The sequence below is a fragment of the Chelonia mydas genome, chromosome 23, assembly GCF_015237465.2.
Source record: "Chelonia mydas isolate rCheMyd1 chromosome 23, rCheMyd1.pri.v2, whole genome shotgun sequence".
In the NCBI taxonomy this organism is placed as follows: domain Eukaryota; kingdom Metazoa; phylum Chordata; order Testudines; family Cheloniidae; genus Chelonia; species Chelonia mydas.
Window position 1 is genome coordinate 14,826,148 of NC_051263.2, and position 60,948 is coordinate 14,887,095.

The 60,948-nt window shown below is 48.5% G+C and overlaps 1 protein-coding gene and 1 long non-coding RNA gene across 2 annotated transcripts; both read left to right on the forward strand.

Moving 5' to 3' along the window:
- The first annotated feature begins 17,292 nt into the window (after window positions 1–17,292).
- Window positions 17,293–39,279, forward strand: LOC122463656. Its single transcript, XR_006287230.1, has 3 exons — window positions 17,293–17,367; window positions 17,948–17,949; window positions 39,160–39,279. It is a non-coding gene; the product is annotated as an uncharacterized LOC122463656 (long non-coding RNA).
- Window positions 39,280–50,800: 11,521 nt separating this feature from the next.
- LOC102931711 (leukocyte immunoglobulin-like receptor subfamily A member 6) lies at window positions 50,801–60,118 on the forward strand. Its single transcript, XM_027829447.3, has 7 exons — window positions 50,801–51,330; window positions 51,473–51,508; window positions 52,771–53,073; window positions 53,622–53,912; window positions 56,834–56,947; window positions 58,330–58,439; window positions 59,376–60,118. Exons 1-6 carry the CDS (start codon window positions 51,300–51,302, stop codon window positions 58,437–58,439), a joined length of 885 nt encoding a protein of 294 aa, XP_027685248.2. The 5' UTR covers window positions 50,801–51,299; the 3' UTR covers window positions 59,376–60,118.
- The last annotated feature ends 830 nt before the right edge of the window (window positions 60,119–60,948 follow it).

The following is a 60,948-nucleotide window of genomic DNA, read 5'->3' on the forward strand; positions in this document are numbered from 1 at the left end:
CAGGTAGTTGAAAGCAGCTATCAAATCCCCCCTCATTCTTCTCTTCCACAGACTAAACAATCCCAGTTCCCTCAGCCTCTCCTCATAAATTAAGTGCTCCAGCCCCCTAATCATTTTTGACAGGTTTCAGAGTAGCAGCCGTGTTAGTCTGTATTCACAAAAAGAAAAGGAGTACTTGTGGCACCTTAGACACTAACAAATTTGTTTGAGCATAAGCTTTCGTGAGCTACAGCTACCAATGAAGTGAGCTGTAGCTCACAAAAGCTTATGCTCAAATAAATTTGATAGTCTCTAAGGTGCCACAAGTACTCCTTTTCTTTTTGCTAATCATTTTTGTTGCCCTGTGATGGACTCTTTCCAATTTTTCCACATCCTTCTTGTAGTGTGGGGCCCAAAACTGGACACAGTACTCCAGATGAGGCCTCACCAATGTCGAATAGAGGGGAACGATCACGTCCCTCAATCTGCTGGCAATGCCCCTACTTATACATCCCAAAATGCCATTGGCCTTCTTGGCAACAAGGGCACACTGTTGACTCATATCCAGCTTCTCGTCCACTGTAACCCCTAGGTCCTTTTCTGCAGAACTGCTGCCTCGCCATTCGGTCCCTAGTCTGTAGTGGTGCATGGGATTCTTCCATCCTAAGTGCAGGACTCTGCACTTGTCCTTGTTGAACCTCATCAGATTTCTTTTGGCCCAATCCTCTAATTTGTCTAGGGCCCTCTGTATCCTATCCCTACCCTCCAGCGTATCTACCTCTCCTCCCAGTTTAGTGTCATCTGCAAACTTGCTAAGGGTGCAATCCACACCATCCTCCAGATCATTAATGAAGATATTGAACAAAACCGGCCCCAGGGCCAACCCTTGGGGCACTCCACTTGATACCGGCTGCCAACTCAGCATGGAGCCATTGATCACTACCCGTTGAGCCTGACGATCTAGCCAGCTTTCTATCCACCTTATAGTCCATTCATCCAGCCCATACTTCTTTAACTTGCTGGCAAGAATACTGTGGGAGACCGTGTCAAAAGCTTTGCTAAAGTCAAGGAACAACAAGTCCACTGCTTTCCCCTGATCCACAGAGCCAGTTATCTCATCATAGAAGGCAATTAGATTAGTCAGGCATGACTTGCCCTTGGTGAATCCATGCTGACTGTTCCTGATCACTTTCCTCTCCTCTAAGTGCTTCAGAATTGATTCCTTGAGGACCTGCTCCATGTTTTTTCCAGGGACTGAGATGAGGCTGACTGGCCTGTAGTTCCCCGGATCCTCCTTCTTCCCTTTTTTAAAGATGGGCACAACATTAGCCTTTTTCCAGTCATCTTGGACCTCCCCCAATTGCCACGAGTTTTCAAAGATAATGGCCAATGGCTCTGCAATCACAACTTGAAAATCAATGACATGGCTTCAGTTATAATCTTGGAGTCATGATCCCAAGTCCTATCTTCTCCAACCCACACTTCCCCCAGAATCAGGAATAAAACCCAGGATTTCTAACTCCCAGCCCTTCCACTCCAACTCATGAAACACCAGTCCCCACCCAGATCCAGGGATAGATCTCAAAAGTCCTGCCTCCCAGCACCCCTCCATCTAACCAGTAGAGTCTATTCCCCTCCCAGAACCAGTGAAAGAACCCATTAAGTACTAGCTCCCAGACCCCTCTTCTCTAACCCACAAGACCACCTAGAGATAAGCAGAGAACCCAGGAGTCCTGGTTCTCAGACACCTCAATATAAGCACTGGATCCCACTTCCCTCATAGAGCTGGGGTAGAACCCAGGAGTCATAAAGCCTGCTCCTATTTTCAGTCTCCTGGTAGCACCCCAATTGAGCAGCTCTAGGAACAGAATCCAAACCAAGCTGTGTTTTCTTGTTTAGCCACTCAGCGAGTGCCTGTTTCTGAGTCAGTGTGTGCTTCATGGTGTTTAGCGTGTGAGCATGTTTATTTTCCTTTCTGTTTTTATGCATGATTGTGTGTCTGTGTGTCTTTTAGACCTGGCCCATGTAGGCCTCACTTGGTCTGAGTGGGGCCAGGAGTCAAGGGACAAAGCAAGAGATAAGCTGTGTAAAAACAAGTTCAAGCAATAATTGGGTGGGCAGCTATGGCAAAGTTCCTGTGGAAGGAGACTTAGCAGACAGGGAAGAAACTAACAAAACACAAGGAGGGAACCTACCAAATATGCTCTGTACATGTGACATATCACCAGAGCATGATACAAACAGGAACTAGTTCTAAAATAACCTGACCACTCGTAAAGTGCATGAAGTGATGTAGATTGGTAGACTCATGCACAGAGTTCATTTGTATATAAAATAACCAATATTCTTTGAATTTGTGCTATACCCCTCAACCATCCCCATACACGAGTCCAATCAAATCTATATATGTGTTAGTGTATGCCAATAAGAAACCTGAGTGATGAGTCTGAATTAGAGCTGAGTTCTTGGGATCCACGAGGCTAAGGGCTGGAGAGAAATTCCAGCAATATACACAAAGATCCACCTATTTAATTAAAGGTGATATTTTAAACTACTTTAAATCCCACAGGAAGCAGCTCGGGGTCCGGTTCTGTTCAATATCTTCATCAATGATTTAGATAATGGCCTAGAGAGCACATTTATAAAGTTTGTGGACGATACCAAGCTGGGAGGGGTTGCAAGTGATTTGAAGGATAGGATTAAAATTCAAAATGATCTGGACTTGGTGGGATAACAGAGACTTGGTGGGATAACTCACATGACTGGAGTACAGTCATGGATGGTTATAAACTGTTCAGGAAGGACAGGCAGGGCAGAAAAGGTGGGGGAGTAGCACTGTATGTAAGGGAGCAGTATGACTGCTCAGAGCTCCGGTACGAAACTGTGGAAAAACCTGAGTGTCTCTGGATTAAGTTTAGAAGTGTGTGCAACAAGAGTGATGTAGTGGTGGGAGTCTGCTATAGACCACCGGACCAGGGGGATGAGGTGGATGAGGCTTTCTTCAGGCAACTCACGGAAGCTACTAGATCGCATGCCCTGATTCTCATGGGTGACTTTAATTTTCCTGATATCTGCTGGGAGAGCAATACAGCGGTGCATAGACAATCCAGGAAGTTTTTGGAAAGCGTAGGGGACAATTTCCTGGTGCAAGTGCTAGGGGAGCCAACTAGGGGGGGCGCTTTTCTTGACCTGCTGCTCACAAACCAGGTAGAATTAGTGGGGGAAGCAAAAGTGGATGGGAATCTGGGAGGCAGTGACCATGAGTTGGTTGAGTTCAGGATCCTGACGCAGGGAAGAAAGGTAAGCAGCAGGATACGGACCCTGGACTTCAGGAAAGCAGACTTTGACTCCCTCAGGGAACAGATGGCCAGGATCCCCTGGGGGACTAACATGAAGGGGAAGGGAGTCCAGGAGAGCTGGCTGTATTTCAAGGAATCCCTGTTGAGGTTACAGGGACAAACCATCCCGATGAGTCGAAAGAATAGTAAATATGGCAGGCGACCAGCTTGGCTTAATGGTGAAATCCTAGCGGATCTTAAACATAAAAAAGAAGCTTACAAGGAGTGGAAGGTTGGACATATGACCAGGGAAGAGTATAAAAATATTGCTCGGGCATGTAGGAAAGATATCAGGAGGGCCAAATCGCACCTGGAGCTGCAGCTAGCAAGAGATGTCAAGAGTAACAAGAAGGGTTTCTTCAGGTATGTTGGCAACAAGAAGAAAGCCAAGGAAAGTGTGGGCCCCTTACTGAATGAGGGAGGCAACCTAGTGACAGAGGATGTGGAAAAAGCTAATGTACTCAATGCTTTTTTTGCCTCTGTTTTCACTAACAAGGTCAGCTCCCAGACTGCTGTGCTGGGCATCACAAAATGGGGAAGAGATGGCCAGCCCTCTGTAGAGATAGAGGTGGTTAGGGACTATTTAGAAAAGCTGGACGTGCACAAGTCCATGGGGCCGGACGAATTGCATCCGAGAGTGCTGAAGGAATTGGCGGCTGTGATTGCAGAGCCCTTGGCCATTATCTTTGAAAACTCGTGGCGAACGGGGGAAGTCCCGGATGACTGGAAAAAGGCTAATGTAGTGCCCATCTTTAAAAAAGGGAAGAAGGAGGATCCTGGGAACTACAGGCCAGTCAGCCTCACCTCAGTCCCTGGAAAAATCATGGAGCAGGTCCTCAAAGAATCAATCCTGAAGCACTTAGAGGAGAGGAAAGTGATCAGGAACAGTCAGCATGGATTCACCAAGGGAAGGTCATGCCTGACTAATCTAATCGCCTTTTATGATGAGATTACTGGTTCTGTGGATGAAGGGAAAGCAGTGGATGTATTGTTTCTTCACTTTAGCAAAGCTTTTGACACGGTCTCCCACAGCATTCTTGTCAGCAAGTTAAGGACGTATGGGCTGGATGAATGCACTATAAGGTGGGTAGAAAGCTGGCTAGATTGTCGGGCACAACGGGTAGTGATCAATGGCTCCATGTCTAGTTGGCAGCCGGTGTCAAGTGGAGTGCCCCAGGGGTCGGTCCTGGGGCCCGTTTTGTTCAATATCTTCATAAATGATCTGGAGGATGGTGTGGATTGCACTCTCAGCAAATTTGCAGATGATACTAAACTGGGAGGAGTGGTAGATACGCTGGAGGGGAGGGATAGGATACAGAAGGACCTAGACAAATTGGAGGATTGGGCCAAAAGAAATCTGATGAGGTTCAATAAGGATAAGTGCAGGGTCCTGCACTTAGGATGGAAGAATCCAATGCACCGCTACAGACTAGGGACCGAATGGCTAGGCAGCAGTTCTGCGGAAAAGGACCTAGGGGTGACAGTGGACGAGAAGCTGGATATGAGTCAGCAGTGTGCCCTTGTTGCCAAGAAGGCCAATGGCATTTTGGGATGTATAAGTAGGGGCATAGCGAGCAGATCGAGGGACGTGATCGTTCCCCTCTATTCGACACTGGTGAGGCCTCATCTGGAGTACTGTGTCCAGTTTTGGGCCCCACACTACAAGAAGGATGTGGATAAATTGGAAAGAGTCCAGCGAAGGGCAACAAAAATGATTAGGGGTCTAGAGCACATGACTTATGAGGTGAGGCTGAGGGAGCTGGGATTGTTTAGTCTGCAGAAGAGAAGAATGAGGGGGGATTTGATAGCTGCTTTCAACTACCTGAAAGGGGGTTCCAAAGAGGATGGATCTAGACTGTTCTCTGTGGTAGCAGATGACAGAACGAGGAGTAATGGTCTCAAGTTGCAATGGGGGAGGTTTAGATTGGATATTAGGAAAAACTTTTTCACTAAGAGGGTGGTGAAACACTGGAATGCGTTACCTAGGGAGGTGGTAGAATCTCCTTCCTTAGAGGTTTTTAAGGTCAGGCTTGACAAAGCCCTGGCTGGGATGATTTAACTGGGACTTGGTCCTGCTTTGAGCAGGGGGTTGGACTAGATGACCTTCTGGGGTCCCTTCCAACCCTGATATTCTATGATTCTATGATTCTATGGACAAACTGGAGAAATCATCTGAAGCAAATAGGAAGAAATTCAATAAGGACAAATGCAAAGTACTCCACTTTGGAAGGAACAATCTGTTGCACACATACAAAATGGAATATGACTGCCTAGAAAAAGAGTACTACGGAAAAGGATCTGGGGGTCCTAGTGGGTCACAAACTAAATATGAGCAAATAGTGCAGCACTGTTGCAAAAAAAGCCATCATCATTCTGGGATGTATCAGCAGCACTGTTTTAAGCAAGACACAAGAAGTAATTCTTCTGCTCTACTCCTCGCTGATTAGGCCTCAGTTGAAGTATTGTGTCCAATTCTGGGCACTACATTTCAGGAAAGATGTGGAGAAATTGGAGAAACTCCAGAGAAGAGCAACAAAAATGATTAAAGGTCCAGAAAACATGACCTGTGAGGGAAATTGAAAGAACTGGGTTTGTTTAGTCTAGAGAAGAGAAGACTGAGAGGGGACATGATAACAGTTTTCAAGTACCTAAAAGGTTGTTACAAGGAGGAAGGAAAAAATTATTCTCCTTAACCTCTGATGATAGGACAAGAAGCAATGGACTTAAATTGCAGCAAGGGAGGTTTAAGTTGGACATTTGGAAAAGCTTCCAGTCAGCGTGGTTAAGCACTGGAATAACTTGCCTAAGGAGGTTGTGGAATCTCCATCACTGGAGATTTTTAAGAGCATGTCAGACAGACACTTCTCAGGGATGATCTAGAGAAGGGGTTCTCAAAGTGTTGATTTTGACCCCTCAGGGGGTCATGAGGTTATTACATGAGTGGTTTTGAGCTGTCAGCCTCCACCCCAAAGCCTGCTTCACCTCCAGCATTGAATAGTGTTAAATATAAAAAAAGGTGTTTTTAATTTATAAGGGGGAGTTGCATGCATATGCTTGTTGTGTGAAAGGGGTCACCAGTACAACTAGAGGTCTAACTTGTCTAAACAATTTTTAACTTGTTCTTTCCTTATTTTAGCTTCTGAACCTACCCCATTTTCACTGGCTTTCACTATGTTAGGTGTACAATCACCACCAAACTTCTTCATGAAAACTGAAACAAAGAAGTCATTAAAAACCTCTGCCATTTCCACATTTTCTGTGATTGTTTTTCCCTCCTCATTTTGTTCTGTGTAACTGTTAGTGTACGCCAATAAGAAACCTGAGTGATGAGTCCGAATTAGAGCTGAGTTCTTGGGATTCATGAGGCTAAGAGAAATTCCAACAGCCTATACACAAAGATCCACCTATTTAATTAAAGGTGTGATTTTAAACTAGTTTAGATCCCACAGGAAGCAACTCTGGGTCTGGTTCTGTTCAATGTCTTCATCAACAATTTAGATAATGGCCTAGAGAGTACACTTATAAAGTTTGCGGACAATTCCAAGTTGGGAGGGGTCATAAGAGCTTTGGAGGATAGGATAGTAATTCAAAATGATCTGGACAAATTTGAGAAATTATCTGAAGCAAATAGGATGAAATTCTATAAGAACACATGCAAAGTACTCCACTTTGGAAGGAACAATCAGTTGCACGTGTACAAAATGGAAAATGACCATCTAGGAAGGAATACTGCGAAGAGGATCTGCTGGTCATAGTGGACCACAAACTAAATATGAGTCAACAGTGTAACTCTGTAGCAAAATAAACAAAAATGGGATGTATCATCAGGAGTGTTGTAAGCAAGACACAAGAAGTAATTCTTCTGCTCTACTCCTCGCTGATTAGACCTCAATTGGAGTGTTGTTCTCCAGTTCTGGGTGCCACATCTCATGGAAGATGTGGACAAATTGGAGAAAGTCTACAGAAGAGCAACAAAAAATAATTAAAGTTGTATAAAACATGGACTGTGAGGGAAGATTGAAAAAAATGGGTTTGTTTAGTCTGGAGAAGAGGAGACTGAGAGGGGATATGTTAAATGTTTTTAAGTACATAAAAGATTATTATGAGGAGGAGGCAGGTGAATTGTTTTTATGAACCTCTGAGGAGAGGACAAGAAGCAATGGGCTTAAATTGCAGAAAGGGTAATTTAGGTTGGACATTAGGAAAAACTTCCTAACTGTCAGGGTTGTTAAGCACTGGAATAAATTGCCTAGGGAGATTGTGGAATCTCCATCATTTAAGATTTTTAAGAGCAGGTTAGACAAACGCCTGTCAGGGATGGTCTAGATAATACTTAGTCCTGCCTTCACTGTGGAGGATTTGACTAGGTGACTTCCTGAGATCCCTTCCAGTCCTACAATTCTGTGATTCTACTTTCATGGGTTGAATTTTGCTCCAGGAACAGTATCCAAACAGGGAAGCCCTCCCTTAGACACTCGAGAGTACATGTTTGTGTGTTTGTATCTGAGTGTTTGGATGCTATTGGTTGGATAATGAGTCTGTAAGTGCCTCTCTGTGTATTGTGTGTTTGGATATGAGAGCCTGTTTTCTCTTTGGACATAGATTATGTGAGCCTGTATTGTGGGCAGTGTGTTTCTCTGATTGTGTATATAAATGAGAGTTGTGTTACTCTGTGTTTCCACATGTGGGAGTGCATGATTCTGTGTGTGTCTGACTATACGTTTGCGTATGAGCACAGGGTTGTGTGTGGTTGTTTGGACTTAGTTCCTGGGGATCTCTGGCAGCCTAACATTAGCTTCCTACCTGTAGTGGCACAAATCTGTGAGCAAACCAGGCCTAATGAGTGTCTCTTTTCTAACTCCCCCTGGTTCTTTAATCACCAGAGGCAGTTGCCAAATGCTCTTCTTTGCCTGTAGGGGAACAATAGTTCTGACACTATCCAGCCTCATCAAAGGAGTGTGAAACTGAATAGCTGATTAATCCACCTCAATGGGGTGTTAACTCCCACTCAGTCAGCTCCTTCAATCACTGAAGAATGGAATCAAATCCATGTTTGAATGTGAAGCAATTTAGAGTCTGGTATGGGGATGAAGGGTTAAGACTTCAGAATGTGATTCCACAAATACAAACACATCTTAAGACAATTTTGAAGCCAAGGACTTTCCTGTCTAGGGAAGGTTTCAAGTAGAAACCCTCCTTTATATTTGTTTCTCAAGATGAATGTCAAATACCATGTAAACTAGCTGTATTACTTTACTAAAAATGATAAATGAAACTACTTTTACTTAGAAATAAGACAACATCCTACATGAGAGATTCTGTCTTTGTAGACAGATTGCTTATTTAGGACATAAATATAACTTGGAAATCATTGTGATTTTATATACAAGATCAGCAGTGAAACAGTCCAAATATAGGTGTGTGTGTTTAAAAAGTAATAACAATCTCACCTTTATCCTTATAGAAGTATTAACTGATTAATAAACCTTGCAGAAATATGGCCTATTATTTCTCAGATGAGGTTGCGCTGTACATATTATTATTCCTCATTTTCTAGATGAAAATCTGTGGTGCAGAGAGAGACAATAACTTGCTCAAGGTCACACAAAGAACCAGTGGCATAGCTTGAATTATAACCTTGGAGTAGTGATCCAAAGTCCTATCCATTGATGTGACAATGTGACGCAGCAGGGAGGGGGGAGTGTTGACCTGGGAATGTGCCCTGGGGATGGGAGACCTGAGACCCTGTAACCTGAGCCAGGAGGGGGAGGGGGAGGTAACACCTCTGCCCGGGAATGTGGACGGAGGCTGCAGCAGGGAACCTGCTGGGTGGGTTTAGTTCCAGTTTGGGCTGGGTGGAGGAACACAGGGAACCCCAGGGCTGGGGTCTAAACTCCCTGCTCCCCCAGAAGGACTTGACTGAGGGGTCCTGGGTGCACCCACAAGCTCTGTTTTGGACTGTGTTCCTGTTGTCCAATAAACCTTCTGTTTTACTGGCTGGCTGAGAGTCTCAGTGAATCCCAGGAAGAGGGGTGCATGGCCTGGACTCCCCCACACTCCGTGACAATTACACCCCACACTCCTTCCAGAACTAGGAATAGAACCTGGGATTCCTCACTGCCAGCCCTTTCATTCTAACCCATTAAACACCACTCCTCACCCAGAGCCAGGGCTAGAACTCACAAGTCCTGGCTCCCAGCCCCTCTCCATCTAACCAGTGAAGCCTATTCCCCTCCCCAAACCAGTGACAGAACCCAGGCCCTAGCTCCCAGACCCCTCTGCTCTAACCCCACCCTCCACACAAAGATAGGCTAGAACCCAGAAGTCCTGGTTCCCAGATGCCTTAGGCTAATCATTAGATGCCACTTCTCTCCCAGAGCTGGGATAGAACCCAGGAGTCATAATGCCTGCTTCTATTTTTAGTCTCCTGGTACCACCCCAATTACAAAGTTCCAGGAACAGAATCCAAACTAAGCTGTGTTTTCTTGTTTAGCCACTCAGCGAGTGCCTGTTTCTGAGTCAGTGTGTGGTTCATGGTGTTTAGTGTCTGAGCATGTTTATGTGATTGTCTGCATAGTTATGAGTTAGTGTATCTGTGTGCTGTATGTGTGTCTATTAGATCTGGCCCTTGTAGGCCTCACTTGGTCTGAGTGGGGCCAGGAGTCAAGGGACAAAGCAAGAGATAAGCTGTGTAAAAACAAGTTCAAGCAATAATTGGGTGGGCAGCTATGGCAAAGTTCCTGTGGAAGGAGACTTAGCAGACAGGGAAGAAACTAACAAAATACAAGGAGGGAACCTACCAAATATGCTCTGTACATGTGACATATCACCAGAGCATGATACATACAGGTTCTAAAGTAACCTGACCACTCAAAGTGTATATAAAGTAACCAATAATCTTTGAATTTGGGCTATATCCCTCAACCATCTCCTACACATAAGTCCAATCAGATCTGTGTAAGTGTTAGTACACACCAGTAAAAAAACCTGAGTGATGAGTCCTAATTAGAGCTGAGTTCTTGGAATCCATGAGGCTAAGGACTGGAGAGAAATTCCAGCAGCCTATACACAAAGATTCACCTATTTAATTAAAGGTGTGATTTTAAACTAGTTTAGATCTCACAGGAAGCAACTCTGGGTTCGGTTCTGTTCAATATCTTCATCAATGATTTTGATCATGGCATAAAGAGTACACTTATAGATTTTGTAGACAATACCAACCTGGGAGGGGTCATAAGAACTTTGGAGGGTAGGATAATAATTCAAAATGATCTGGACAAATTTGAGAAATAGTCTGAAGTAAATAGGATGAAATTCTATAAGGACAAATGCAAAGTGCTCCACTTAGGGAATAACAATCAGGTCCACATGTACAAAATGGGAAATGTCTGCCTAGGAAGGAGTACTGTGGAACAGGATCTGGCGGTTGTAATAGATCACATGCTAAATATGAGTCAACAGTCTAAAATAAGCAAACATTTTTCTGGGATGTATCAGCAGGAGTGTTATAAGCAAGACAGGAGAAGTAATTCTTCCATTCTACTCCATGCTAATTAGGCCTCCACTGGAATATTGTGTCCAGTTCTGGGTGCCACATCTCAGGAAAGTGTGGACAAATTGGAGAAAGTCCAGAAAAGAGTAACAAAAATGATTAAAGGTGTAGAAAACATGAACTGTGAGGGAAGATTGAAAGAAATGGGATAGTTTAGTCTGGACAAGAGGAGACTGAGAGGGGACATAGTAACACTTTTTAAGTACATAAAAAGTTACTACAAGGAGGAGGCAGGTAAATTGTTTTTGTTAACCTCTGAGGACAGGACAAGAAGCAATGGGCTTAAATAACAGCAAAGCCAGGTTAGACTGGACATTGGGGAAAATGTCAGGGTGGTTAAGCACTGGAATAAATTGCCTATGAAGGTTATGGAATCTCCATCATTGAAGGTTTTTAAGAGCAGATTAGACAAACACCTGTCAGGGATGGTCTAGATAATACTTAGTCCTGCCTTGAGTACAGGAGACTGAAATTGATGAGCGCTGGAGGTCCCTTGCAGTCCTACAATACTATGATTCTATTTTCACAGGCTGAATTTTACTCCATGGACAGTATCTAAACAGGGTGGCCCTCTCCTATTTAGACACTCGAGAGTACCTGTTTGTGTCTTTGTATCTGAGTGTTTGGATGCTGTTGGTTGGACATTGAGTGTGTGAGTGCCTACCTATTAGTTTTCAGAGTAGCAGCCGTGTTAGTCTGTATCCACCAAAAGAAAAGGAGTACTTGTGGCACCTTAGAGACTAACAAATTTATTTGAGCATAAGCATTCGTGAGCTACAGCTCACTTCATCGGATGCATGTGACTGCATAGGAGAGCTTGTTTACTCTTTGGACATTGATTGTGTGAGACTGTTTTTGTGGGCTGTGGTTTTTTTCTGATTACATAAGAACATAAGAATGGACATACTGGGTCAGACCAAAGGTCCATCTAGCCCAGAATCATGACTCCTGACAGTGTCCAATGCCAGGTGCCCCAGAGGGAATGAATAGAACTGGGAATCAAAGTGATCCATCCCTGCCCTGTTGCCCATTCCCAGCTTCTGGCAAACAGAGGCTAGGGACACCATCCCTGCCCAACCTGGCTAATAGCCATTGATGGACCTATCCTCCATGAATTTATCTAGTTCTTTTTTGAACCCTGTTATGGTCTTGGCCTTCATAACATCCTCTGGCAAGGAGTTCCACAGGTTGACTGTGCATTGTGTGAAGAAATGCTTCCTTTTGTTTGTTTTAAACCTGCTGCCTATTAATTTCATTTGGTGACCCCTGATTGTGTTTCTACATGTAGTAGTACATCTTTCTGTGTGTGTTTGACTGTGCATTTGTGTATAAGCATAGGGTTGTGTGTGGTTGTTTGGACTTAGTTCCTGCGGATCTCTGGAGTGAGGATGCAACCTGACATCAGTTTCCTGCCTGTACTGTACAAAATCTGTGAGTAAACCAGGCCTAATGACTGAGTGTCTGTTTTCCTACTCCCCGCGGCTCTTTAATCACTAGAGGCAGTTGTCAAATGCTCTTCTTTGCCTGTAGGGGAACAATAGCTCTGTCTCTATCCAGCCTTATCAAAGGAGTGTGAAACTGAAGTGATGATTAATCCACCTCAATGAGGTGTTAACTCCCATTCAGTCAGCTCCTTCAATCACTGAAGGATGAAATCAAATCCATGTTAGAATTGGATGCAATTTAGAGTCTGGTATGGGGATGAAGGGTTAAGACTTCAGAATGTGATTCCACAAATACAAACACATCTCAAGACAATTTTGAAGCCAAGGACTTTCCTTTCTAGGGAAGGTTTCAGGTAGAAAGGTTCTTGTATATTTGTTTCTCAGACTGAAACCATATATCATATAAATTCTCAGATGCAGTTTCTGTGCTTGCCATACCTGGTATTTCTGGCTTCAATAGAGGCACCATCCCTGCCCATCCTGGCTAATAGCCATTGATGGATTTATTCTCCATGAATTTATCTAGGGTTTTTTGAACGCTGTTAGAGTCTTGGCCTTCACAACATCCTCTGGCAAGGAGTTCCACAGGTTGCCTGTGCGTTATGTGAAAAAATACTTTCTGTTGTTTTAAACCTGCTGCCTATTAATTTCATTTGGTGGCCCCTAGTTCTTGTGTTATGAGAATGAGTAAATAACATTTCCTTATTTACTTTCCCCACACCAGTCATGATTTTATAGACCTCTATCATATCTCCCCTTAATTGCCTCTTTTCCAAGTTGAAAAGTCCCAGTCTGTGAATACCAGTAAAGTGTTTTCAACATGCAGGTGTCACCGAGTCGCCAGTCCATTGCAACGCACTAAGAGTTATGGGAAAGACTGCTCCGGCAAGTGGGGGTCTCGCATCCCAGGTCCCCCAGCTGAATACCTCAGGGAAGGGACACGGCAGGGATGATTGGCCTGCCCGCCTCTTTTGGCCACGTGCCAAGTGGCCCGCTGGGCTGCTCAGATGACATGTGACCGATCAATGATGGGAGGCAGGTGAGAGGGCAGGAGGCAGAGATCTCCAGGCAAGGAAAGCAAGTGCAGCTTGGCAGGAGGCCGATGTCTGGTCTCTGACCGAGCCCCAGCAACATCCCCGGGTGCCTCTGGGGAACTTTCAGTGCTCCAGGTTCATCACCTGGCCCTGGGCTGCAGCAGCCCGGAGAGGGAGGGTGCCCTGGAGCAGCTCCTTCCCAACTCGAGGCAGCTGGTAAGCACTGGAGGGGTAGGAAGGAGACTATGCCTGCCTTGTAAAACAGTGGTGGATACCGAAGTGCCAGAGGAGCTGTGGGAAGGGGGCAGTCCCAAGGCGCCTTTGAAGCCATCGCTGTGCCATGCATGTGTCTGTGAAAACTTTGCCCACAGCTGTGCTCCTGGGGAGCAGCAAAGAAAGCCAAGCAATGGGTAAGGAAGGGAGGCTACAGAAATTGCAGGATCCATGACAGGGCTAAGGCTGCAAGTGCGAGGCAGTGGGCGGGAGCAGATGATGGTTCTGCATAGTAGGTAATAAGCATTGTATGTTTTCTACTTAATCTATTTACTGGGTTGGAACTGGCCAGACCCAAATGAGGCAACACTGTCCTGGAGACCGAATGGAGACTGCAGTGGTTTAAGATAAGGTTGTTTGGAATTTTCCCATGGAGGTTGCTAGACATTCAGTGCTGGTTACAGGTGCAGTGCTTTACCCTGCCTTCGGCTAAAACTACCGCAGTTCACAATGATCAGTGAATTTAAACATATAGTCGATGGAAAAGGGAAAAAAAGAGAGAGAAAACACTAGAGAAACAAAAACACATGAGAGTCCTTGTTTTGTGGTGTGCAGAGAAAAAGCTGTATTTTTTCACTTAACCTAGGCCTCAACAGGGGAGCACTTACTCTTGTAAATATTCCAGCCAGTGCTCCTGTTGGGGTGCAAAGTCAGTGAATCACCATTGTGATTCTGTGGGTTCTTCTTCTGACCATTGGGAAATGTTCTCAGACATCAGGGACTCTCTTGGAGGTTTGAAGCATCCGATGGACAGGACCCTGTAGGGACGCCACTGCAGAAACAATGCCCAGACAGAGCAGCACTTTCTTATGTAGCTCAAACAGAGAGTGCCAGCTGTGTTTGGATAGTGTTCCTGGGAATTTAGTGGGGAAATTCTGGCTGTCAGCCAGGCACTTCTAGGTCAATGTTCTTCTAGAAAAAGAAAGCAATGCAAATCAAATGCAAATCAAAGGAGGGGTTCACCATGGACACCCAGCAATGTGCTTCTTCTCTCAAGAAACCAAATCCAAAACAGGCAGCACCCTCGTACAGAAAGACTGGAGCATGCAGTGGTTTAGATATGATTGGTGGGAATTTCCCCAGCGGAGAATGCTGATCATTCAACACTGGGGTACAGGTGCAGGTCTTTATTCTGTCTTAGAGTATGACTACATGCAGTTTACAATGATCATTCAATTTAAACATAAGAGTCAATGAAAAAGGGAAAACAGAAAGAGAAAAACACTTGAGAGAGATAGGAAATGAGAGTCCTTGTTTTGTGCTATGTGAAGACAGTGCTGTATTTATTCACTTAACATATGCCACAACAGGGGAGAACTTTCCTTTCTCAATATTCCAGCAAGTGCTCCCCTTGGGGTGGATGGTTTGGATCTGACTACTCACCAGTAGGAAATATTTCTCAGAAACCAGAGATTCTCGTGTAGGTTGGAGCAAGGCGAGGAGTGGAATCCCAGAAGGAGTCAACACCAGAAAGAACGTCCAAACACACTGGCACTTTCTTACAGAGTTACTCAGAAAGCACCATCTGTGCTTGGCTATTCTTCCTGGGAATGTCTGGGGGAAATGGTGGGAGCTGGAGAGCCCCTGCCTGGGAAATCAACAAACAAAAAATCCCACCGGACCCCCACAAATCGGAGTTCTGCATTGAAACCCAGCAATGTGCTTGTTCTCTCAAGAAATCAGACCCAAACCAGGCTGCACTATCCTTTAGGAATGACTGGAGAGTGCAGTGGTTTAGATACGATTAGTGGGAATTTCTCTAATGGAAGTTGGTAATCATTCAAAGCTGGAGTAGAGACACAGTTCTTTATCCTGTTTTTGGGTAAGACTACCTGCCATTAACAATGATCACTGAATTTAAACAGTGGATGGAAAAGGGAAAACAGAGGGAAAACACTAGAGAGAGAGGAAACATGTGAATGAGTGTCATCATTTTGTGCTACGCGGAGAAAACACTGTATTTTTTTCACTTAACCTTGACCTCAGCAGGAGAGCACTTACCCTTGTCAATATTCCAGCCAGTGCTCCTGTAGGGTGCAAAGTCAGCAAAGCTCCACTGTGATTCTGTGTGTTCCTCTTCTGACCATAGGGAAATGTTCTCTCCTGGAGGTTGGACGCATCCGACAGAGAGGATCCCGTATGGACTCCACTGGAGAAACAATGCCCAGACAGAGCAGCACTTTCTTCTTTAGCTCCTCAGAGAGTGCCAGCTGTGTTTGGATATTGTTTCTGGAATTTTGGGGTAAACTGTGTTTTCCAGCCAGCCATGACCAGGTGAATTTTCCTCTAGGAAAAGAAAGTATTAGCCTCTGCAAAACAAAAGGAGGAGTTGCCCATGGAGACCCAGCAATGTGCTTGTGTTTCACAAAAACAAGATCCAGACCAGGCAGCACTGTCCTACAGAGCGAGCAGAAAGTGCTGTGATTATGACATGATTTGCTAGGATTTCCTATTTTGTGGTTGCTCCGAATTCAGCACTGAAGGCCAGGTGCAGTTCTTTGTCATATCTTTGAGTGAGACAGCCTGCAGTTCACAAGGATCATTGCATTTAAATGGTCAGTGATTGGAGAAGAGGAAACCAAGAGTCAGACAGAACCTGAAAACATACAATTAAGTCTTGTGGATTGGTGCTGTGTAGAGACAATGCTGCAGTTTTTCACATGGCCAATGCCTCAAAAGGGGAGCACTTACCTTTCTCAATGTTCCAGCACGTGCTCCCATTTGGGTAGTAGATCAGTGATGGTCCATTTGGATGGTTTGGATTTTTAACTTCTTACCAAAAGGAAAAGTTCTCAGAGACCAGAGATTCTCATGGAGGTTGGAGGAAGGTGAGGGCTGGAATCCCTGAAGGAGTCACCTCCAGAAACAACATCCAAACACACTGGCACTTTCTAATTGAGTTATTCAGAAAACTCCAGCTGTGTTTGGCTGTTGTTCCAGGGAATGTCTGGGGTAAATGGTGGCAGCCAGCCAGCCTCTGCTTGGGAAATCTTCCTCTAGAGAAAAAGAGCATTAGTCTGTGCAAAAAAACAAAAAATCAACACATTGGAGTTCTGTCTTGAAACCCAGCAATGTGCTTGTTCTCCCAAGAAACCAGATCAAAACCAGGCAGCACTATCCTACAGAAAGACTGGAGTGCAGTGGTTTAGATGTGATTGGTGGGAATTTCCCCAGTGGAGGTTGCTGATCATTCTACGCTGGAGTTCAGGTGCAGTTCTTCAACTTGTCTTTGGATAAGACTCCCTGCAATTCACAATGGTCACTGAATTTAAACATAGTCGATGGCAAAGGGAAAAGTGAGAGAAAAAATGAGTCACTGTTTTGTACTGTGCAGAGAAAACACTGTATTTTTTTCCTTAACCCAGGCCTCAACAGGGGAACACTTACCCTTGCCAATATTCCAGCCAGTGCTCCCGTTGGGGTGCAAAGTCAGCCAATCTCCATTGCAATTCTGTGGATTCCTCTTCTGACGATTGGGAAATGTTCATAGAAATAAGGGGCTCTCCCAGAGGTTTGAAGAATCCATTTCATAAGATTCCATAAGGGGGGAGGGATAGCTCAGTGGTGGGGGCAGGGATAGCTCAGTGGTTTGAGCATTGGCCTGCTAAACCCAAGGTTGAGAGTTCAATCCTTGAGGGGGCCATTTAGGGATCTGGGGCAAAAATTGGGGATTGGTCCTGCTTTGAGCAGGGGGTTGGACTAGATACCTCCTGAGGTCCCTTACAACTCTGATATTCCGTGATTCTGTGATTGATTCTGTGACTCCACAGCCCAAACAATGCCCAAACAGAGCAGCACTTGCTTGTTTAGCTCTCCAGAGAGTGCCAGCTGTGTTTGGAGACTGTTCCTGGGAATCTGGGGGGGAAACTGGCTGACAGCCAGCCATGTCCAGTGGAACACTCCACTAGGAAAAGAAAGCATTAGTCTGTTCAAAACAAAAGGTGCAGTTCTCCATGGACACGCAGCAATGTGCTTTGAGTTTCACAAAAGCCAGATTCAAATCAGGAAGCACTATCCTACAGAGCGACCTGAGACTGCTGTGGTGATGACATGATTAGTTAGGATTTCCTATTTTGAGGTTCACAGAAATAAGGGACTCTCCCACAGGTGTGAGGAATCCATTTGATAAGATGCTGCATGGACTCCACTGCAGAAGCAATGCCCAGACAGAGCAGCACTTTCTTCTTTAGCTCCTCAGAGAGTGCCAGCTGTGTTTGGCTATTGCTCCTGGGAAATTTAGGGGGAAACTGTGTCTTCCAGCCAGCCATGACCAGGTGAACATTCCTCTAGGACAAGAGAATGTCAGCCTGTGCAAAACAAAAGGAGGAGTTCTCCATGGAGACCCAGCGATGCACTTGTGTTTCACAAAAACCACATCCAAACCAGGCAGCACTGTCCTACAGAGCGAGCAGAGAGTGAGTGGTGATGACATGATTTGTTAGGATTTCCTATTTTCAGGTTGTTCCACATGCAGCACTGGAGGCCAGGAGCAGTTCTTTGTCATATCTTAGAGTGAGACAGCCTGCAGTTCACAATGATAATTGCATTTAAACTAATTGTTATTGGAGAAGAGGATACTGAGAGCAAGACAGAGCCTGAAAGTTAGTTGAGGATTTGTGCTGGGCAGCGGGTACACACTGTTACTTTTTCACTTGACCTATGCCTCAACAGGGGAGCACTTACCTTTCCCAATATTCCAGCAAGTGCTCCCGTTGGGGCGGTAGGGCAGTGATGATCCATTTGGGTGGTTTGGGTTCGACTTCTCCTGGAGGCTGGAGGAAGGTGAGGGGTGGAAACCCATAAGGAGTCTCTAAGGGTAAGAGCACCTGCAGTTCACAGTGATCATTGAACTTATACCATCGATGGAAAAGGAATACAGTGAAAGAGCTGAGAGAGGAAACATATGAGCGAGAGTCACCGTTGTGGCTGTGCAGAGAAAATGCTGTATTTTTTCCCATGACCTAGGCCTCAACAGGGGAGCACTTACTCTTGTAAATATTCCAGCCAGTGCTCCTGTTGGGGTGCAAGTCAGTGAATCTCCATTGTGATTTTGTGTGTTCCTCTTTGGACCATTAGGAAATGTTCTCAGAAATCAGGGACTCTCTTGGAGGTTTGAAGCATCCAACGGACAGGACCCTGTATGGACTCCACTGTAGAAACAATGCCCAGACAGAGCAGCACTTTCTTATTTAGCTCCTCAGAGAGTGCCAGCTGTGTTCCTGGGAATTTGGGGGTGGAAAGGGTGGCTGCCAGCCAGCCACATCCAGGAGACAATTCTTCTAGGAAAAGAAAGCATTAACCTGTGCGAAAAAAACATAAATTGGAGTTCACCATTGAAACCCATCAATGTGTTCATTCTCTCAAGTAACCAGATCCAAACCAGGCAGCACTATCCTACAGAAGAACCAGAAAGTGGTGCAGTTCAGGGAGGATGGGTTAGAATTTCCTATTTTGAGGTTGCACTGCATTCAGTGCTCTAAGCCAGGTGCAGTTCTTTGTCATATCTTGGATTGAGACAGCCTGCAGTTCACGATGATTATTGCACTTAAATTCTCAGTGACTGGAGAACAGGAAACCGAGAGCAAAACAGAGCCTGAAAACATAGCAATAGGCATTGTGGATTGATGCTGTGTGGAGAAAATGCTGTACTTTTTTCACTTGACCAATGCATCAACAGGGGAGCACTTACCTTTCTCAATATTCCAACAAGTGCTCCCGTTGGGGCGGTAGGTCAACGACGGTCCATTCACACCGTAGGAAAAGCTCTCAGAGGCGAGAGATTCTCGTGGAGGTTGGAGGAAGGCAAGGGGTGGAATCCCTGAAGGAGTCAACTCCAGAAAGGACGTCCAAACACACTGACACTTTCTTAGTTAGTTATTCAGAAAGCTCCAGCTGTGTTTGGTTATTGTTTCTGGGAATGTCTGGGGAAATGATGGCAGCCAACCAGCTTCTGCCTGGGAAATTGTCCTCTAGAGAAAACAAGCATTAGTCTGTGCCAAAAAAGAAAAACCAACAAATTGGAGTTCTGCACTGAAACCCAGCAACGTGCTTGTTCTCCCAAGAAACCAGATCTAAACCAGGCAGCACTATCCTACAGAACAACCAGAAAGTGCAGTGGTTTAGATATGATTAGTGGGAATTTTCCCAGTGGTGGTTGCTAATCATTCAAGGGTGGAGTACAGTTCAGTTCTTTATCCTGTTTTTGGGTAAGATTACCAGCATTTCGGTCACTGAATTTAAACATACTGTCAATGGAAAAGGCAACAGAGACAGAAAACACTAGAGAGAGAGTTAGAGAGGAAATATATGAATGAGCATCATCATTTTGTGCTGCGCAGAGAAAATGTCTGTATTTTTTTCATTTAGCCAATGCCTCAGTAGGAGAGCACTTACCCTTGTCAATATTCCAGCCAGTGCTTCTGCTGGGGTGCAAAGTCAGTGAAGCTCCATTGTGATTCTGTGGGTTCATCTTCTAACCGTTGGGAAATGTTCTCAGAAACAAAGAACTTTCCTGGAGCTTTGAAGAATCCATTTGATAAGATCCCATTTGGACTCCACTGCAGAAACAATGCCCAGACAGAGAAGCAGTTTCTTATTCAGCTCTCCAGAGGAGTGACAGCTCTGTTTGAATATTGTTCCTGGGAATTTTTTTGGGGGGGTGGGTCGGAAATGGTGGCTGCCAGTGAACCATATCCAGGTCACTCTTCTAGAAAAAGAAAGCATAAACCAATGCAAACCAAAGGTGGGGTCAACATGGACACCCAGCAATGTGCTTGTTGTCTCAAGAAACAGATCCAAACCAAGAAGTTCTATCCTTCACAATAACCAGACAGTGCAGTACTTTATATATTATTGGTGGGAATTTCCCAAGGGGAGTTTGCTAGTCATTTGAAGCTGGAGTACAGGACCGGGTCTTTATGCAGTCTCAAGGTATGACTATCTGCAGTTGATAAAGATCATTGAATTAAAACAAAAAGCCATTGAAAAAGGGAAAAGAGAGAGAAAACACCTGAGAAAGAAAAGGAGTACTTGTGGCACCTTTAGAGACTAACCAATTTATTTGAGCATAAGCTTTCGTGAGCTACAGCTCACTTCATCGGATGCATCATGTAGCTCACGAAAGCTTATGCTCAAATAAATTGGTTAGTCTCTAAGGTGCCACAAGTACTCCTTTTCTTTTTGCGAATACAGACTAACACGGCTGTTACTCTGAAACCTGAGAAAGACAGGAAACGTGAATCAGAGACCTCATTTTGTGCTATGTGGAGAAAAGACTGTATATACTCACTTGACCTATGCCTCAACAGGGAAGCAATTTCTTTCTTAATATTCCAGCAAGTGCTTCCGTTGGGGCGGTAGGGCAGTGATGATTCATTTAGATGGTTTGGATTTGATGATTCACCAGTGGGAATCTCAGATACCAGAGATTCTCCTGGAGGTTGGAGGAAGGTGAGGGGTGGAATCCCTGAAGGAGTCGACTCCAGAAACAATGTCCAAACACACTGACGCTTTCTTATTGAGTTATTCAGAAAGCTCCAGCTGTGTTTGGCCGTTGTTCCAGGGAGAGTCTGAGGAAATGGTGGCAGCCAGGCAGCCTCTGCCTGGGAAATCTTCCTCTAGAGAAAAAGAGCATTAGTCTGTGCAAAAAAGCAGAAAACAAATCAGAGTTCTGCACTGAAACCCAGCAATGTGCTCGTTCTCTCAAGAAACCAGATCCAAACCAGGCAGCACTATCCTACAGAACAACCAGAAAGTGCAGTGGTTTAGATATGATTGGTGGGAATTTCCCCAGTGGTGGTTGCTAGTCATTCAACGCTGGAGTTCAGGTGCATTTCTTCAACTTGTCTTTGGATAAGACTCCCTGCAATTCACAATGGTCACTGAATTTGAACATACACTCGATGGAAAAGGGAACAGTGAGAGAAAAAACATTCGAGAGAGAGGAAACATATGAATGAGAGTCTCCGTTGTATACTGTGCAGAGAAAATGATGTATTTTTTTCACTTAACTTATGCCTCAACAGGAGAGCACGTACCCTTCTCAATATTAAAGCAAGTGCTCCCGTTGGGGTGCAAAGTCAGCAAAGCTCTATTGTGATTCTGTTGATTCCACTTCTGACCATTGGGAAATGTTTTCAGAAATCAGGAACTCTCTTGGAGGTTTGAAGCATCCGACAGATAGGACCCTGTGTGGACTCCACTGAAGAAACAATGCCCAGACAGAGCAGCACTTTCTGCTTTATCTCTTCAGAGAGTGCCAGCTGTGTTTGGAGATTGTTCTTGGGAATTTGCAGGGGAAAATGGTGGCTGTAGGTTTTCACTTGTCCTATTTCTCAACAGAGGAGCACTTGCCTTTCTCAATATTCCAGCAAGTGCCCTGTTGGGGCGGTAGGTCAGTGATGAACCATTTGGATGCTTTGTATATGACTTCTCATGAATGGGAAATTGTTTTCTGAAACCAGAGTATCGCTGGGGGAATGGGGACAGAGGAAGAGAGGAGAGAGAGAGAGAGAGAATGAAAATGTCTCTGATTTTCAAAGGAAACCCAATAAGAAAATATTCTACACACAGACACAAGTATAGAACTAATGTACTTCCAGTCTGGCTTAAACATACTTCTTTGGGAAAAGGTGACCTCCTGTACTTGCTTTTCTATCAAATGTAGAAAAGTGATTTGCCAGGGCAATTTTCAGTAGAAGCCACTAAATGGAGGATCTCACCTGGAAAACCGAGCAATGTGCTTTGAAGTTTGTCTCTGTCAACAAGATCCAAACTAAGCAGCACCTTCCATTTAAAAACTATTGCTAAACACGTGGACCAAAACTGTCAGAGAAACACACAGGGAAAGAGTGAAAGGAGGACAGGCAGATGGCTGGATGGAGAGAAAGCAAAACAAAAGAAAGAAAGATGAGTGAGATAGAAGGAGAGAGATGCTGAGAAAAAAGAGTAGGAACAAATAGGAATTACCAGACACAAACAAATCTATGGTCCATCTAGTCTAAATTCCTGCTTACAGTGGCCAGCATCATATAACTAGATGTGTCCTGTGGCTTCCTTTTCCCAGGAGAAGCACCTGTGTTTTTACCCAAACTATGCTGCTAAGGTTCAAAAAATCAAGTGTCAGGTCTGCAAAGCAGAGCAGGACTTACCCATCAGTGTGTGTCTCATTCTCCCCAGGTCCAGGCTGGCTGGGATGTCTCCATGCAAAGCATCATCTCGTCAGGGGCTCTGGCAGAACTGGGCCTCAGAGGCAGCATGGTCTGTCCCAGGGCTTGTGGTGTCTCTTGGCCTTGAGCCTTTCCAGCCCCTCTTATATGCAGGGGCCCCAGCTCAGTGTCTCCCTCCCAAGTCCCTCCCCACCCTTTAATCATCAGAGGGAGTCACCACGTAGTCTTCAGGGACTTGCAGGGGAACAATAGCCAGGCACATCAAAGGAGCATCAGCCTGAGCTGCTGATTAAATCAGCTGTTTGCAAACGTCCAAGAAAACCCCCACTTTGCATGGACACAAGCCTCACTCACAGGGAACCTTATGGGATGGGGCTGGCAAATGGTTTCCAAAGCCAGCAGAAAGGGAAGCCATATGGATAGGAATTTGGGGTCCTGTTCCGGGCTCTGGGCACACACTTCTGGACTTTTTGACATAAACCAGACTCCAATAGCAGCTGTTCCAGCTCATTGGGTTTTTAGCCTCCCTCTCCCCCAGGCTGGTCATGAGGTTGTAAACTCATATCCATGCTAGAACTTAATATAGTTTAGCTGCTGAGCTGGGGAATGGGGTTGAGAGTCAAAAAATGTGATTGCAGAAGGTCATACACATCTCTGGGTGGTATTTTAGTGTCTATTCATGCAAGTGTGTCCTTCATTCCATGTGGGAGTGTATATGTTTTTGCACTACAGCATCATGTGTACCTGAGCACATTTTTGTGCGACTGTATCTGCCTGCTGGACTGGGGTGGTTTTCTGCTTTGTTTGTTTGTTTGTTTGTGCATGCGCATGTGTATGTGCTATTGTGTTCATGTTTGTGTGTGGGCATGCCACATTCTGTGCGTCTATAGGCCACATTGCCCCAATTTATGATGGTGCTAGAGTAAATGAGTTACATTTGATTTAAGCCTATATGACATTAGCCTCATCCACTGGGATACTGCTGATACAGGGCTAGCAGCTTGGTTGCAAAGTCAGCAGAGAGACGTGGTTAGGAATTTGGGGTCCTGTTCCGTGCTCTGTGTATAGATTGCTGTACGTTTACAGAGCTACCAGCCTTCAACAAGGGGCCGCTCACCTCTGCATCTGCAATAATGTTTTCCTCCACAAAACAGCAGCAATAAAAGCACTGACCCCTCTAGCACCCCAAATACTTCATTGGGGTGTCAATTCCCCCCCAGCTCCCCCATTCCATCACTGCTGGGTTTGACTGAACCCCACACTTGAAAAGGATACATTTTACAGATTGAGGACTTGTCTGCACTAATTTTTCTGGTACAGCTTTACAGGCAAATACTCCTAGTGTAGATGCAGCTTGTAATGGCATCATAGGTATTCTGCTGGCCCAGTTTATACCAGTTACTCGAGAGATATAGGCTACAGGGATCTGTTCACACCCCGAGAGACAGAGTTAGGTTGACCTGAGCCCCAGTGAAGCCAGCCCTAGGTCTAAGGAAGAGTTCTTCCATCGCCTCTCCAGGAGGTGTATTTATGACAGTGACAGAAGAACCGCTCCATTACTGTAATAATGTCTACACTACATTATCACAGACACAGAGCAGAGCCTATCCCCAGGCCTTGGCGTGGCCCCATGTTTAAGGCTGGTTTAGCTGTAAATGGGTAGGACTGGTATAAGTGCGCCTACACTACAGCTTATACTGATGGAGCTATCTCTATAAAAGAAGGACAGCACTCTCCAATGCAGCCATGCCAGTGCATGTTTTAGACCAGTCCTTTAATGGAGACCCTATAGGAGTCCAAAATGGGACGGGCATAAGGACAAAACCTTCTCAGTAGCAGAATTTTGAGCTAAAGCCCATAATGGGAATAAGCTTGAGTGGCAGAAGGTATTGTCGTTAAAGCTGCAAACTTGTAAGTGTGGAGAAGCCCTTTGTGTGTGTTTGTGTTTCTGTCCATGTGATTGTGTGTGTGAATTTGCCAATGGCAGTGTGTTTGAGTCACTGTTACCATGTGCGTGAGAGACTGTGTGTGTCCAAAGGCATGTTTGTAGGTGTTTCACTACATGTTGTGTATAGGAGCGTGTGTTGCTGTGTATGTGAGTGTCTGTACCACACCGGTAGTTCTGATTTAGTTAGGTGAATATTTCTCAATGAACAGAGTCCAAACAGAGCAGCACTAGTGTGATGGGGTCCCTGGGGCACAGCCTAGGCTGTGGGACCCCTGAGCCTCCAAACACACAAGCTGGACTGCCTCCCAATCTGTGATGCTGATGTCCAGCTACAAACCTCTGGCATACTGTGTGTGGTTGTTTGCATATAGTTCCTGGGGTGTTCTGGGATGAGGATGGCAGCCTGACATCAGCTTCCTACCTATACTGCTACAAATCTGTGAGCAGATCAGGCAGATCAGATGAGTGTCTCTTTTCTAACTCCCCATGGCTCTTTAATCACCAGAGGCAGTTGCCAAATGCTCTTCATTAACTGCACAGGAACAATAGCTCCGTCCCTATCCAGCCTCATCAAAGGAGTGTGTCACTGAACTGCTGATTAATCCACTTCAATGGGGTGTTAACTCCCACCCAGTCGGCTCCTTCAATCATTGAGGTTGGAATCAAACCCATGTTAGAATTTTGATACAGTTTAGAGACAGGTATGGGGAAAAGGGGTTAAGACTCTAAATGTGATGCCACAAATACAAACCCACCTCAATAACCCAATTTTGAAGCAAAGACTTTTCTGTCTAGGGAAGGTTTCAGGTAGAAACGTTCTTGCATATGTTTTTCAAGGTGAAAGTCAAATACCAAATAAACTAGCAGCTTTCACTGACTTACTATACTAAAAAACGATAAAGGACACTATTTTTACTTAAAAATAAATACAGACAACATTCTACATGACAGATCCTGTATTTACAGACAGGTTGATTATTTGTGACATAAATATAACTTGAAAATCGTTGTGATTTTAAATACAAGTTCAGCAATTAAATGATCCAAATGTGTGTGGGTGTGTTTAAAAAGTAAAAACAATATCACCACTATCCCTACAGAAATATTAACCGATTATCAAACCCGGCAGAAATATGACCTTACTATTAATTCTCATATCAGGTTGCTCTCTACATATTATTATCCCTCTATTTTCCATATGGAAAACTGTGGCACAAAGAAGGAAAGAGACTTGCCCAAAGAAGCAGTGGCATAGCTTGAATTATAACCTTGGAGACATGATCCCAAGTCCTATCCTCTACACCCCACACTCCTCCCAGAGCCAGGAACAGAACCCAGGATTCCTAACTGCCATCCCTTTCATTCTAACCCATTAAACACCACTCCTCACCCAGAGCCAGGGATAGACTTCACAAGCCCTGGCTACCAGCCCCACTCCATCTAACCAGTGAAGCCTATTCCCCTCCCAGAACTAGTGATAGATCCAAAGCCCTAGATCCCCCTCTGCTTTAACCCACAAAACCTGACCCAGAGATAGGCATAGAACCAAGGAGTCCTGGCTCCCAGACACCTCAGTCTAACCACAGACCACATTCCCCTCACAGAACTAGGGTAGGACCTAGGAGTCATAATACCTGCTCCTATGTTCAGTGTCCTGGTACCACCCCAATTACCTGACTCCAGGAACAGAATCCAAAGCAAGGTTGTTTTCTTGTTTAGCCACTCAGTGAGTGCCTGTTTCTGTGTCAGTGTGTGGTTCATGGTGTTTAGTGTGTGAGCAGTTTATTTGCTTTTCTGTTTTTATGCATGGTTGTGTGTTGGTGTACCTGAGTGCTGTGTGTCTTTTGTAAGCCTCATTTGGTCTAAGGGTGTCCAGCAGTAAAGGACAAAGCATGAGATGAGCTATGTAAAAACAAGTTGAAGAATCATAGAATCATAGAATATCAGGGTTGGAAGGGACCTCAGGAGGTCATCTAGTCCAACCCCTGCTCAAAGCAGGAACAATCCCCAACTAAATCATCCCAGCCAGGGCTTTGTCAAGCCTGACCTTAGAAACTTCTAAGGAAGGAGATTCCACCACCTCCCTAGGTAACACATTCCAGTGCTTCACCACCTTCCTAGTGAAAAGTGTTTCCTAATATCCAACCTAAACCTCCCCTACTGCAACTTGAGACCATTACTCCTTGTTCTGTCATCTGCTACCACTGAGAACAGTCGAGATCCATCCTCTTTAGATCCCCCTTTCAGGTAGTTGAAATCAGATATCAAATCCCCCCTCATTCTTCTCTTCTGCAGACTAAATAATCCCAGTTCCCTCAGCCTCTCCTCATAAGTCATGTGTCCCAGTCCCCTAATCATTTTTGTTGCCCTCCGCTGGACTCTTTCCAATTTTTCCACATCCTTCTTGTAGTGTGGGGCCCAAAACTGGACACAGTACTCCAGATGAGGCCTCACCAATGCCAAATAGAGGGGAATGATCACGTCCCTCGATCTGCTGGCAATGCCCCTACTTATACAGCCCAAAATGCCGTTAGCTTTCTTGGCAATAAGGGCACACTGTTGACTCATATCCAGCTTCTCGTCCACTGTAACCCCTAGGTCCTTTTCTGCAGAACTGCTGCCTAGCCATTCGGTCCCTAGTCTGTAGCAGTGCATGGGATTCTTCCGTCCTAAGTGCAGGACTCTGCACCTGACCTTGTTGAACCTCATCAGATTTCTTTTGGCCCAATCCTCTAATTTGTCTAGGGCCCTCTGTATCCTATCCCTACCCTCCAGCGTATCTACCTCTCCTCCGAGTTTAGTGTCATCTGCAAACTTGCTGAGGGTGCAATCCAATCATCCTCCAGATCATTAATGAAGATATTGAACAAAACCGGCCCCAGCACCAACCCTTGGGGCACTCCGCTTGATACCGGCTGCCAACTCAGCATGGAGCCATTGATCACTACCCGTTGAGCCTGATGATCTAGCCAGCTTTCTATCCACCTTACAGTCTATTCATCCAGCCAATACTTCTTTAACTTGCTGGAAAGAATACTGTGGGAGACCGTGTCAAAAGCTTTGCTAAAGTCAAGGAATAACATGTCCACTGCTTTCCCCTGATCCACAGAGCCAGTTATCTCATCATAGAAGGCAATTAGATTAGTCAGGCATGACTTGCCCTTGGTGAATCCATGCTGACTGTTCCTGATCACTTTCCTCTCCTCTAAGTGCTTCAGAATTGATTCCTTGAGGACCTGCTCCATGTTTTTTCCGGGGACTGAGGTGAGGCTGACTGGCCTGTAGTTCCCCGGATCCTCCTTCTTCCCTTTTTTAAAGATGGGCACTACATTAGCCTTTTTTCCAGTCATCTGGGACCTCCCCTTATCGCAATGAGTTTTCAAAGATAATGGCCAGTGGCTCCGCAATCACATCCCCCAACTCCTTTAGCACTCTCAGATGCAGCGCATCCAGCCCCATGGACTTGTGCTTGTCCAGATTTTCTAAATAGTCCCGAACCACTTCTTTCTCCACAGAGGGCTGGTCACTCCAGGGGCAGTGTGAGGGGAATCCATCCCCCCCAGAGGTCTCAGGGATGTGCCAGCCGCTTCCAAGAGCAGTACGGAGCCAGGGCAGGCAGAAAGCCTGCCTTAGCCCTGCTGTGCGTCTGGAGGGGGAGGAGTTGATCAGCAGGGCCCGTGGACCCCCTAGAGCAGCAGTCCCCAACCTTTCTTGTGAGAATAGCATATTGCTATTCCCAGAAGACTGTGGCGGGTGCCTGACATCCCGCCGCCGAAATGCCGCCGCTGAGAAGCAGCAGCGGAAAGAAGTGTCGCCGTCGAAATGCCACCGAGAAACAGCAATGCTTCTCAGCGGCATTTCGTGGCAGGGTGTCCTGCAGGCGCACAAAAATGCCCCAACAGGCGCCATGGCACCTGCGGGCACCGCATTGGGGACCCCTGCCCTAGAGTATCCTCGGAGACCCCCAGGGATCCACAGACCCCAGTTTGTGAAACACTGGCCTAAAGAGTACCTTATAAAGTTTTCAGATGATACTGGGAGGGGTTGCAAGAGCTTTAAATAATAGGATTCAAATTCAAACTGATCTGGACAAACTTGAGAAATTTTCTGAAGTAAATAGGATGAAATGGAATAAGGACAAATGCAAAGTACTCCATTTAGGAAAGGACAATCGGTTCCACACGTACGAAATGGGAGATGACTGCCTAGGAAGGAGTACTGCAGAAAGAGATCTGGGAGTCATATTGGATCACAAACTAAATATGCATCAAAAAACGAACATCATTCTGGAATGTATTAGCTGAAATTTTGTAAGCAAGACACAAGAAGTAATTCTTCAGCTGTACTCCGTGCTGATACTGTCTCAACTGGAGTATTATGTCCATTTCTGGGCCCCACATTTCAGAAAAGATGTGGATAAATTGGAAAAAGTCCAGAGAAGAGCAACAAAAATGGTTAAAGGTCTAGAAAACATGACCTAGGAGGGAAGATCGAAAAAATTGGTTTGGTTAGTCTGGAGAAGAGAAGACTGAAGCGGGACATGATAACAGTTTTCAAGTACCTCAAAAGATGTTAGAAGGAGGAGGGAGAGAAAAAATGTCTCCATAACTTCTGAAGATAGGGGAAGAAGCAATGGGCTTAAATTGCAACAAGGGCAGTTTAAGTGGGACATTAGGGAAAACTTCCTAACTGTCAAAGTAATTAAGCACTGGAATAAATTGCTTATGGCAGTTGTGAAATCTCCATCACTGAAGATTTTTAAAAGCAGGTTAGAGAAACACCTGGAGTGTCAGGTATGGTCTAGATAATACTTAATCCTGCCATGAGTGCAGGGGAGTGGACTAGATGACCTCATGAGGTCCCTTCCAGTCCTATGATTCTATGACTCTAATTTCACAGGGTGAATTTTGCTCCAAGAACAATATACAAACAGGGGAGCCCTTATTAAGACACGCAAGAGTACATGTTTGTGTGTTTGTATCTGAGTGTTTGAATACTGTTGGTTGTACATTGAGTGTGTGATTGTGTCTGTTGTGTGTTTGTATTTGAGTCGAGCTCATGTACTCTTTGGACTTTAATTGTGTGAGCCTGTGTTTGTGGGCTGTGTATTTCTTTGATTGCGTATATATGTATGTGTTACTCTGTGTTTCTACATGTGGGAGTGCATGATTCTGTGTGTGTTTGACTGTGTTTTCCAATATGAGTGCATGGTTATGTGTGGTTGTTTGGATAAAGTTCCTGGGGATCTCTGGAGTGAGGATGGTAGCTGACATCAGCTTCCTATCTGTATAGGTAGGAAATTTGTGAGCAGACTAGCCTTCTCTGTTCTAACTCCCCTGGGGTCTTTAATCACCAGAGGCAGTTGCCAAAAGCTCTTTATTGCCTGGAGGGGAACAACACCTCTTTCTCTGTCCAGCCATATCAAAGGAGTGTGAAACTGAACTGCTGATTAATCCTCTTCAATGGGGTGTTAACTCCAGCTCAGTCAACAACTTCAGTCACTGGGGGATGGACTCAAATACATGTTAGAAATGGATGCAGTTTAGAGACTGGGGTGGGTAGAAGAGGTTAAAATTCCAAAATGTGATGCCACAGGGATGAACCCATTTGAACAACACAATTCTGAGCCAAAGTCTTTCCTGTGTATGGAAGGTTTCATGCAGAAATATTCTTGAATATGTGTGAATGATGGGTACTAATCAAATTCCAAAAAACCAGAAGTTTTTGCTCACTTACCTAATGACAAATGACACTATTTTTACTTAAAAAGAAATACAAGCAACATCCCATGTGACAGATACTGTATTTATAACAGGTTGTTTATTTATGACATAAATATAACTTGAAAATCTTGTGGGTTTTAAATACAAGTTAAGGAATGAAACTATCCTAATGTGTGTGTGTTAAAAATAACAGTATTTTAAAATCTTGCTCTGAACATCTCACCCCTCTAAACTACAGAAATATTGCCAATTATTAAACTTTGCATAAATCTATTCTATTAATTCCATATGAGGTTGCTCCGTATATATTATTATCCGTCTATTTTCCAGATGGAAAACTGTGGTCCAGAGAAGGAAAGTAACTTGCCCAGGGTCATAGAAAAAATGAGTGGCATAACTGTAATTAGGACCTTGGAGTCCTGATACCTAGTCCTATGCTCTAACCCACTAGACCCCACTCCCCTCCCAGAGCTAGGGATAGAACCCAGGAGTCCTGGCTCCCAGCCCCCAATTCTCCAACCCACTAAGCCCCACTCCCCAACCAGAGATGGCAATATAATTCGGTAGTGCTAACTCTCAGCCCTCCCACTTTCACCATTAGATCCCACTGTCCTCCCAGAGCCTGGGATAGAACCCAGGAGTCCTGATGCCGTTCTTGTGTTCAGTCTCCTAGTGCCAGCCTAATTAAACACCATATTTCTGGTTCCAGAAGCACCTAACCACTTTAAATAACAAAGAATTCACTCACACACCCTTTAGACCAACGGGTACAAGATCATAGGCATTGCCAGATTGGACCAGACCCAAGGTCCATATAGCCTAGGATCTTCTCTATGACAGGGCCCAGCCCCAAGTGCTGCAGAGGAAGGTGTAGGAGATGTCAAGAAGCAGATGGGAAATAATCTGCCCCTCCCTGAAGCAGGAGGTTTAATATCCCTACCAGGATGTTTGATAACTCCAGAGGCACCACTTAATGACTGAGGCCCTGCAACGGAACAGAAATGATGAGATGGTGTGTGCCCAGTTAATGCCACCAAGCATCCCATGCTCCAGTCTGTAGAGAAAGGAGGAAAACCTCCAAGTTCCTTGCCAATATGACCTGGGGGAAAATGCCTTCCTGACCCCAAATCTGAGTTTGGGGCACATGAGCAAGACATAGCTGCCCAGCACTGAAGACAAAGGATTCTCCTTCGTACCCTGGAACACCGGTCCACCCCGATTGCTATCCTGTCTCTAGCTGTGGCTAATCTCTGATGCTTCTCAGGAAGTTGAGCTCCCCACCCCCCACACACACACACACACCTCCTCAGACTGGTAAAAATTCCCTCCTGACCCCAGATGAGACCCTGAAGCATGGGATTGGATTCATCATTATTAGGCTTGGATTTTCATTGGTAAATATTGATAAATGTCAATTTCACAGTGCACACAGAAACCAACAACAACATTTCCATCAATAATAATCACAATGCACAGATAAACAACATAAGAAAAAATCTGCTTGAGATCTTAGCGTTCAGTTTAAGGCTATTGACTTTGGTCAGGCTATTTTGATAGGTGCTGTTGACAATTTGTGTTTTAACTGCTGCGGAATGATACCTGTTTGAATCTCAGCATCTTCTGTGATTAAATAGTTATTTTCTGATCCCCTGTTGTTCACCACTCCCATAATGTGGGGCGACCACATCTGCATGCAATATTAAAAAATAGATTTGTATAATGGCATTAGGATATTTTCTGTCTTATTATCTATCCTTTTCCTAATGGTTCCTATCATTCTGTTTGCTTTTCTGATGGCTGCTGCACACTGAGTGGATATTTTCAGAAAACTCTCCACAATGACTCCACAATTGACTTATAATAGCTAATTTACATCTTATCATTTTGTATTTATTGTTGGAATTATATTTTCCAATGTGCATCATTTTACATTTATCAACATTGTACGGGAAGTACCAGGAAACAAAGAGACAATATTGACCAGTGAGTTAATTACTTCTGGCCTTAAAGTCTTTGAGTTAGTTTGAACAATGAGTTAGTTTTCTGGGTGTTTCTGGGGAACACCTCCTGAGTGTGAAAAGCAGCCTGGGAGAAAGCATCAAAGGGCTTGTTTGAAAATTATTGTTCCTGGCATTCCACTCGACAAGTCCTCTCCCTCCAAAGTGCTCTGCTCAATGACAGATCCTCTCTCTGCACTACCTGCTAGATGTCTTCCTTTGTGACATCCCACTGCTTCGTCTTTGGGTCAGCCTCTCTGTCTTTCTCCTTCAGTCTTCATCTGTTGGACTCTCTTACCCACGTAGTTGCCAGGATGGAACTTTACATGATCAATCTCTCTGAGCCTGCACTCCCTAATTTTCCCATTTATGGGTGTTACTTTAAGCATTCCTCACTCACCCATCTCTACATTCGCATTCCTGTGGAGCAGACCACTTGCTCATGTGTCTTCTTTGTTGCCCAATACTGAGGACCCTACATTAAAACTAGATGGACCACCTTTTTATAGACTTCCCCTTTTAATCTCATTAGTATCTTCCTGTCACATACCACAGCACTTCTCTCTCTCTCCATTTAAGCCATCCTTTTATTATCCAAACTCTAATTTAGTTCCCCCATTTCCCCAAATTCTGGAACCCAGATAATTAACAAATGGGTAAAATAGGACTAAAGGTATCTATATACTGTAATCACACATCCCGTGAATGCAGTGTGGAAATATCTGTAGGCTTCTAAGTTGCGTATTTGCTTATAAACATTTTACTTTTGAGGTTTGAGGAAGAAGAGGGGTGGAATCCCAGGAGGAGTCAACTCCAGAAAGAACATCCAAACGCAATGGCACCTTCTTATGTAGTTATTGAGAAAGTTCCAGCTGTGTTTGGCTATTGTTCCTGGGAATGTCTCGGGAAATGGGGGCAGGCAGCCAGCCCCTCCCTAGGAAATCTTCCTCTAGGGAAAAAGATCATTAGTCTGTGCAAAAAAACAAAAAGCAAGAAATAGGAGTTCTGCATTGAAACCCAGCAATGTGCTTATTCTCAAGAAACCAAATCCAAACCAGGCAGCACTATCCTACAGAACGACTGGAGAGTGCAGTGGTTTAGATATGATCGGTGGGAATTTCCCCAGTGGAGGTTGCTAATCATTCAACTCTGGAGTACAGGTGCAGTTCTATATGCTGCTTTACGGTAAGACAACCTGCAGTTCGCCATGATCAGAGAATGGAAACAGTCAATGGAAAAGGGAAAACAGAGAGAAAACACTCAAGAGAGAGGAGAGATATGAATGAGAGTCACCATTTTGAGCTGTGCAGAGAAAATGCTGTATTTTTTTTCACTTAACCTAGGCCTCAACATGAGGCACGTACCCTTGTCAACATTCCAGCCAGTGCTCCTGTTGGGGTGCAAAGTCAGTGAAGCTCCATTGTGGTTCTGTGGGTTCCTCTTCTGACCACTGGGAAATGCTCACAGGAACCAGGGACTCTCTTGGAGGTTGGAAGCATCTGACAGAGAGGATCCCGTATGGACTCCACTGCAGAAACAATGCCCAGTCAGAGCAGCACTTTCCTATTTACCACTTCAGAGAGTGCCAGCTGTGTTTGGAGATTGTTCCTGGGAATTTTGGAGGGAAATGGTGGCTGCCAGCCAGCCACGTCCAGGTGAATATTTCTCTAGGAAAAGAAAGCATTAGCCCATGCAAAACAAAAGGAGGAGTTCTCCATGGAAACCCCAGCAATGTGCTTGTGTTTCACAAGAAACCGGATCCAAACCAGGCAGCGCTATCCTACAGAATGACCAGAGAGTGCTGTGGTTAAGACAGGATTGGTTAGAATTTCCTCTTGGAGGTTGTTCTGCATTCAGCGCTGGAGGCCAGGTGCAGTTCTTTGTCATATCTTAGAATGAGACAGCCTGCAGTTTACAATAATAATTGCATTTAATCGATCAGTGATTGGAGAAGAGGAAACTGAGAGCAACAAAGAGTCTGAAAACATACAAATAAGCCTTGTGGATTTGTGCTGCGTGGAGACAATACTGTAATTATTCACTTGAACTATCCCTCACCAGGAGAGTATTTACCTTTCTCAATATTCCAACAATATTTGGGGTGGTAGGTCAGTGATGGTCCATTCAGGTGGTTTGGTTATGACTTCACATGAAAAGTTCTCAGAAATCAGAGTCTCCTGAAGATTTCAGGCAGAGACAATCTGTGCCTGCTGATAGTCGGGGAGTTCAGTGAGGGCACGAAGCCTCAGCAGTGTTACTAAGCATGCAAAGTCCAGGTGAGCATTCTTAGTGCAAGCCAAACAGCAAATCAGGGGGTGGGGGGAAGCATGTGTCCCAGAAAACCCTGCCCCCCAAACGATTAATCTCTACTTTGAGGAATGTGAGGGGTGGAATCCCATAAGGAGTCAGCTCCAGAAAGAGCATCCAAACACTATGGCACTTTCTTATATAGTTATTCCAAAAACTCCAGCTTTCCTATTCTTCATGGGAATATCTGGGGAAATGCTGGGAGATCACCAGCCCCCTGCCTGGGAAATCTCCCTGTAGGGAAAAAGAGCATTAGTCTGTGCAAAACAAACCAAAAAACAAATCAGAGTTCTGCATTGAAACTCAGCAATGTGCTTGTTCTCTCAAGAAACCAGACCCAAACCGGGCTGCACTTCCTACAGAACCACCGCAGAGTGGTTTAGATACGATTGGTGTGAATGTCCCCAGTGGAGGTTGCTATCCATTCAAATCTGGAGTACTGGAGCAGTTCTTTATCCTCTCTTAGGGTAAGATTACCTGCAGTTCACAATGATCATTGTATTTAAACAGAGAGTTGATGAAAAAGGGAAAACAGAGAAAACACTCAAGAAAAAGAGGAAACTTATGAATGAGTGTCATTGTTTTTGCTGTGTGGAGAAAACACTATATTGTTTCACTTGACCTATGCCTCAATAGGAGAGCACTTACCTTTCTCAGTACTCCAACAAGTGGTAGGGCAGTGCAGGTGCATTCAGAAGGTTTGGATTTGACTTCTCATGAATAGGAAACATTTTTCAGAAACCAGAAAGCCTCTTGGAGGATGGGGGAATGCGAGGGGTGGAATCCCAGAAGGAGTCAACTCCAGAAAGAATGTCCAAATGCACTGGCACTTTCTTTTTTATACAGGAATATCTTGGTGTCTTTGGCCATTGTTCCTGGGAATATCTGGGGGAAAGGTGGCAGGCAACTAGCCCCTGCCTGGGAAATCTTCCTCTATAATAATAGCATTAATCTGTGCAAAACAAAAAACAAAAAAAAACCACCTCTCAAAAAACAAACGTAGGAGTTCTGCATTGAAACCTTGCAATGCGCTTCTTCTCTTAAGAAACCAGATCCAAACCAGACTGCAACTCCTACAGAATGACCCCAGGGTAGTCTTTTAAATATGACTTATTGGTATTTCCCCAATGGAGGTTGCTAATCATTCAGTGCTGGAGTACAGCTGTGGTTCTTTATCCTCTCTTAGGGTAAGACAACCTGTTGTTCACAATAAGCTTTGAATGTACACATACAGTCAATGTAAAAGGGAAAACAGAGACATAAAACACTCCAGAGAGAGGAAAGATATCACTGAGCATCATCATTTGTGCTGTGTGGAGACAACGCTGGATTTTTTTCACCTGACCGATACCTCAACAGGAGAGCACTAACCTTTCTCAATATTCCAGCAGGTGCTCCCATTGGAGTGGTAGGTCACTGAAGGTCCATTCGGATGGTTTGTATTTGACTTCTCACAAATAGGAAATGCTTCTCAGAAACCAGAGAGTCTCTTGGAGGTTGGAGGAATGCGAGGCATGGAATCCCAGGAGTCAACTCCAGAAAGAACATCCAAACACACTGGCACTTTCTTATATAATGACTCCAAAAACTCCTGCTGTGGTTGGCTATTCTTCCTGGGAATGTCTGGGGAAAAGGTGGCAGCCAACCAGCCTCTGCACTCCAATTCTGTGCCTCCACTCCAATTCAGCCTTTGCCCTAGTCTGTCCCCCCCACTAGCCCTTATGAGCCCCAGTCTGACCCCCACCCCACCCCATGCTGTGTGAACCCATAGCCCTGTCTCCTGACCTTGCCTGAGAGGTGATGCGAAGAAGGCTCTGCAGGCTCTTTCCTAGCTGGTGGGGAGCTGCTGCTTTGTTCTATCATCACAGCGCCCTCTGGTGGGCAAATAGTGGAACTGCAGCAGCATTTTGGCAGAAGTTTTTTCTGTGCAAAAGAATAAAAATATGCACAGCTCATTAATTATCCACACGTGCAATAGCGCAGAATTCCCCTACTAGTTATTCTCCTTAGCCTCTGAGGACAGGACACAAAGCAATGGGCTTAAATTGCAGCAACAGCAGTTTAGGTTGGACATTAGGAAAAACTTGCTGTCAGGGTAGTTAAGCACTGGGACAAATTATGTAGGGAGGTTATGCAATCTCTGTCACTGGAGGTTTTTAAGAACAGGTTAGACCAGTGATTCTCAACCTTTTTTGGACCAGGACCCATCTGTAAACATTGATGGCCAGTCCTGACCCAGTGAATAGCACAAGTAGAAAACACACAAGTATTTTCTCCCCAAAATACTTATTACCCACCATGCAGCACAATCACCCCATCCCACCCGCTGCCTTGCACACACAGCCTTAACCCTGTCATGGACCCTGCAATCACTGTAGCTTCCCCTCCATTTACTTCCTCACCCATCGCTTGGTGCTCCGTGCAGCTTCCCCAGCAGCATTGCTATCAGCCCGTAGTGGAGTGCAGTCCTGGAGCCTCTGCCCTCTTCTGCCTCCTGCGCTCTGTGGGGCACTGTGCCCAGCTGCCCCTGAGCTGCCTAACTCTGCCAACTTCTTGGGAAAGGCCAAACACTGAGTTCCCGGCCCCTGGCTCTCAAGTGAGCCCCACGCAGCCCCCAAGTGAGCTCTGTAGCACTACCAGTGGTGCCAGCAGGGACACAGTGTGCATAGGCAGCCTGCGGTTCTACCCTGAGCACCCAGTGTGTCAAACAAAGTTTGCACAGGCCCATGCGGGGCAAGCCGCTTGCAGAGCACCAGGTGCAGTGGCTGCAAAGGCCCCCCACGGGGACTGTTCCCTTCCCACAACTCCCCAGAACTCCAGTATCCCCCATCCTACCTCTCCCCCCAGTGTTTACCAGCTGTCCTGGGTTGGGAATGGGCTGCTTGACCACCCTCCCTCTCAGCGTTCGTGCAGCCCAAGGCTGGGTGATGAACCCAGGGCACTGAAAGTTCCCCAGAGGCACTCAGGGACAGTGCTGGGGCTTGGCAGGAGACCAGGCAGCTCCATCCTGGCAAACTGCACTTGCTTTCCTCGTCTGCAGATCTCCACCTCCTGCTCTCTCACCTTGCCTCCCCGCTGGATCTGCTACGTCACCCGAGCAGCGCAGCAAGCTGCTTCCGAGGCAGTGGATCACCAGCAGAGGCCACCATGCACATGGCAGACACAGATGGCCAGGCCAATACTCCCCACCACCTCCCTTCCCTTTTTCAATAAGTGTCTCTTTAACCTCAACGATCATTGTGAACTGCAGGTAGTCTTACCCTAAGACAGCATTAAGAACTGCACCTGTACTCCAGCATTGAATGATTACCAACCTCCACTGGGGAAATTCCAACCAATCATATCCAAACAACTGCACTCTCCGGTTGTTCTGTAAGAAGGTGCAGTCTGGTTTGGCTCTGGTTTCTTGAGAGAACAAGCACATTGCTGGGTTTCAATGCAGAACTCTGATTTGTTGTTTTGGGGGATTTTTGCACACACTAAAAATCTTTTGGCTGTGCGCCACCGTTCCCCCAGACATTCCCAGAAAGAATAGCCAAACACCGCTGGAACTTTCCAAATAACTATATAAGAAAGTGCCAGTGCATGTGGATATTCTTTCTGGAGTCGACTCCTTCAAAGATTCCACCCCTCACCTTCCTCCAATCTCCAAAAGACTCTCTGGTTTCTGAGAAATGTTTCCTATTGGTGAGAAATCAAACCCAAACCATCCGAATGGACCTTCATTGACCTGCCACCACAATGGGAGCACTTGCTGGAATATTGAGAGAGATATGTGCTCTCCTGTTGAGGCATCGGTCAAGTAATAAAATACAGCATTTTCTCCACACATCAAAAAACGCTGGTGCTCTGTGATATATTTCCTCTCCCTCAGGAATGTTTTCTCTCTCTGGTTTCTCTTTTACATAAACTGTATATTTCAATTCAATGATCTTTGTGAACTGCTTGCAGGCCTACCATAAGAGAGGATATAGAATAGGTGGGAGGGAGGTGCAGGATCACATGGTGATGTGGGAGGGGCACAGAGCTACATAGGGACAGGGGAGTGGCTAGGTGAGGGCACAAAGATACATGGGGATGGGGGGAGGGTTGCAAAACCACATGGAGACGTGGGGAGTGAGTGTCTGAGTGGGGGGTGGAGGGACACATGGGGACAGGGGCAGATGTGCCTAACTCAATGGGAGAGGCTAGGGGTCAGCCAGGGTCTGCATGGGGGAAGCTCCCTAACAATCCCTCCATGCCCCCTCCCAAAAAAAAAACCCTGTTCCATACTTTTCCCACCCACACCCAACAACCCTCCAAGTTCACACCCAGGCTCTTTCCCAGCAATTTACTTCCCTCTCCCTCAGCTCCTCCATTACCCCTGACTCCCGCAAGCCTTTGCACTGCTTCTGAGGGGGTGCGGGAAATCTGGTTCTGTATTGTAGGTTAAATGAATTATAACTTGGAATTCTGTATTAATATGCCTAGGAAGGAATCTATTTGTCAAAAAACATTTCCTGAATCATTTTGGGGGGGGGGGAGGGGGGGGGTCTGTATTGTTGCAGACGTACTTGCTGACAGATATTTTGAAATAAATGACCAAAAATAATTGAATCTAGTGTGATTTATGTTGTGTTATTTTGACAAATAAAATATGCAGAATTTTAAAATATTGTGCACAGAATTTTTAATTTTTTGGTGCAGAATTCCCCCAGGAGCATGGAGAACGGTTTATCACCCTTCTCTTTAAAAAAACATTTTATGTACTTGAAGACTGTTATCATGTTCCCCCTCAGTCTTCTTTTCTCCAGACTAAACAAACCCAGTTTGTTCAATCTTTCCTTATAGGTCATGTTTTCTAGACCTTGAATCATTTTTGTTGCTCTTCTCTGGACTTTCTTCAGTTTGTCCACATCTTTCCTGAAATGTGGTGCCCAGAACTGGACACAATACTCCAGCTGAGGACTTACCAGTGCTGAATGGAGTGGAAGAATTACTACTTATGTCTTGCTCACAACACTTCTGCTAATACATCCCAGAGTGATATTTGCTTTTTTGGCAACAGTGTTACATCATTGACTCATATTTAGTTTTTGATTCACTCTATCCCCCTGGATCTTTTCCCGCAATTCTCCTTTCTAGGTAGTCATTTATTCCTAATTCATATTTGTGCAATTGATTATTCCTTCCTAAGTGGAGTACTTTGCATTTGTCCTTATTGAATTTCATCCTATTTACCTCAGACCATTCCTCCAGTTTCTCCAGGTCATTTTGAATTTTAATTCTATCCTCCAAAGCACTGGAAACCCCTCCCAGCTTGGTATTGCCTGCTAACTTTATAACTGTACTCTCTATGCCATTATCTAAATCATTGATGAAAATGTTGAACAGACCCAGACTCAGAACTGATCACTGCAGGACCCCACTTGATCTGTCCTTCCAGGTTGACTGTGTAACCCTGATAACTTCTCTCTGGTAATGGTTTTCCAACCAGTTATGCACCCACCCTATAGTAGCTCCATCTTCTTTTTTGTATTTCACTAGTTTATGAATCGGCCGAAGCTCCTTTGAGGTCAATGGGCCAGATCTCCATCTGGAAGTTCTTTTTGATGCAATGAGTTTGTTGTTTGTGTTACATCTGTTGAAACCATCCTGGAGCTTAATGAGCTCTGCATGTTCCAGGCCACGAGAGACATTTCCCATTAACTGGCTCATTTTAACTTGGTTCATTATCCACCCAATGCCACAGGGAGAGGAAAGGCCCCAAAAACTTTCTCGATCCCCACCCTTGTGCTACCGGGGCCAGATCCTCAGCTGGTGTAAACCAATATCCACTCCAATGGAGCAACAACGAGTTATGCCAACTACGGATCTGCCCCATTAGCCTCAGGGGACACCTTTGTTCTGACAGCGATGAGTGCTGGAAATACCACAACCTACGCTCCTTATAATAGCAGTGTGTCGCAGTGCGTCCTGCAAACGACATTCTCCTCTCAGGGCCAGGGATACTTGGATTCTGACTTGATGCTCTTTCCTTCTCATGCACATCAGGTAAAATCCTTTAGCATCTTTCCTAGACTCACAGACGCAAGCGACAGAGACAGCCTGTAGGCCAGAAACAGACCCCTTTCAACCAGTGTAGAATTTTTGCCTACACTATTATCCATCTGGTTTCTCATCCCATCATCTTCCATGGATTGTGGGCTGCTGGTGCAACAGTAGGTTTGTCTTAGTTCCTTTCTGATTGGTGGCTTCAGATCTGCCGGAGCTGGTGTGTGTAGCTACCGCCCAGGGAAGCTGGCTTTTCGGTTTGTTAGCTGATGCTGCTGAGTACAGACTTAGCCATGCTATTATTGTAGAGCGTAGTAATTGCCAGACTGGATCTGCCCAGGGGCCCATCGAATCTGAGATCCCATCTCCAACAGTGGCCAGCAAACCCATACAGAAAGGCTGGCAGATTGGTTAGGGCACTAGCCCAGTAATCGGCAGACACAGGTTCAACTCCTTGCTTTGCTACTGGTTTCCTGTGTGACCTTAGACAATCCCTTAGCCTCTCTGTGCCTCAGTTTCCCCATCTGTACAATGGAGATAATAGCACTGCCCTATAGGGAAGTGGGAGGAGGGGGGTTGTGAGTACAGACTGTCAGTGGTTCAGACACTGCAATGATGGGGCCATCTAAGTCCCTTAGTAGAGACAGGCACACACACACCTGGGCAAGCCCCTTGTCCCTGCTGCTTCATCTCCCTTTGTAGCTCATTGCTCCCTTACGGCAGATTCTTTCCAAGCCCAGGGCGGAGAAGATAGCGACACCGTGTGCTGCCTGCACTGGACCCCCCTGCCCCTACCAGGTACATGTTGAAGAAGGTCTGCTGAAGACAGAATCTCACCCCGGGGTTTTGGTTCTTCCAGTAACAATTCTGCCGGATCGGCAGGTAGTGCTCGATCTATCAGGGAACGATTTATAGCGTTTAGTGTAGACGCAATAAATCGATTCCCCGATTGCTCTGCTGTCGACTCCGGAACTCCACCAGGGCGAGAGGCGGAAGCGGAGTCAACAGGGGAGTGGCAGCCGTCGATCCTGCGCCACGAGGACACAAAGTAAGTGATTCTAAGTCGATCTAAGATACGTCGACTTCAGCTACGCTATTCTCATAGTTGAAGTTACGTATCTTAGATCGATTTTTCCCCCCCACCAGTGTAGACCAGGCCTCAGAGAGGATGGGGACCTTTATTTAGAGCAATTTCCTGATTCGCTGAGGTGCTTTAATTCTATCGAATTTATATATCTATCCCCTTCCACCCCCTCTATCTATCTATCTATCTCTCTCCTTTTCCCCCTCACTCTCAGATCCAGAGCATTTTCTGTTCCAAAATTTCAAAATTCATTGCAAGATGGAATTCTGAAATAAATTTGTTCGGGTTGATCAAATCTTTCTGATAAAATTGCAACAGTTTATTCCAGTTTCAACCTTCCAAAACTTTTTAGTTTTTGTTTTCTGTGGAACAAGAGTTAATTTCGTTTTCAAAAAAGTGATTTTGAAAGGAAAAAAACACAACGTTCCCTTCTGAGAATGTCAAAAGAAGAAATATCATCATATCAAAATGCTTCATTTAGGGGGTTTTGTTTTTTCCTAAACAAAATTTCATCAAAATTGACACTTTCTGGAAACATTTCAATTGTGACAAAAAAAGGCCTTTTTTGCTGGAAAAAAAAGTTGAGATGAAAAATTTCCTTAAAAGAATAATTCCTGTATAAAGCAGAAAGATTGTACATTCCTGGCTTCCTTTCCCATGTTGGGGAAGTTTGGAATTGCAACTACCTTGATACCTATTTTAGAATAATGATGCCCAACAACCGTGGTGATGGCCCTGGTTGACTCGGGATGTAGCCAAACACTTGTCCAAGCCAGCTTGGTAGAATGCCCAGATCTGGCGGGAATGCTTATCCACCTACAGTGCATCCCTGGGGAAGTGCAGCTGTATCCAATTGCCAGGGTGCAGCTGCAGGCCGTCCTGTATGAGGAACTCCAAAGCTGGCCTACCCCATGATTTTGGGGCGTAACTGGTGGTGGTTCCATGAGGTCTTGCAAGAATGGAGCACCTGCCCCACAGATGTGAGAACAGAACCTGTGAAGAGGTTTTCTGAGCTGCTGAAGACTTGAGGACCCAGGGGAAGGTCCCTCAGGCCATCCCGGAACACCAGCTCAAGACCTCCCTGCTACAGGAACCTTGGAGGAAGGTGATCCAGAGTGGCTGGACGTCAACAGGGACTTCCTGAAGGAACAAAGGGAGGACCCAACCCTAAGCTAGGCTTGGGAACAAGTGGTGTATCCAGACCCAGGAGAGGGTAATCCCCCACAGTTACCCAAGGGGCCCCGATTCAAGGTCCAGGACAACCATCTCTACCAGATAACTAAGGACCTCCACCATATAGGAACACATCTGACCATAGGTGAGAGGTTTTTCGCAGGAGTGGGTGGGTGAGATTCTGTGGCCTGCGTTGTGCAGGAGGTCAGACTAGATGATCATAATGGTCCCTTCTGACCTTAATATCTCTGAATCTATGAATTGTTCGTCCCGCGCAGGACTGAAGTTGGGAATGGGCAATACTTGATGATTACCTGTCCTGTTCATTCCCTCTGGGGCACCTGGCATTGTCTACTGTTGGAAGACAGGATACTGGGCTAGATGGACCTTTGGTCTGATCTAGTACGGCCATTCTTATGTTCCTACGTTTTGACAGGGCCTGTTGCATCCAGCCTACTCGGTGCCCTGGATGGGACACTTGGGAAGGAAGAAAACTCTACAACAGGTGGCGCAAAGATTCTTGTGGCCTGACATACACCAGGGCATCTGGGACTACTCTGCCTCCTGTCCCGAATGCCAGAGAGCTGGACCCAAGGGGATACCTAGGGCTCCCCTGCTACTACTCCCCGTGGTTGGGGTGCCTTTTGAACACATTAGCATGGACCTAGTGGGACCCTTCAAGAAAAGCAGGTCAGGTTACCATTATATCCTTGTAGTTGTAGACTATGCAACCAGGTATCCCCAGGCCATCCCTCTATGAACAGCGACGGCCCCCACCATCACCACCGAGTTCCTGAACACCTTTGCCAGGGTCAGAATACCTCGGTAGTTACTGACCGACCAGACAACTAATGTGTCACCAAGCTTAATATATACAAATCAGGTTCCAGCTAAAGTAAATTATCGCCTCAACAATATGTCTGTCCTGCACAAAATACTGGGATCAAAACCAGCTCAGAGCACTATGTAGCTGACAGCCTTGTTCCTCCTCTGCAGCAGCCTAGATGTGCTGGCAGTTGGGTCGGTGAACGACCTGGGCAACTAAAGGCAGACTCGCAAGCGCCAGTGTTTGATTGGAAGCTGAGAAAATGGACTTTTGTGCAGAAGGCCAGATGTCTATAAGAACACCCTTTGGTGCACTGGTGTCATCTTCAGAGCAGTAGGCTCTTGTCCTCCAGATGGCAGTATCTGGGGAACTAATAATCAAAACGTGGGACAGTATCGCATTTATTGCCTGATAAAACTAACGGTGTCAACGTATATCTAGCCCAAGGTCCAGTGGCTTCAACAGCAGCCATGGGAACTACAAGTTGTGGACTACATGCTGCAGCGCACTGGGAGAATATCCTGGTTCCTGCCAGGATGTACCCTCTGCCCTGCCAGCAGGAAGAGTCAGCACTGACTGAAGCTGGGAGCACGAGGCCGGCAAGCAGAGAGGAGGTTACTGGACAGTCATCGTGTGTTTCTTTACAGAATAAAACCTTGTTCCCGGTGTTTTGTCTGCGTGGGTCTGGTCTGAGGGCAATACAGGCTGACACACAACGCAGAGCACATGGAGGCCCAGTTTCCCAAAGTTGTGTAAAAGTCACAAGGCAGACTTTCCCTCTCTGGAACAACCTCATACTGGGAACAAGCAAGGGGCTAGATATATACAGATTAGAAAAAAAATATGTTTTTAAAAGGGGCAGATTGTAAAGGGCACACTCAGTGAAAATGTGACCATCTGCTGTAAATTAGTAGATGTAACCAAAAAGAACAGGAGTACTTGTGGCACCTTAGAGACTTACAAATTTATTAGAGCATAAGCTTTCGTGGGCTACAGCCCACTTCATCAGATGCACAGACTGGAACGTATAAGAAGAAGATATTTATATACATACATGTAACCACGTCACCTTTAGTAACCTGGGAAAAGGTCTGTCTTCCAATCAATACCTGCAGGGTGGGAGTGGCTACACCAGGTGTAGTGAGTGTACAGTACGTCTTCAATCAGTGCTGCATACAGTACATGTGTTAAGCACCCTCACGATCGATGTTAGGCCATAGCCTATAAGGTTAGTACTGGGAAAGGTCCTACTTTCAATCCAGGATTAGCAGTTGCTCAATTGTGTTGTTTTTAAAACCTGGATCAGCAAAGCGCCTTGTTCAATTTTGTCAGTGGCAGCGGGAGCAGCTCAGCTATGGGGTCTGTGACACTGCACACTCTTGTTATCTTAACTAAGATGACGTCACAGCAAATCCTTACGTGTCCCTGTCGTGAGGCAGAGCGGCTCTCTCCGAGCTTGACAGGGAGGAACTATCCCAAGACCCCTGGTGGGTGGAGCCAAGCCAGCCCCACCCCCGAGCCGGAAACAACTTTTATAATATGTTACGCTGATGCCACTCTGTCTAATGCATGTTCAGAAAGGGGGGAGGCCTACTCTTTTTGATTACAGAATTATTTTGCTTTTAGGTCCATTAAAATCATAACACATTTGGGGGGTGGGTAGAGATGCTTTTCTCCACTAGGTTTGTTTATAGGCAGCAGAAAGGAAAAATTCACCTGCTTTGCACAGAACATGTACTGAAACCTAAAGGTGCCTCCTGCCCGCTTCCCTACCCAAACCCTATGGGCTTTTCCAAGTTCATAAGAACATAAGTGCGGCTGTACTGCGGTCAGACCAAAGGTCCATCCAGCCCAGTATCCTGTCTGCCGACAGTGGCCAATGCCAGGTGCCCCAGAGGGAGTGAACCTGACAGGTAATGATCAAGTGATCTCTCTCCTGCCATCCGTCTCCACCCTCTGACAAGCAGAGGCTAGTGTCTTACTCATCCTGGCTAATAGTCATTAATGGACTTAACCTTCATGAATTTATCCAGTTCTCTTTTAAATCCTGTTATAGTCCTAGCCTTCACAACCTCCTCAGGCAAGGAGTTCCACAGGTTGACTGTGCGCTGTGTGAATCTCTCCTCATACGGGACCTGTTCCAAACCCCTAATCATTTTAGTTGCCCTTCTCTGAACCTTTTCTAATGCTAGTATATCTTTTTTGAGATGAGGAGACCACATCTGTATGCAGTATTCAAGATGTGGGCGTACCATGGATTTATATAAGGGCAATAAGATAGTCTCCGTCTTATTCTCTATCCCTTTTTTAATGATTTCTAACATCCCATTTGCTTTTTTGACTGCCGCTGCACACTGCGTGGACGTCTTCAGAGAACTATCCACAATGACTCCAAGATCTTTTTCCTGATTAGTTGTAGCTAAATTAGCCCCCATCATATTGTATGTATAGTTGGAGTTATTTTTTCCAATGTGCATTACTTTACATTTATCCACATTAAATTTCATTTGCCATTTTGTTGCCCAATCACTTAGTTTTGTGAGATCTTTTTGAAGTTCTTCACAGTCTGCTTTGGTCTTAACTATCTTGAGCAGTTTAGTGTCATCTGCAAACGTTGCCATCTCACTGTTTTCCCCTTTACACCTCACTGTTTACCCATTGTCATCTAATTGCTGAGCAAAGAAAGAGAGAGTGGGCAGCAATTATATCTAGCACTCGCCAGTTCATAGACATGACCAGGAGCCATCGACAACGTACACCGATACGCTGCATTGTTTCCATGCACCCAGGCCTAATGACAGGCTGGGGGCAATTGGGGCACACCGGGAGGTCCCCCCAGAGCAAGGGTTCGGAGAGACCCAGGGCCCCAGGAGACTGAGAAGGTGACCGGCCGGCACATGCAGCCCCGCCATTTCAAACGCGGATCCCTGCCCCAGGTGGTACCTCTCCACCAGAGCCAGCGAGCTCCTCACAGAAGCTTCTCTCCAACAGCTCCTCCAGCGCCAGCTGCTCTTCCCGCCCCAGCTCCATCCACGGCAGCAGCAATGGACTGTCGGTGTCCAGTCAGTACAGCTGACCGGACACTGCCAGGTCCCCTTTTTGACCAGACTTTCTGGTAGAAAACTGGGCACCTGGCAACCCTACCATACCCTGAGGCTTCTCATGACATTTTCTGTTAGATCTCACCCCCATATCCTGGGTCTTCTCATAACATTTCCCTGTGGGGCCGACACCCAAATTTTGGGGTTTCTAACTGAAATTTCGCCAGAGGCTCATCCCCCAAATAATGGGGCATCTCATGAAATTTACCTGTGGGCCTCAACCCCATATCCTGTGGATTTTCATGGAATTTACCATTAGGTCTCACCCGCAAATCCTGGGCCTTCTCAGGAAATTTCCCCATACACCTGTTCCCTGAATCCTGGGGCTTCTAATGAAGTTTCCCTGTAAGCCTGAACCCACAGGCTTCAGAGCCAGGGGGCCACACAGCTCCTGGCCCAGGCACTTTTAATGTCCTCCCTGGTTCCCCCCATGTCTGCTAAAGTCCCTGCATAGCTGCTGCTGGACCCGCAATCCTGGGACCCCTCTGAGAGATCTGCTGTTAGGGGACCACGTGCTCATCAAGTGATTGGGCCCAGAATGTCCCGGTGCCTGTGGGGACCATCTTCATCCACCAGATGGCAGGAGGAGCAGCAGCTCCATGCTCAGCTGCAGGCAGAGACAGAGCGGCAGCTGGTTCGCGTCCCGGCTCCAGCCTCCTGGGGGGCTAGATCTGTTAGGTACCTGGCTGCCCCCCACCCTGCCGTGTCCCCTCCCCCTCACTCCAGGACTGCCCCCCCGTGGACCTGTTTGGTTGTTGGGTGTATCTTCTAGGCTAATACGAAGCCTTACTTCAGCCAGCAGCTCTGCATATCCACACAGACTAATGTTTTAGCATAATAGAGATCTCTCAGGCAATGTGTCTTGTATTTTCCTAATAAAACAGGTTACTTTTTATATATTTGAATGATACATAAGACGGGTGAAAATTGGAATAAACCACATTTTTGTAAAACCCGGGATTTTTTCAGTAAAAATCAGTTTAAAGTGAGAATGAAGGGGCTTAGGTGTGTTATACTCACCACCAGGGCGCCTCCTTGCAGCCACGTCTGGGGATTAGCTCATATCCTGTCCGACGCCCCCTCCTTCGGTCTCTCACCCTGGGGTCTCGCACTCACTGTCTAGACCCCGGCTGCTCCTTTGCATCACTCTGGGTGCCCCCTCTCTGGGGCTTGGCCTCTGGCCGGTCGCTCTGGTCCTCCCCATCTGGGGTATCAAACTCCCACTGGGTGACTGGTCCAGGCAGGCTCCTGCTCCTCTGCCCGCTCTGTGCCACTGCCCCCCTGGCTGGTAGGGGAACCCCGGCCCCCCTGCCACTCCAGGGTCCAGCCCAGAGACCTACAACCAGCAGCCAACCTGTGTCCCATCCCAAACCTGGGCTGCCTCCTCTCCATCAGGGTCCCTCTCCACCCTCCTCCGGGGCCCCTTCCCTCGGGGCCGGCATCCAGGGCATCTGTTCTCCTCGATTTCCCCCCTCCCCTCTCTAGACCGGGAGACCTTCACCCACCCACCCCTGCCTAGCTCCTGCTTTTCAGGCAGCTCAGCCTGCCCCGTGCCCAGCCCGGCATCACCATCAATTCAGAGCTGATCAGCCCCAACTCCCCCCGCAGGTGCCGCCTGCCACGAGGTTCATGGGCCCTTTCTCTGGACTTGGGTCCTTAAAGAGACAGGGGGAGGGAAATTGGCTTCACCGTCGTGGCTGCCACCCCCTGTACCCTGGGCCCCCTGGGCCGTCCGGACCCTGCTCCGCAGAGGCGTCCTGAGCAGAGCGGCTGGAGAGAGGGACCCCGACGCCATCGCCCCTCCCCCGGCTGTACCCCCAACCCGGGAGGAAACGGGGTTGGACTTTAACAGCAGCCGTGGCGACGCCGGCTCCAGCCCAGCTCCGCTGGCTCCTCTGCCCCCCCAGGACAGTCGCTAGCGTCTCCGGGGCCAGCGGGGAGACGCCCAAACCCAGGGGATTTTCCAGCTAGAGACTCACTCCAGGCAACGGGGCCAGGGCTGGAACAAACCCCTCGTTTCACACGGCGCCTGCCACGGCTCCCCTGGTTCCTGCTCTGCTGGGTCTGTCACAGCCGGTCCCAGGGGTCAATGGGGGGTTTACCGTGGGGCTGAGTAGGCTGCAGGCTCTGGACCCCGCCTGGCCTGTGTTTAACCCTGTTCAGTGTAGGGCAGGGGCTGGGGCGTGTTCGCACCTCGGGCCCTTTATTGTGTCTCCATGAACAAAACAGGGTGCAGGGGGATTTAGCCCCTGGCACTTCTGGGCCCCCTATGGCGGGTGTTTGGGGGGAACCGGATGCGGGGAGCCTGGAGTTTGAGGGAAGTTGGTCGGGAGGGGGGCTGAGGGGAGAGGGGCCAGGATGGAGTTTGAGAGCAGCCAGGCTCCCCTCCTCAGAAGGTCAGAGCTGGGGGGCAGGATTTGGGGAGGGGTTGAGGAGTGAGGGGGGAGCTAGTGCCCCCAAGTTCCCCCTGGACTCCCATTTCTACGCCCAGCAGCCGCCCCTTTCACTGCCCCCTGCTCAGTCTCACCCCAGCTCCAGCCCCCTCAGCCTCAGGTTCCCCATTTTTTCTGTCCCCTCAGTTCCCCCCCACACACATTCCTCCCTGCCCCACATTCTGTGCCCCGTAATGCCCCCAACCCCATAGTCACCCCTCCCTGCCCCATAGACAGTCCAGGGGGGCAGGATTGTTCCCCACCCCGAGGCTGAGGCGTCGGCCATCTTAGCCGGGGGCAGCCTGGCCTGCGAGGGCTGCAGGGGGTGACGGGGTGGCCATGTTAACTGAGGGCAGCCGGGGTCCCTTCCCTTGGAGAGCAATGGGAGATGGCGGCCATAGCTAGTGCCGGGCTGGCTGTGAGAGGGGGCAGGACAGAGATGCTGGGGGGTTGGGGAGGAAGGGGCCAGTGGTCTGTGAGGGGACACGGGCCAGGGGGCACAATGCGGGGAGGAGGGGTGTGGGGTGACACAGGCTAAGCTGGGAGACTCGGGGAGTCAGGCCGGGGGGCGGAGGGGGACAGGCTGGGGGGTGGGGGGAATGACCCTGCTTCGCAATGAGCCTGCTGCTCATCTCCCTCCTGCTCCGGGGCCAGGGACAAAGGCTCCCGGGGGTCTGATGAGCAGGGGGGTCGGGGTCCTGGGACGACGGGGCCGAGTGAAGGAGGCTCATTGGGACCCGTCGGCTGGGAAGCTGAAGCACCTTTAATGCAGCCCCGGCCTGGCCCAGCACTGTGTGTGTGGGGGGGGAGGCGACCCCAAGATGGTGACACAAGGAGTCCGGGCCCCAGCTCCACCCCCTGGCTCTAACCACTAGTCCCCACTCCCCTGCCAGAGCCCAGAACTGATTCAAACTTTCCTGACCCCCAGCTTCCTCCTGCCCTCTAGCCAATGGCGTATAAACAAAGCCTGTGTCACGTCCCTCTCTCGGGGCCTGGGCACATAACCACTGACAGTGTCTCCTCCAGCTTGGGGGCAAGGTCTCTGCAGGGGCATTAGAAGGTCTCTGGGTCTCTCCCAGCTGGGTGCACAGGATGGAATTTCTCTTGCTCCAGTTTTTCTTTGGACCTGGTTTATTTAATTCCCACGCTGAGAAAAGACCCTTTGAACCAGGCGTTACAGCGTAAAGCCGTCCTCCCTGCTCAGTTATGGTGCAAGGGGCAGCAAACCCAGGTGTTCCCCATCGCGCCCACTCCTCACACGGTGCCAGGGCAGGTGTTGTGCGTGTGGGCAGGTTGGCAGGCTGAGCGGGAAGGCTGCAGAGTCATACCCTCCAGCACCGGGAAATGCCACAGATACAACCTAAACTCCTCCCCCTCATGCACATGCATTACGACGCCAGCCTTTAATTGCATGATCACGTATTAATTTTACCTACATGGGTCACCGGTGAGGTTTGATTCCAGAATGTAAGAAAGGACAGGATGGGAGGGGGGAATCTGCATGGAAATCGTGGTCAGTTGAAAATTGAAGACTAGACCCTGTGGTCTCCTGGCTCCCAGCCTGTTGCACCTTCCCCAAGGCTGCAGGATAAATTGAGGGTGACCTGTCCCCGCTCCCCACCGACACAAACAAGCTGCGAGCTGCATGGTGATTGGCCAGGCTGAAGGTCTCAGGGTTTCCTCGGTTTTGCAGTGACTGCTGCTTACTTTAGCTGCGTTAGATTTCGCCTGCAGATTAGAGACAAGGTGTGATGGATGTAGGAAGAGATGAGACATCCTCAACTTCCTCCAGCTGCAGCCACCGGCTGAGTTCTTTATTTGGGGCTTGGTGGAGCCAGGCACTGCGACGTTGGTGGCAGCGCTGAGGGGCCCCCTCACTGCCCCATCATGGTATCTGCTCTCACCGTCCTCTTCATCGGTGAGTATTGGAGACAGCCAGGGCATGTGCCTGTGAGGGAGGATCTGAGACCAGGCCATGTGCCCTTGGGGAGAATCTGAGACCAGAGTGTAGGATCCAGTCACTCTGGGATCTGGTCCCTAACAAGCCGTCTCCTCTCTAGGCTGCTGGCTGGCCGGGCAGAGCAAGGTGTCCAGAGGTGAGTATCTGTGCTGCTCAATGCTAAGTGTTAAGGATGGGGGCAGGGCGGGGAGGTGGAGGGGAAAAGAGCAGCTGAGACCTGAACCTTCCCCCAAAACTCAGTCAGGGTTGACTCTGGATTGACCCCAGCAGACTGAGATCAGAACCCAGCCCTGCCCCCAGTGCAGTCAGGAGTGACTCCGGATTGACCCCGGGGGCTGAGACCAGAACCCGACTCACAGGTTCCATGTAGATCAGGAGTTTCAAACTGCGAGCCGACAGCTCCCCGTGGCACCCCCCACCTCCCCCCAGCGTTTACCGAGAGTGGCTCAGGCCCGGCGTGCACCGGGGGCAGAGCAGGCTCCCTGCCTGCCTGCCCTGCCCTCACGCCACTCCAGGAAGCGGCCGGGCACAGGGGTCTGTGTGCTGCCCTGGCCACTCCTCCAGGTACCTCCCCCGTTGGCCGAGTCTGCTTCGGGGGAGGTACCTGGAGGAGCGGCCAGGGCAACACACAGACCCCTGTGCCCCCCCCCCACCCTCAGATCCCGGCCACTTCCCGGAGTGGTGCAGGGGCAGGGCAGGCAGGCAGGGAGCCTGCCCTGCCCCTGGTGCATGCCGGGCCGGACCCGCCCCCCCCAACGCCTCCTGCAGCCGAACCCCTGCCCTGACACGCCTGCCGCACCCTGCACCCCTCCTGCACCCCAACCCCCTGCCCTAAGCCCCCTGCCGCACCCCTCCTGCACCCCAACCCCCTGTCGTGAGCTCCCTGCTGCACCCCACACCCCTGCTGCACCCCGACCCTCTGTCTGAGCCCTCTGCTGCAGCCCACACCCCTCCTGCACCCCAACCCCCTGTCCTGACCCCCTGCTCCACCCTGCACCCCGACCCCCTGCCCTGAGCCCCCGACACACCCCTCACCCCTCCTGCACCCCCTGGGGGCAGGGAGGGAGCGGAGTTGGGGTGGGGATTTCGGGGAAGGGGTTGGAATGAGGGCAGGGAAGGGGTGGGAAGAGGCGGGGTAGGGGCGGAGCCTCATGGATGGGGTGGAGTGGGGGCGGGGCCAGAGCAGCGGGTGTGGGGTCAGTGGTGCGGCCCTCGGGCCAACGTACTAGTCCTTATGTGGCCCTCGTGGTCATTTGCGTTTGAGACCCCTGCTGTAGATGCAGTGAGGTGTCTGTTATCCGTGGTGCTGTCCCTGAAGCTGGGCACTGAGGGCAGGTTACAGACACATGGGGAGGGGTTTGTGTCTCCCCATCCACTCCTGTTTGTGTGTGAACGCAGAGCTCCCTGCGCCCGGACCCTCCATCTCCGTCAGCCCCAGCGGGGTGATCGTCCTGGGGGCAGCCATCACCATCCGCTGTCAGTGTCAGTGCGAGGCCAGGAGGTTATTTCTGTATAAAGATGAAATCCAAATCCAGGAGCTGGATGCTGCTGGGGACGGGGGTGAATTCACCATCCCCAGCGCCAGACGGGAAGACACAGGGTTCTACCGCTGCAGATCTCACTCCAGATCAGAGCCCGAGCCGGAGCCGGAGCCGGAGCCGGAGCCGGAGCCCCATGATTACCTGCAGATTGTTGTAGCAGGTGAGGGTCCTGGGGAGCGGGGACAGAGTCACAGGGGGGGTTCCCAGCCACTGTAGATTCAGGGCTGATGCAGGGGGGGATCCCTGCCCCCAGGGGCCCTTGGGGTGTCACTTACTTCCCCGTGCTTCCATTTCCCCTTGTATGAATCATCCTCCCTGCACCTTGTGTCTGTTTAGAGAGTCGGGGTTGGCTTTAGGGTGGGGGCTTTTTCTCACTGTGCCTGTGCAGCTCCCAGCACCTCTGACTGCCAGGCCCCCCCAGCTCTAACCACTAGATGCCACTCCCTTCCCAGAGCCAGGGACAGAACCCAGGCGTCCTGGCTCCCAGGCTCGGGGGGACTATTAAGTGGATAGACAGGTACAGAGGGTGCTCTGGATTTAGGTCCTCAGGCAGTTTCGGTCGTAGCTCCCAGGAATCTCTGGGATCTCGGAGAGGTGCATCTGGCTGGGTTTTCTCTCAGGGGCCCCGGGTCTGGGACCGTGTGGCGAGGACGGGGCGCAGTGACTGTGCCAGGGTCTGTCTCACGGCCTGTCTCCTTCTCACTGCAGAGCTCAGCTACCCCAAACCCAACATTTCCCTGAGCCCCAGCGGGGGAGTCGCCCTGGGACGAAATGTGACCATCCGGTGTGAGTGTCGATGCCAGAGAGCGACGTTCCACATGTATAAACTTGGAAACCCAGACGTACGGCTCTGGGCAGAGACTGCTGGGGTCGTGGCTGAGTTTACCATCCACAACGTGAGCCGGAGACACACAGGGAGCTACAGCTGCCAATATGGCCCCAAATCGGACCCCTCTGTCTGGTCGCATCCCAGCGACCCCGTGGAGCTGATGGTAGCAGGTGAGGGGCCCGGCTCAGTATTTCCGCCCTGTGACAGGGTTCCCGGGGTGGGTCTATGGAACCACTGGACCCTCTGTCCCACCAACCTGGGGTATCCCTCGCAACTGTGATGCTGATGTCAAGCTACAAACCTCTGGCAGGTCCTGCACTTACCCAGCCATCCACAGCCAGGGACACACCCACTGGAGTTACAGGAATGATCTCCCAGCCTCTCACGAACCCTTAATAGGGACACGCCAGCCAAGTCCCTCCCAGATCCCCAGCCTGGTACCGTCCTGCACTGGTCAGAAGCCTGGCCAGTGTCAGTTCATTACACAGTCCGGCCCTCCCTCGATGGGGAGAGGACACAAACCAGCCTTTGTAACCTGAGCTGAGATTTCCCAGGAACTTCAACTAAAACACACTGTTTGAGATCAAATAGAAAAGAGATTTATTAACTCCAGAGAGATGGAGTTGAAGTGATTATAATTAGCAAGCGTAGAGATCAGGGTCAGTTACTAAAGAAACAAAAATAAACTGGCAGTCTGAGTTCTACACACTAACCAGGATTTGAATCAAGCAGCGTCTCCCCCTGTAGCTGATACCCACAGGTCACAGATCTTCAGCACACAGACTGGAACTGCCTTCCGGCCGGGACCACCCTCCCCAGTTCAAAGTCTTTGTCCTCCAGTCCATAGGTGCCAACTTCTCCTGGCGCCGGTGGATGCTTGACCCCTCCCGCCCCTGCCCTGCCCCAATCCAACCCCTTCCCCAAAGTCCCAGCCCCAACTCCGCCCCCTCCCTGCCCCTATTGGACTCCCTCCCCAAATTTCCACCCCGCCTCTTTCCCTGAGTGCGCCACGTTCCCGCTCCTCCCCCCTCCCTCCCTGGCCTGCGTTGTGCAGGAGGTCAGACCAGATGATCATAATGGTCCCTTCTGACCTAAATATCTATGAATCTATGAACTTGTTACTCTGCGAAACAGCTGTTTTGCAGCAGCAAGCACTGGGAGTAGAAGCAGGGACATGGTGCGCTCAGGAGAGGAGGCGGAGGCGGAGGTGAGGTGAGCTGGGGTGGCGGGGGGGGGCCCGGAGCTGCCGGTGGGTGCAGAGCACCCACCAATTTTTCCCCGTGGGTCCTGGAGCACCCACAGAGTTGGCATCTATGCTCAAGACATGTTTCCAGGTGTTGAGTTGTGGGGGGAGTGAGGCCAAGGGATGTTGTCACTTCCCCTCTTTATAGCTTCTTCCAGTTTACTGGGAAGATCTTTGCCTAAAGGTGGGTCCAGCAGTCTCCATTGTCTAGATGCTCTCACTTCGATGGTCCTTGAGAGAGTGAATTCCCTTCGGTGTAGGTCCTCAACCACAGCCCCACACCCAGCCAGACCCTCAGGGGGTGTCTGCCCCAATGGGATGCTCAGAGCCGGCTCTGCCCTGAGCCCTAGGCCCAGCAGAGGGGACACCTGGCTGAGGAGCGGGGACAGTCACTGGGGGGTTCCCAGCCAGGGGCGGGAGCAGCAGCCGCTGGAGGTGCGGGGCCAAGGGAGGGAGGAGCCCTGCTCCCAGGGGGAGCTACAGAGCAGGGGTCTTTCCCAGGGGGATGTTTCCTCAGCTGCTCCCACTCTGGGGATGCACAGAGGAGTCAGGGCCCAGGGGCTGCCCAGACAGCACCGGCCCCAGCGCTGAATTCACCCCCCACCAGCCCAGACAATTGAACCTATAACAAATGCCTGGTCATGGGGCGAGCTGCCCAATTGCTGAGTCACCGTTTCAGCCCCTTCCCACCCAGGCCTGGATTCTGGTTCCGTCCCTCCCCCCATCCCAGGTGTTGTGGAAAACGAGTCACACCATCTGTTTGGTTCAAACAGTCTGAGGTCCTTTTATTGAATACAAGCATGCAGGGAGAAGGAGACGGAGATGGTCACACGCAGGTGCCACCCTGGTCTCTCTCTGCCCTGCTCCTATAATACCAGACTTATATAGATCCAAATTCAAGCCAAACGATACATTTCCTTACCACTCAAGCATTATTAATAAAGCCTTATAAGGAATTAATGGAAGGGCAGTTTCATAACTAGCACAGTGCTGACGCACCATGTTATTATCAAGATCTTATCAAGATCTGCGGCTTGCTGTGGCAGCGTTTTGACTAGGGACTTTTGCAGGGTGAAGGGTGCATATAATGGACAGCTAGAGATTCTTCCGGAGGCCCTTTTGGTTCTTTTCTGGTTAAGAGATTGGCCTAGTCCATTATCTGGGTCAAGTGCCACAGCCTAGCATACGTAAATGCTTTAGCTTAAGCCAAGTTTTACAGGATACAGGCCAGTAGGCCTCTTGCGTTACAGCGCTTGCCTATGTTGCATATAGTGCATAGATTTTGCCGCAGAATGGGATGGGGTCAGTTTCAACAGCAAGGTTAACAGCAATTCCCCCCACACAGCCAACGCTCGTTTTAATCCCACAGAGGGAACCGACCCAGCTGGGTCCCGGCAGCTGGATCCCCCCATGACAGAGCCGGAGGGAGAAGGCGGGCGGGAGAAATGGAACAATTCACCCCCCGGGCAACAGAGCTCTTGGCTCACATGCCCACGGGGCCATTCGGGCCGTTTGGAGGGGGACAGTCCCTGCAGACAGAACTGATGGGTTCAGGTCTTCTACACAAAGGATGGTGGATTGATCCATGGGAACCTACAGCCACCGATCTGTGGGAAGGTAGGGCTGTGGACAGATGGGAGCGTGTCTGATGAGGGATAGAAAGATGGACTAAGACCTTGTCTACATGAAAACTGCACCCGAAATGATTAATCCAGTGTGGTTCCCAACCCCCGCTGGTGATCTCAGAGCAAGTCTGAGCTCTTGGAATTCGCATCCCCTGGTTTGATACAGCTCGGTTTGGCAGACAAGCTCCCCTTTAGCTCTATAGGGCTGGTTCTATTCCCACAGGGGGAGCTGACCCGACTCAGCCAGGAACGGCGCCGGCTCCGACCCACCCAGGCAGCGCGAGTCCAGGTACCGGGGCTCAAGGCAGGAAATCACCATCAGCCCCCACAGAAACAGGTTTGTGCTGCCCAAGGAGCCACCACTGTGGGAAACCACAAAGGGCTGGCTGGGTGGGACAGGGGCAGATCCCCATAGCAAATGTCCCATCTGGGCTGAGACCCCCCTGGACTAATTTCATATGCTTTGGGGGGAGGGTTCACTGGACAGCTGCCAGATTGGCTTGGTGGGGGCAGGGCCTGGAAGAGCTTCCCCTCAATGCACAGTCCCACCCCAGTGCTGTGCTGCCCCCTGGCACCAAAAAGCCACCCAGGTGGGGCACAGCTCGATGTGTATCCTCCTGGGAAAACAGGGATGAAGAGCCAGGGATCATGCTTCCATGTATCCGGTTTGTCTGTCTGCGACTGCAGACAGGCTGGGGGAACGGCTCAGAAGCAGGGCTCTGCCTTTGCAGTTCAGACTTGAACCCGCCAATTCAGAGTGACACATTGTTGACTCTGGAACCTAACAGTGGCTGTTGCGATGACAGCACTGTTACATCTACCACTGCTGATTGCTTCAGAGCAGTGTGATTCTCCCAATGATCTCAAAGCACAAGGGTGTTTGCATTTTGGTGATTAGACAGTTGGCAACCATATCTGGGGGTAGCTGGGGCCATCAGTAGCCACAGGGGGTGCCCTGGAGCTCCCTGCGAAGCAGCCAGGGGCAGCCAGTATGGGGGACAGGATACCAGGTTAGATGGGCCCATTGGCCAGAGCTGGTATGGCCAAGCCTGGCTAGTGCCATGGTACTGGGGATGGGTGGGGGAGGAAGGCTGGAAATGTCAAACAGACAGAGGCTGGAGGAGCCTGGGACCGATCAGCCTGGATCAGAGCCAGTGTCTACCTCTAGCAGTCTCCAGTCACTGCGGATGGATGGATATAGAGGGGTGTCTGTGTGGGGGTGTGGCTGTGGAGGGTACAGATGGACACAGGCAAGAGCGGCAGAAGCAGCCTAAAAGTGTAGAAGGGGCACAAGTACCCGAACCGTGGCCCCACCCACCAGAGTCGAACTGCCCCTGACGCCCCGCCCATGTGCTGCCCCTTTCCCTAAGATCCTGCCCCAACATCACCTCTTCCCCAAGGACCCCTTTCTGTGCCACCTCTTCCCACCAAGACCCTTCCCCCCACTCACTCCTCTCTGCCCCCTCCCACCCACCCTTACTGCTGGTAAAAGATGGGAGCACCATGGCCCCCCTGTTCCAGTGCCCCAGGAGAGAGGGGTGTGGGTGCCGATAGATTAGATTAGATAGACGGGGAGGATGGACATATGGGGCTGTGGTGGTTTTCTTTTGTGGGGGGCAGAAAGGGGGTGGGGGCCCCTGTTCATCTGACTGGATGGTGACCCCCGACCCCACCCCCTTGAGCAGCTGCTGACACCCCCTTCCCCTTTTGTCACCCCAGATTACACCTGGGACAACATTGTCCATCTGGCCCTGGGCGCCGGGATCCTGCTGGCCCTGGCGCTGATCTTGGCCGAGGCTGCCCATGGATGGAGGCGGGGCAGATGCTAGGTGAGCTGACCCCCGCCCCCACATGATTTCCCCCACTCCAGCCTGATTGCCGCAGCGTGGGGGAAGGGCAGCGGGGTCACTGTCACCCAGAGAGACATGACACCGCATCATCAGGACGGAGCCAGAAGGACCAGTGCAGCCGAACCCATCTGAGCCGGCCCCGCTGAGCGGCCCTCAGGGCGTCCAGATGGGCCCGGATCAGCGTGGGGCTGGGGGAGGGGCTGCACCAGGGCCTCCGTCTGGGGGTGGCAGAAATGGCTAACAGCAGCGGGATGGGGAGCCAGCGCCACAGGGCACCCTAGGGGAGAGCTCCATGCCCTACAAGGCGGCTGGGGCCGTCGGGACACAGGGCGCTCTAGGGGCCATGGCTTGTGGACAGCACCCCCCGTGGCCAGGGCCTCCAGGACACACTCCAACACAGCCACACTGGTGAAGATGTGGGATCGTCCCGCCAGCCTGAGCCGCCCGGGGGTCGTTCGCACGGTCGTGGCTGCGGAGCCTGCGAAGTGGCCCGGCTTTGAGCTCACATGTAAAACCCACGGGCAAGTTCCCCAGCTGTGCCAAGGCCCAGGGGAACCAGGGGAAATCGGGGACGACGCTGAACGTTGTAACCCGGGCGAGAGAACCAGCCACAGATGCTGGGTTGGTCTGACCCGAAAAGCCCCCTGACTACAGCCCCACAACTGTCAACATCCTACTAGGGGAAAGAAGAAGCTGGAACCAGGAGTCAATAGCCCCACATTGGCGGGAGGGACTTTCGGCCTATTTGGGGGGCAAAATAATGAGGGGGCGGGACTAGGCTGCCCACTGTCCCCCTCGATGGGTTCATTAAAAAGTGACGTTGGTAAAAACCCGATGATGGGCCCAACTCTCTCTCTCCTCCCCCATCCCACCTTGCAGCCCGGCTCAGCTTCTCTCATCTTCATCTTCCCCCAGCTCATCCCTGGACCCCCCAGCGCTGCAGCCCGTCTCGACTCATCTAAAGGACTTTCTCCGGGAGAGGCCGGAGCCGGCCGGCCTGACTCTTGTTTAAGGACTTTTGTTTTCCCCTCTGCGAGCTGGAAGTCTTCCCATTGCCGTGACCTGCAGCCCCCAGCCCGTCCGTGGGGACAGCTGATTAGCAGTGCCCCGAAGGCCCTGGAGATCCTGTTGCCTTCCCTGGTTGTGCTGTTTTCCTCCCCGCTGTGTCTTTCCTCCTCTCCTAGCTCACTCTCCTGGCTTTCCATCAGGTGCTGCAGTCGGGTGTATGGCACCAATCCCACCTGCCCTGCCTAAGGAGAACGGACCCAATGCGGGGCCAGTCCTGCCCGGATTGTCACCATCCAGGGTCTGAGCAGCAGGGGTCAGGGTCCAACGCACCCGCTTGTCACTAACCCACATCCAGCGCCCAACACCATCCCCAGAAGCCATATTTCACCCCTGTTTCCATCCTGTCTCTCCCCCACTGCCTGTCTCTCCGTTTGCTAAAGTAAGGGGACTGTTGGCCCCTCACTGACACTTAGTGGGTTTTTAGGCCCTCTCGCAGTACTAAAGAAAGGTACTGAGCTAAGATTTCCCTAGCGCTTCAACCAAAACACAGTGGTTTAGGTCAAATATAAAACAGATTTATTAACTCCAGAAGGAGAGATTTTAAGTGGCTATAAGGAGCAGGCGCAGAGACGTTACTTAAGAAATAAAGATATATTCACAGTCTAAGTTCTACAAATGAAACAGGATTCAAATCAGGCAGCGTCTCCCCCTGACAGATGGTACAAGCCGGTTACAGATCCTCAGTACACAGACTGGACTCCATTCCAGCCTGGGGCCACCCTTCCCCTGTTCCAACTCTTTGTCCTCCAGATGTTCCTCCAGCTGGGGGGAAGAGAAGCCAAGGGATGATGTCACTTCCCCTCTTTTATATTTTCTGCCAGCTTGCTGGAAAGATCTTTGCTGTGCCCCGGGGATCAAGCAGTCCCCATGGGTCAAGCAATCTCCATTAGACACAGTCGCTGGGATAGTGGATTCTTTCCTCGATGGGTGTGGATGAGCCCTTGACATTGGCTGGCTGGTCCTCTGTTGCAGTTGAAACGTTGGCTGTGGGCATCTCCTAGTCTCACAACACATTTCAGTAGCACACCCAGCAATGCTTCATAACTTCCCATGCCAGGATAGCACATACAATCCAACAAGATATTCATCTTTAACAGATCGAGACTTTTAAAATGATGCCTCACAAGGCAGACCTTGTACCCAACCTGTCATAAATCCAGCCTAGTGGTGAATACGGGGGCTCCAGGGTGCTATCTTGAGGTACAGATTGTCACCCTGTGGTATCAACGCAGCGCGGCCAGGGCCTGGGGAGGAGGCCTGGGAGGTGTGAGGAACAGACTGTGAACTTCCATTCCCATGCAAAGGCGGCTGTTTGTGGTGTCCCCATGCTCGCAGGGTGGGGAAACTAGTTTCCTTTCACCTTCCCCCTTTTTACTTATTTTTTATTAGTTGCTATGTAATACATTGTAGGTGCTCTGAA

Bases quoted from the DNA above. Each gene is read 5' to 3' on its own strand.
- LOC102931711 (XM_027829447.3), top strand. From the start codon at position 51,300: ATGGTATCTGCTCTCACCGTCCTCTTCATCG. The intron at 51,331-51,472 runs GTGAGTATTGGA...TCTCCTCTCTAG, and splicing joins TCTCACCGTCCTCTTCATCG to GCTGCTGGCTGGCCGGGCAG. The intron at 51,509-52,770 runs GTGAGTATCTGT...GTGTGAACGCAG, and splicing joins GCAGAGCAAGGTGTCCAGAG to AGCTCCCTGCGCCCGGACCC.